General features: G+C 50.7%; 5 protein-coding genes across 5 annotated transcripts; 2 read left to right on the top strand and 3 right to left on the bottom strand.

Annotated features, from left to right (window-relative positions):
• The first annotated feature begins 2,379 nt into the window (after positions 1-2,379).
• On the top strand, positions 2,380-2,745 carry LOC129406838 (60S ribosomal protein L22-like 1). Its single transcript, XM_055146368.1, has one exon. The coding sequence runs from the start codon at positions 2,380-2,382 to the stop codon at positions 2,743-2,745; it is 366 nt and encodes a 121-aa protein (XP_055002343.1).
• A 22,953-nt stretch (positions 2,746-25,698) lies between these two features.
• On the top strand, positions 25,699-27,064 carry LOC129406852 (60S ribosomal protein L22-like 1). The gene is made up of 2 exons (XM_055146448.1): positions 25,699-26,056; positions 27,054-27,064. The coding sequence occupies exons 1-2, from the start codon at positions 25,699-25,701 to the stop codon at positions 27,062-27,064; spliced, it is 369 nt and encodes a 122-aa protein (XP_055002423.1).
• Positions 27,065-27,261: 197 nt separating this feature from the next.
• Positions 27,262-27,601, bottom strand: LOC129406799 (cytochrome b-c1 complex subunit 10). Its single transcript, XM_055145794.1, has one exon. The coding sequence runs from the start codon at positions 27,544-27,546 to the stop codon at positions 27,376-27,378; it is 171 nt and encodes a 56-aa protein (XP_055001769.1). The 5' UTR covers positions 27,547-27,601; the 3' UTR covers positions 27,262-27,375.
• Positions 27,602-30,938: 3,337 nt separating this feature from the next.
• Positions 30,939-47,545, bottom strand: LOC101536814 (PVR cell adhesion molecule). Its single transcript, XM_055145793.1, has 8 exons — positions 47,280-47,545; positions 40,088-40,450; positions 37,035-37,325; positions 35,716-35,830; positions 34,730-34,878; positions 33,777-33,893; positions 32,839-32,870; positions 30,939-32,191 (listed from the first exon to the last, which is right to left on the bottom strand). Exons 1-8 carry the CDS (start codon positions 47,485-47,487, stop codon positions 32,078-32,080), a joined length of 1,389 nt encoding a protein of 462 aa, XP_055001768.1. The 5' UTR covers positions 47,488-47,545; the 3' UTR covers positions 30,939-32,077.
• A 12,932-nt stretch (positions 47,546-60,477) lies between these two features.
• Positions 60,478-68,676, bottom strand: IGSF23 (immunoglobulin superfamily member 23). Its single transcript, XM_004621429.2, has 5 exons — positions 68,613-68,676; positions 66,600-66,866; positions 64,212-64,481; positions 60,982-61,129; positions 60,478-60,502 (listed from the first exon to the last, which is right to left on the bottom strand). The coding sequence occupies exons 1-5, from the start codon at positions 68,674-68,676 to the stop codon at positions 60,478-60,480; spliced, it is 774 nt and encodes a 257-aa protein (XP_004621486.2).
• Positions 68,677-69,629: the final 953 nt, after the last annotated feature.

Here is a 69,629-nt window from a genome sequence, read left to right as displayed (position 1 = left end):
GATGGTCATTTACATAGATAAACATTTGGCAGAGGAAATTCTTTTAGGGAGATCAACTCAAGGAGACACTCTTGTCTCCCAGGGACAACTGCATTGCTTTTATATTTCCCTCTAATTGTATTAAGTTATCGATACTAGCAGTTTTTGGATAAACACAGTAAGAGACAAAGATCCCAACACTCAGTTCTCTGGGCTGAGAGCAAACAGGGCTTTAAACACTAGGTTGTCTGGGCTCTGAGTGCAAGCAAGCCTTTTACCGTAAATCCCAGACTAAGTCCTCAGGACAGTTCAGCTAGTCCTTCCCCATGGGGGGTCCTGTCTCTAAAGTTGTAATAGTTTGCATGAAAACCATGCATTTATGCTTTCTAGAATGTCCCATTTCACTGCCAGGTAGTTTTGCCACTTGACCCGGGTCCATCCCAGTCCCACGGCGGGACCTCCCCTTTGGGGTGTCAGGAACTACAGAAACTGAAGCCTGAGTCAAGTAGTTATGATCAAGTAGTTATGCCCAGGGGCAGATATATTTCAGAGTCAATCAACTCCCAAGTATTAAGAACACAGCATTAATGGTCTTTCTGTGTTTAACCAAAGAACATTGCTCTATGGTAACATATAAAAAGGCTATAGGAGAAACAGAAAACCAAGTACAAATATACAGCACTTCAAATACAAAGCAGTATCAATACAAGTTCAGAATTACCAGAAAGTTTTGTTTTACAAGCAATCGAGATTGACATAAGGGGCTGTGACAACTCGAGGTAAAATACAAGGGAAAGATTACAAATGAGCTTTAACTAAGTTAGGGATGCTAGCAAGGGTAATATAAATTCCTCTAGGAGGAGGAAAGGAGATTATTCACTGATTAAGACTAAAGAATTTAGGATTAATATGCAACACAAAGGAAAGGTTGAAGATAGACTTTGGCTAAATTAAGGATGTTAGCAAGGGCATGGTAAGCTTCTCTGGGAGGAGGAAAGGGGCAATTCACTGATAAAGCCTAAAGCACTTAGGGTTGATATCCAACAAATAAGGAACCTGCTGGAAAGACTACCCTAGCCTGAAGACTGTAGTCTGGGATCCATAGCTATATGTTCCCAGAAAGAGCCAACCTTTAAGCTTAACATATCTCTTACCATGTTCATACAAACTGACTAGAAATATTAGTAAGTAAATTTACTATGATTGTGTAAATGAGTTACTAGCTGAGTAAAGGATAAAGTAATAGACCTTGGTGGGGCTGAAGCAATAGAACAGCGGGTAGAGCGTTTGCCTTACACACAGCCGATCCGGGTTCAATTCCCAGCACCCCATATGGTCCCCTGAACATCACCAGGAGTAATTCCTGAGTGCAGAGCCAGTAATAACACTTGTGCATTGCTGGGTGTGACCCAAAAAGCACAAAAAAGAAAAAGTAATACACCTTGGATGGAATCCCACCCTGAGCAGGTCTCCTAGTAATTTGGAGTGCTGGACCCTCAGGTGAGATCTTGTCCTTGTTTAATCTCCTAGAACTCCCCCTGAAGGAGTGGCTTTACATCTGTTTGTTGTTCTGACAATGTTCAGCCCCCCTTATGTGTAACCCACTCTTCATGATTTCTATCTAACTATGGTTTAAGGGGAGAGAGGAAACTACAATGAGAAAGAGGAAATGAACTAGATGGGGAAGGGGAGAGAAATGATGCTGCTGCAAGGGAAGAGATTGAACTATGCTGGGGAGAAAGGAGAAATGACTATGCTGTAGGGGAGAGATCGGACTATGCTGGGGATGAGAAAGAAACAACCTGTCTACCAACCAGCCTGGGGCCCTGTTTCTCCATTCCTCTGGCCCTACATCTGGCTAGGGAACAGTTCTTGGTCTCCAAACATTCTCGTCCGGCGCGCCCACGCTTCTTTGACACTCACACTTACCTGTCTGGGAACTTGTGTTACTGTTACTTGGTTCTCGCTGTTATTATTTTCTCTCCTTCCCACCCCTGTGGCTGTAGCTGTGGGGGCGGCTCCCACGACCAGCTCTGGTGCTCGCAAATGATTCTGTGTGGTGCTCACTGGGGTCCATCAGGTCCACTGCCCCCGGGAATCCCATAAGGACAGAGGGAGTTTTTCTCAGGAACTGCGACCATCGCTTCTGTCCAGCATGGGCCCTTCTGCAGAGGCCCTTCTGGGCCTGAGAGAACAATACGCACCTGAAAGGCTAGAACAGTCTCCCCTGCCGGCCTCTCTCTGCATGGCTGTTATTGGGGGTTTCGAGAGGCAGGTTCTTCAGTATGATCATAGAAAGGGGGAGGGGGGGACATGTGAGAAGCAGCTAACTCGCCTCTTCTCACTCTGGCCATAAGGTTTGTAGGAGACAGCTCTTGGAGCACGTGGTGAGCAACCAACATGGTGTCGAAAGACAAGAAGCCTAAGAGGGCAACCTGGAAGTTTAATTTGGTTCTTACGCATCCTGTAGAAGATGGAATTTTTGACTCGGGAAATTTTGAACAGTTTCTAGGAGAGAAGGTTAAAGTGAATGGAAAAACTGGAAATCTCGGGAATGTTGTTCACATTGAATGCCTGAAGAATAAAATCACCCTTGTTTCTGAGAAACAGTTCTCTAAAAGATACTTAAAATATCTTAGCAAGAAATACCTTAAGAAGAACAATCTCCGTGATTGGCTTCGTGTAGTTGCATCTGACAAGGAAACCTATGAACTCTGCTACTTCCAGATTAATCAAGATGAAGATGGATCTGAGTCTGAGGATTAGTTTCTATTTTAAAACGGAAGCAATACAAGACAAAGAAGTACCTAGAAATGGACTTGTGGTTTGTTGGTAAATAAATGGTATTCTTGAAAAAAAAAAGTTTGTTGGCGACAACTCAGGCCTGGAAGGATATATGACTTAATTGAGCTAGTTGGTTAACTACTATTTAGTGGAAAGCAGCCCTGGCCATGAAGGACATATGACTGAGCTAATGGACGAAAGCTATTACTGGTGTTTACACAGACATGGAGCTGGAATGTCAGGAGTCAATGCACCCACATCTTGTATCCTGTGTCTAACTGAAGTGTCTATCTGATAAGATGCTTTCTTGATGTATGGGAATTGGGAATGACCTCCTAATTTGGAATGTATTCTTGATATACTGTTCCTGTATGCTTTTGTTCATTTATGAATTGTTTGAAGTTATTTCTGCCCTTGGAATTGATTATCTTTGTGCCTACTCTGGAGGACTGTGTGCCCAGGATGGCTATATAAACCCTCTGCTATAAGAACTCAGGGTCGAGCTCTGGCCTCCTGCTTCGGCAGGACAGCTCGGCCCAAGCTAGCTGGAATAATAAAGTCTCGGTGTGTGTTTTGCAGTCCTGCTGGACTTTGTCTCTCTGAATACTGAGGGGGTGCTCTCAGCCCTAACAGGGTTCACTGGAAAGTGGATGTTTTGGTGCCAAAGGGCATCCTGTATTTGTGTGTGCGTGGGGGAAGGGGTGCTGCTCCCAGGTTGCCAGGGACTGAGTCTGGTGATAGAGGAGGGCCAGGACATGGGCCCCTGTTCCCTAATTCTTACATTCCCCCAAGATTTTATGGGTACTCCAAATTATGAAGCAAACATTTACTAAGGTGGCAGGAAGTAGCAAGGCGGTAAAAAGCATCCAGAAGTGAGGCTCCTGGGGCTCACCCACATTCTCTTTGTTTTGTCACATGTTTTGCTTTCCACTTCCTCCTTCCTAGAAAAGAGAAAGCAGCAAAGTTTCCCACAAAAAGTGCAGCTCCTGTTCCTTATCAGAGGGTGGAGAGAACAAGGTGATTGAGTTGCTGGATTCATGAATAACATCTGCGTGATTAGGGCTCCCCCCCCCCATAATACCCTAATCATATGTGATATTAAACAAACAAAATAAAATAAATAAAATTTTAAAAAGAGGGCATCTCCAAAGGAACAAAGCTTAAGAGCAATATTCTCTTTGCTTTACCTCTGATGATTTCAGGCTCCCTCCCTCCTACTCTGTCCCTCTCTCCTTCTTAGAAACTGGGTCTGGGTCTGAGAGTTTCAGGTTCTGGCGATTTGTGTAGTGCTCCGGGCTGCCATGACAAACATCCTGGCACCAGTTGCTTCCCATGTTGGATCCATGAAAGTGGTTTTTGTGTGGGATCTCCTGGACCCTCTCAGAGCTGGGGCCCAGCAGTCCCCGGGGCTGACCTACTTGCGCCCTGTCAGGCAGAGGGAGAGACCGTGTGTGGGACCCGCTGCAGTTTCCTTATTCCCAGACACCGGGACCCGCCTGGCTGGGAGCCTCACTGCCCACAGCCCAGAACCTTCTTTCTCCTTCTCCCCCTCGGGGCCACCCACACACCCTTTGCTGTCTCCCTCCTACCCGGCCTGGAGGCCTGCCCATGGGCTGTTGCTCCAGCCCCAAGGTCTTCACTGGGTGGTGGTTGGGGAGGGTAGTGGGTTGGGTCTACACCTCACTGCTCATGGCTGACTTCTGGGTTTTCAGGGAAGGAATCACAAGTTCTCTCCTGAAATCTAACTTCTATTTTTGGTTTTTAGGCCACACTCAGGTGTGCTCAGGGTTCACTTCCTGATGGGCCTTAGGGGACGTTTTGGGGATTGATTTCAAGTCAACTGTGTGCAAGGAAAGTACCTGACCCGCTGTACTGTCAATGAGGACCAAAACTGACCTTCTTTAAGTAAAGAAACAGTAGTGTCTCCCTCCTTTTGTCACCAAGACTACAATTACTTCCCTAGATCATTCCTGCAGCCCCAGGGTGTGGTAGTGCCCACCTTGAAAAGCTCTGATACCCCATCTATCATTTATGTATCTTCTATATATCTATCATTGACCCAGCTGCCTGTCATTCTATTATTGTTGATGCAATCAACCAGGCTGCATCCACCCATATATACATCCATCCACCCATCCCTTCATTGCTCCATCCACCTTTCCATTCAACCATCCATCTCTCTGTCCATTCCTCCACCTGTCCATCCACCCTTTTATCCTCTCATCCCTCCACCTATCCATCCTTCCACCCCTCTATATTCTTCTCTGTGCAGAAATACTCTCCTAGCATAGAGTCTCAGTTTCTGTGCTGGAGCAGGGCCCAGGGGACAGTGGTGGGTAGAATAATGATTCCCAGCTTCCCGGTCCTAATCCCTGAGCCTGTGACTATCCCTGACATGGACAAAAGCCTTCTCAGGGCGATGAATTCAATTTCTGGATTGGGAGCTTCTCCTGCACATCAAAGGGTGCTATGGTGGTAGACACCAGGGTCCTTTTACGGAAGAGAGGGAAATAGGAGAGGAAGGTGGGGACAGGGTGTGGCACCAGGACAATCTCAGTCCCCGCTGTGACAGGGGCAGCGGGGAAGGCTTGTCACCACAGGGTCCTGCAGGGACAGTGACCTAGTGTAGTAGCTGAGCACAAGGGCCACGTTTGGTCCTCAGACCCCCATTTCTGCCTTGAAACAGCCTCCAGAAGTAACCCTGACCAACCCACCAGGACAGAACCCTCCCCATGAACTGTACCTGAGCTGTGACACTATGTGAATAGCATATCTGAGTTTGGGCAGCTGCTATGCAACAGCTAAGTAAAGAGAGCGAGGCCAACATGCAAATAGCTTCTCTGCCTCTCGCTTCCTGATGGAAAGATGTGCTGAGCCCTTTGCAGGCTGCAAGAAACTGCAACAGAGGCTGCGGCATTGGGTCTGGGGCCCTGCGCAGTCGGCTAAGAAACTCCTCAGCATTTCTATGTTTCTGAGTCTCTAAGTCTGTGACCCAACAACACTCAAGGTCAGAAGTCAGCATCTTGCAAGTCTTTCCTCACCCAGATATGTTATTTAACTGCCTGAGGGGCTGGAGCAATAGCACAGTGGGTAGGGCGTTTGCCCTGCACGCGGCCAACCCGGGTTCGATTCCCAGCATCCCATATGGTCCCCTGAGCACCACCAGGGATAATTCCTGAGTGCAGATCCAGGAGTAACCCCTGTGCAGAGCCAGGTGTGACCCAAAAAGAAAAAAAAACTGCTTGAAATAATAAATATTTATTGTATTACATAATTTCTTCAATAAAGACTCCATACAACTTAGCTGATGATTCAGACTCAAAATCTCATCAGGTTCCCCAATTTAATTTTTGCTTTTGTTTTTGTATCATACTTAGTGGTGAGCATGGTGTACTTGCAAGTCAGTGCTCAGAGATCTCTCCTAGCAGGGCTCAGGGGATCACCTGTGGTGCTGGGGATCAAACCTGGGTCAGCCCAAAGCAAAGCAAGTGACCAAAACACTGAACAATTGTTCCGCCCTGACCAAATTCTTTAAAAATAGCTGGTTTTGGGGCTGGAGTGATAGCACAGCGGGAAGGACATTTGCCTTGCAAGAGGCCGATTCAGTTTGATCCCCAGCATCCCATATGGTCATTCCATGCAGAGCCAGGAGTAATCCTTGAGCATTGCCAGTTGTCACCCCCCCAAAAAAAAACCCTAAAAAATAAAAAAAATTAAATTAAAAAATAAATAACAATAGCTGTTCTGTAGCTCAAAGGGCAGAGGGAAGGGTTCACATTCGTTAAGCCTCGGTACTAACACAGGCACCACATGGTCTCTGAGCACCACTGAATGTGATTCCAAAGGAGTGAATAAATATATGAAATAAATGAATAAACATCATCCCCTTCCCTCTGTCTCTGTTGCAATGACTGCATCTCCCACACGTGCTGGATTTGCTTCTGTACTCAGCCAGGTGGTCCCTGGGCTGGGGGGTGCCACACGTGCTGGTCATGATGCTCACTCGGGTTGCTGTGGTGCTCACAGGGCTCATCTGCTGCTGGACACTCTAGTGCTCACAGTCTTCACTTGCATGGCTCACCAGGGTACCCACTCTTTAGCTGTGGTGCTTGCACACACCTGGCTGTGGTCAGCAATCACACTCAGTTGCATCATGGGGCCGGTTTCTGAGTCAGCAGAGTCACTAGATCCATGTTCAGCACACATGGGGGCACCAGGGATCAAACTCATGACCTCATGCTTCAAAGCAGGGGATTGAGGCCAGGCAGCCAGTCCTCAAGCCCCAGATGTCAGATCCTTATGGAGATTCTGGGCCTAGTGGATTGTTCTGGAATCCACACTCAGGAAGGACTGATTCTGAGTTTGTTGCTGGCTCTGGGTTTTGCTCCTGAGCCCTGGGCTGTCCCAACTGAGAGCAGAGTTTTTGGGTGAGGGCAGGGTCAGATGCATGGGGTCCCACTAGAGTCTATGACAACTGTGTGTTTATGGGGTGTCTGGTGACGTGTACCAGCTGGATCCCTGCTGGGGCTGGATCCCACGTCAACCCCACGGGTGACCCCTGTGTCCACTGTGACCCCAGAGAAACTCTGAATGTGAAGGAGAGTTGAGCAACCTGGCGGGCTCCAAACGCAGGGTCCTGAGAGAAAGAGGTGGGTGGGATTCGGCAGAGCCTCACGTGGTCCCCAGGACGTGGCTGTGTGTTTCCCTTTGCAGACCCGAATCCCACCCGGTCAGGTGAGGACCACCCAGCTCTCCTGAGTTCCATGAGTCCTTCCAGCCATGACAGAGCCTGAGGGCGGTGCTGGGACCCCAAGCTCACACCGGCCACTGTGTTAGAATGCAGAGGGGAATCCTAAGGGTTAGCTGGAGCAGGGCGGGTGGGAGCTGGCCTGGGGTTAAGCTTTGGCATCATCCCAGCCCATGTTTCATGTCTCCAGGTCGGTCTGTCTGTCCTCTGGCGCCCTCTGTCGGCAGGTCCTGGGGAGCGCTGGCTTCTCTTTTCACAGCTGTGTAGGAGACAGCCTGGAAAGGGAAGATTCAAACTTGACCCGCAAGGTCCTTTCAGACAAAACTAGCGACTCTCCCTGCAGCTCTGAGGCCCAGAGATCAGGCCTGTGGGTCCTTCCCCCAAGGCCAGGCAGTTTCCCCAGAGCAGCATGAGGGACCGTGATGGGACGCCCATTAAATTGCAGACCTCATGTTTGAGAGACGCTCTTTGGGCTGTATTCCTTACTTACATGCAGGGAGCCTGGGATTTATTCCTGGTACTACCTGGTTCCCTGAGCACCACTGGGACTCATCCTGAGCAGAGTCAGGAGAGGTGCAAAAACCACAACACAAAGCAGCCCCATGGGGACCTTCTTGGTGCTAAATATACACCTGTGAACTGACAGATGTTGCAACATTGTATGATTGAAACCCAATCGGGAACAACTTTGTAACTGTGTATCTCATTGTGGTTCAATTAAAAAAAAAAAGCTGATCCAGGTCCCACAGACACAGCTGATGAGACTCAGGCTGTGAGTGACCACACAGGGGTGTCTGCCCCACAGGGGCTGGTTTTGGTGCAGCACAGCAGGTGCTTCTTGGAGAGCCCCCCCACAATGGGGCTGTGTTTTGTGCAGACCCCTTGCCCCCATCTCAGCACCCCACCCCACACTTACCCCATTAGCGGAGCTTCTGTGGGGGTCCTGACCTGGGGACACAAGGAGATACTTCAGGAAACCGCAAGTAGTCACCCAAGGGGCTCCCTCTTCCATTCAGGGTCCCACAGTTCTGAAACGGGCCTGGGGAGAGGCTTCGTTCCTTTACTCCTTGGGATTCACTTGATTCTTTTCTTTGGGTGTTTTGCAGTTTCAGGGCTCAAACCCAATGTTTCACACATGTGTGCCATGAGCTTTACCACAAAACCCAGCCCTGCCTGCTATTATCAGTCAATATTCTCAATCCTGCCTGAGCCCCATCCTATACCTGTCATTGATTATAAATTAATATAATCAATACTAGTTGAGGCACAGTCAGCCTGTTATTCATCACGAATCAATATGGCAGAGCATGGCCTCAGGAGCCGGGTGGGGGTCCGAGTCTGGCTTGGCCCTCAGGAGCTTGTGATGTCTCAAGTGGGAGTGAGAGAAGACAGTTTCATTGAGGGCAAAGGAGCACTGTGAGTCCACATATGACCGGACCTCCAGCTGCTAATACTTCAGAGGCCCCACTTCTTTCTCCTCGGCCCCTGCAGAGGGGCTCAGATTCCAGTTCCTGCTGCCCCCTCCTTTCTGTAGGAGCATCAGGGGATCTCTCCTAGCAAGAGACATGAGGGACAGCTGGGGGTATCACTCTGCCGTTGGTGCCCTCGTGCCCCTGGTGGGCGCCCAATGCTGACGGGGCCTGGAATTGGGGGCCTAACTCCCTCGGGGTGGGAGACCAGTCCCTGCCTCAGTGTTCATGTCTACAGAGTCGGGGTCGCCCAGATGTGGGGACACGCCGGACAGGCTGCCTGGGGAGATGAGCACAGAGCCTCATGCAGGGTCGGGCTCAGGGATCGGGGCTCGGGATGCTCAGGGGCGACACAGGAGTCGGGAATGTTCCAGAGACACTCACGGGACTGTCTCCGACGCTGGAAATTAACCAGGACCCCCAGCGCAACCACCAACATCACAATCGCAATAGGCAGGACGATCCAGAGAGCGGAGAGTGAGTGTGACTGCTCCCTGATTCCTGAAGGAAGAGAAGGAAGGGCTTAGGACTGAAGGCATTGAGGTCCCCGCCAAGCAATATTGACCCTCATTTGTATGGGTAGCCCCCACTGCCCCTCCATAAAGCGCTATGGTCCAAGGCTAACCAATCGGATGTTCAATTTGTGTGGCTGCTTTGATAGGTTCCTGGTGGTCACATGACCTCATCTGAGCCAATGAGAGGCAGTTCTGGGGCTTTGGGCGAAGCTGTGGAATTCGCTGATGTCTTTCCCACCCCATTACGGAAACACCGTGTGACAGAACCTGTAAAGCCCACAGGTCCCCTGCCTTGTGAGGGATGAACTCGAAGAACAAAGCTAGCATAGCGAAAACGGTGAGGACAAAAATTAAGCTTCTTAGGGCACCTAGACTGTATCAAACCTGAAGTTGCATTTTTAATCACATGCATTTTTCTGGACAACGTTGGTATTTCTAGCAAGTGCAGTAACCAGAATTCTGCCCCAAAACCCTGGAAAGGCCTTTCTGAATCTTTGGGGTAGAGGCCTCGGCAGGAGTTTATAAACATCTCATAGGGCCTGAGCGAAAGTACAGTGGGTAGGGCATTTGCCTTGCACGCGGCCAACCCGGGTTCAATCCCTGGCATCCCATATGGTCCCCCAAGCACCGCCTGGAATAATTCCTGAGTGCAGATCCAGGAGTAACCCCTGAGCATTGCTGGGTGTGAACCCCCCAAAAAAGAAGCATCTCATGGCTGAGGGGCTTCTTTACCAGGGAACCCTCATTCCTTCCTCAGAGACACTCCTGACTGGCACCTCCTGGGGTGTCTCTCGTGCTCCCCACTGGTCCTCACCTGGGATCTGGACTCTCAGGTCTGCCTGGCCCGTCCCCAGGTCATTGGAGACGCGGCAGATGAAGGTCGTGTCGATGTACTCCTCACTGGGCTGGATCAGGAGCCGGGAGCCCTGGGGTACAGCACGGGGGGAAGGGGGCCCATGGTTCTGGGGGACACAGGTGGGTGACAACACGGCCTCTGTTGGAGCCCAGAGTGACAGGGACTGAGGAACCCAGCACCTCCCCCTGTGTGACCAACTTGGTGGGTACCTGGAGTCCCCCAACTCTCCCTCTCACTCCCCCACAAGTGCTCAGCATGTCCTGAGACCCGCCTTCAGAATAGATCTAGAACCTTCTAGTCACTCATTCAGTCCCCTGACTCCTGCTCCCCTCAACACACACACACACACACACACACACACACACACACACACACACAACACACCTGGTGGCTTGAGAGAACTTCCTGAAATAGAGCTCCTGGCATCCTCTGCTCAGAGGAATGTCAATTCTTTCAATGACTCTCCAGAGTTGACCCCATCACCTCAGACTTGATACTTCTTCCTGCCTCCTTTGTTCTAATCTCTGCCCCATCAGGGCTGTGGCTGGGCAAATATCACACCTACGGGTGCAGGGGATCCTTGACTCTGTATGGCTCAGTGCTGAGTGGGGAGTGTGGGGAGGGGGCAGGAGGGTGAGATTGGGGCATAGAGCAGGCCCTGGGACTAGCTGTGTACTCTCCTGGGCAGAGCCCCCAAACACTGTGTGCAAGACACATTTAAATTTAATTTAATTATTTTTATTAAAGCACTGTGATTTATAAAGCTATTCATAGTTGAGTTTTAGACATACTATATTACAGACCTCATCCCTCAGCCAGTGTCAAATTTCCCTCAAGCATGCTCCCAGGTTCTCTCCCAGATCCCTGCAGCCTGACCTCTGTTAGCACCTTTATGAGTTTGTTATTTAAGTTTAGGTCTCTTCATTTCAGTGCAAGACACCAAGTATTCATTTTAGTGTAATAAAACTGAAATAATTGTATTTTTGTAAAAAACACAATAGTTGTATTTTTTGGATGTATGTGCCGGGGATTGCACCAAGTTCTCCCTCATGTAGGCTCCTATTACTGTCAGAGTTACCATCCTGCGGTGACCTGGGGTCCAGTATATTCCTGGTCAATGATCATCCCCCGCTGATGGATGAAGGAACAGGGTCCACAAGCTGATAACTATTAGTTGGTAATCAGTGACCATCTATTCCTCTCAGTGATAATTATACAGAAATCGTGAAGGGTCAGGGGCAGCAATCATAAACAGGTGTGCTTGAACTTTAACGTAAATCTATGTAATATAATCTGTTGAACAGATGTAAAGTCCTTCCTTCCCGGGAAGTTCTTCTAGGAGATCCACTCAAGGACAGAATCTCATCTAGGGACTCATAGATTCCCACTAAGAGATCTGCCCAAGGGTGGAACTCCAACTAAGGGCGCTTTGCTTTCTCCTTTCATTTGTAATCCATCTAAACAATCATACTAAATTTTCTTCTAAAATATTTCTAGTCCTTTTGTATGAATACAGTAAGAGATATAGACTTTTATGTACACCCTCGGTTAAGCTTAAAAGGTGGCATATGTTCCTGCGGACATCTCGCTATATTTCCCAGACAGTCCTCAGGCCAAGATTAGTTTTTCCTCCACCCAACAGGGTCCTTATTCAGTTGCTTCTCTTAGGGTCATAACCGTTTGTTCCGTGACTGTGCTCTTAATTTTTTATACTTTGATGGCAACTTAGCCTGTCCCTTTTGAAGCCAGGATCGCTTACGACTTGCCCTGGGTATATCCAAATCCATTGATGTAACCCATCTTTTGGGGTGTTAGGAAAGAAGGGCAACTGAGGCTTAAGTCAAGTAAATATGATGGATGCCCAGGAGGAAATATTATTCAGAGTCAATTAAATCCATGTTACAAAAGCATAGCATTAACTATCTTCCTGAGTGTATATAAAAATTAGGCCTTAGTTTTTGTTTCTCCAAAGCAGGACTTGCAGTTTCTAGTTAACTCCCAGTTGAGTAATTTGCTGAGATAGGAATTGGCAGTTGCGTCTGGCTGGTCATGAGGGGTCACTGTACCCTCCTTAGAAACTGTTACTAACCATTGTCTAATTGCTGATCACTGTTACAATAGGGCTGATGCAAAAAAAGACCAGTATATAAATTGCTTCTTAACTCTGAAACCAATAAAAACTGATTTGGAGTAGGGTTCTTGTCAAGACTCCACCTCACTGGATGAGACTTAGACCCTAGCCCGAGCAAACTATGGCTTAGGTTAGTAATAAAGTTCCTTTGCTTTTGCATTATCATGTGTGGACTTGGTCTCTGTAATTCGGGATCTGAAACTCGGGCACAATACGCACTGAGCTGTGTTTCCTTCTAACAGGCAATATAATTTTAGGGCTGGACATAAGTGACTTTCTCAGAATCCACTCTGATTACTTTCTTCCTTCAGACCAAGAGTCCATCTTCAAGTCTCCTCCCTCGGACCCAAGTGTCCATCTGCAACTCCCCTCAGACCCGGAAGAGCCCAGGACTCACGTGCTCCAGTTATAACTCTTAGGCTCTGGGTTGCTGCGGGCATCACAGGTCAGGCTGGTCTCCCTGCGGCCCTGCTGCCCGATGTCTTCATAGAGGGCGATGGAGACCTGGGGGGCATCTGGAGAGGGGGCAGGGTCAGGCTCAGGGACAGATACTTGAGGGGTCCACACTCAGGTGGAGTTCAGGTCCCACAGGTACAGCCGGGATGGGAGGCCTGGAGGAGGGATGTGGGTCCCTGGAGTTGGGGGGAGGCAGGAGCAGAGGGGCTCAGACAACCCCTGTACTCCTGATAACTATTGTAGGGATGTTATTGGCTGGGCCGTGAGGAAAGGCTGGGATGGGACCCTTGTTATATACCAACTATTTCAAGGCTCTGACAGGTCCTGCGTGGTGGCCTATGGGTCTCTTGTTCCCAAGGGGGAGCGGCAGCATCACATCCTGGAAGGCTTCTGAGACAGAGTGGGGGTCTGTGTGGGCTGTGGGACAGTCCATGTAGCTCCTTCATCTCCCAGAGCAAGGGCCCAGTGTAGACCGTGCCTGAGGGAATCAGTGTGGGCACAGCCAAGAGGGTGGGGAGTATGCAGTGTAGACAGTTGGGAGGGCGGGATGAGGAGTGTCCTGCTCAAGTGTAGATTGCTCAAGGAGTGTCAGAGAAGGTGGATCTCAGCCCCAGGTGGCTGGGTGATACCTGGGGTGGAGGGCTGGGAGGGTAGGGGTATATGTCGGACAATCAGAGGATGTACACACCATGGGGGATACTCAGAATGGGGCCCTCCTGTGACCCACATCTAGCTGTACTGGGGGCCTGATCTGGGGGCATTAGTGAGGGTTAGGCTATGAGGGGAGGACTAGGCAGATGGAGTTGTGGCCATGTAGACAGCCATGAGGGAAGCAGGGAGGCAGCTATGGGGCAGGTGGGCAGCACTTGAGGAGCCAGTGTAGGCAGTATCGGGGCAAAGGGCTGTCTGCTTTGATCCAGGAAGGACAATGTAGACCGTTCTTTGTGAGGCCAGTGTAGGCAGGGCATGACGTGGTGTATAGACAATCCATGGAGACAGGGTCTTAGGAGCCAGTGTAGACGACACCGGGCACAGTGAGAACCACCCTAGCTGTGGCCCCGACTGTTGGATATCACTGGTTTGTCCTTTCCCCCTTGCCACTAGGAGCTTAGGTTTATCAGTCACACCCATCAAAGTGCTCCCGAGTCACTCCCATTCCTTTGTTTATCTGTAACCAATTCTACCAGTTTATCTGCTCTTCCCTTAATCAAACTCTGTTAATTGGTAAGGTCAGAACTTCCTAGGACACTGAATATTATAACATTGCCTTTCTCTCCTCTTTATGCCTTTTGAATAATTTACTTTAAAGCTATGTCTTTTTTGTATAGACACAAGAAGACAATATTATGTTTTTATAACTTAAGACTTAATTGGCCTCGAATATTATTCCCTCCTGGGCATCTGCTTTCTCCACTTAAGCCTCAGTTGCCCTCAGTTCCTAGCACCCCAAAGTAGGGTCCCCGATGTGGGACGGGAAGGATCCAGGGCAAGCGGTGAGTTATGTGCTACCCTGGCATCAAGATGGGCCTGGCCAAAGTGCCTAATTCTTAACTATAAGTTAAGAGCTTGATCATAGACGAATGCTGTCATGATCCAATAGTAATTATGAGACTGGGACCCTGCCAGGGATAGGAAAGACTGATCTGGCCTGAGCACTGTAGTCTGAGATTGAGATGGCCCCAGGAGAGCAATTCTATAAGCTTTAATGCATCTCTTATTGTGTCCATACAAAATAATTAATATTATGAATTCTTATATGTTTGCTGGCTGAGGAGAAGAGAAACACATTCATGGGACTCTGCCCTTGGGTGGATCCTCCTGCTGAAAGAGAATTAAGTCCTAGGAGAAGCATCCCCTGAGGGAAAAGAACCTTACCCTATTGCTGACCACACCTATGTGTATGCCCCAACCCCCTCATGCTGTGGAGATTTAACTAGGCTGTAAGAGTGGGTTGGGGGCCAGATCCACGGGGCCAGATCCACGGGAGCCAGATCCACGAGGGCCAGATCCACAGATCGAGAGAGAGACCGAGAGCCGGGAGAGAGGCAGAGAGAGAGAGAATGAAGTAGGATGGGGGAGAAAGAAGCAGGAGGAGAATCAGAGGAGAATGGAGATGGACATGAAATAAACCGATCGAGCAACCAGTTTGGCCTTCTTCCTTCCTTCACCTGCCTCGCCGCCTGTGCGCCCTTTCTTTTTCTTTTTAGTTTTACACACCCGACCACTCATGTAGTGCTCCTGTGGCCCATAGATAGTGCTGTGTGGCCCAAGGGCCAGTGTAGACCAGTAGTTTCTAACATTTTAGCATCTGTTGACCAGTGAAAATGGAAATATTTTGCCAGCTGCTAAGGCAGGAATAAATTTGATTATTTGTATTGGTCTGGAGAGATAGTGGTCTCCTGAGTTTGTCAGGAGTGACCCCTGAATACAGAGCTAGGAGTAAGCCCTAAGTACAGCAATGTGTGATTTAAAAGACAAAACTTAAGTACTTTGTGTTTTTTGAAAAAAAAAAATCTAGCATCATAAAATAAAGTCAATATTTCTTTAAAATCAACTAGAGGAGATGCCAGAGAGTTAGTACAGCAGGTAGGGTGATTGCCTTGCATGTGAATGGCCCAGATTTTATCCCCAACATTTGGGGTAAAAAGTTGGGGATAAGCCCATCACCAACAGGAGTGATTTCTGAGTGCAGAGCCAGAGTAGTCCCTGAGCATCACCCGGTATGTTCCCAAAGTAAAAATAAGCAAAACACTAGAGAGGTCAAGAGATAGTACTGCCTTGCACAAGGCCAACTCAGGTTCTATCCCCACCACAACACAGGGTCCCCAAGGTACACCAGGCGTGATCCCTGAGCATAGAGCCAGGAGTAAGCTCTGAGCACCTTCAGGTGTCTCTCCCCTGCCCCAAATAAACTATCTAAAAACCAAGAAATAAATTAAAATGCTACTGACAAATCCTAGTGAGCTTCTCCACAATCGGGCAATGGTCTGCAGATCGGGGGTTGGAGATGCTGGTGTAGGTGCTGGAGGAGGAGCAGGACGTGGGGGTGGCAGAGAAGGGGCAACACATGGCTGAGGTCAAGCTGGGGGCAGAGTTACCTGGGGAGCAGGTGAGAGCAGTGTGTAGTCACTATGCAAAATGTGGTGTAGACAGCAAGGGAGTCAGGAAGGACAGAATCCCAATGGGGGAGAAGAACAGTGGTTGGTGGCCTGGGTGTAGACAGTGAGGGTCTGAGGTTTGGTGTCCCGGGTGTAGACAGTGAGGATCTGAGTGCTGGTGTCCTGGTGTAGACAGTGAGGGTCTGAGTTTTGGTGGCCCGGGTGTAGACAGTGAGGGTTTGAGTGCTGGTGTTGGGGACAAGATCTGAGCCTGCACAGCTCACCTCTAAGTGCTTTGTCTGGATAAACTCTGGGGACACATGGGGGGTCAGGCTCAGGCCCAGGACCCTAATCCTGCTTTCTGTTACTGTCCACACCTTCCTCAGCCTGCAAAATTGCCCCCAAGTGACCAGGGCTCCACCCTCTCAGGATCTTCAGTGTCCCCGACTACCCCCTCTCATTGCCCACCCAGGTCCTGCCACACCATCCCCCACAGTCCCTTCCCCCCTTCTTGCTGTACCGCTGTTTCCCTCCAGAGAACCTGGGCATGGAGAGAGCCAGAAACAGACAGCGGATATGGCTCTTCCCTTGCCCCAAGTGGACCTGGGTCTCCCAAGAGTCCCCCAGCTATGCCAGAAGTGATTCTGAGTGCAGAGCGGGAGGAACCCCTCAGTCCCGCTGGGTGACCCAACACCCAAACCCTGAGAAAGTATCTGAGCTTGGGGAACCAACCCCCCTAACTTCCTTCACCAGCTCAGCCCGGCCCATACGCACAGAACACCCGGAGCCAGGTGGCCGCGCTCCTGGTCCTGGTCCCGCTCTGGCCCGCGGTCACCTCGCATGTGTAGTTGGCCTCATCTTCCGGCCGCAGTCCTCGAACCAACAGCGAAGCATCCTGTAGCTTTGGGCCCCGCCAGGCGGACGAGAACTCCACGTGGTCGGGTTCTGAGATGCTGGGCCCGGAGAATGGGTGGAGGACCGCCACGATGCTAGGTTCCTCATATGGTGCAAGCCGCTGCCACGTGACCTGTGTCACTTCCTGGGTGCTGGACTCGGGAGATTGTAGCTCACAGGGCAGCTTCACGTTGTGGTTTAGGTGTCCATGCACCTCTGTGGGGGCCCACACGGCCATCTCTTTGGCTGGAGGGGAAGGTGAGACACGCTGAAGGGGGGCAGGGCTCAGACCAAGAATGAAGAAGCCACTGAAAGGAGAAACCCCAACCCCAGTCTGCTCACTTGGGTGTTCACCTTAGTTCATGGTTCTAAGGCTGTGTGGGGATGGAGCAGGGTGGGGTGAGGGGCCGCATCTGTCCACTGTCCACTTCTCTGTTACCAGATGTTGCATGTTACCACATTTCCTCCCTAACACTATCATCACTCTTTATTATTATTGTTGTTGTTGCTGTTGTTAAAATGATTTACCATGTTTGCTGAGGTACTGGGACACACAATACTGATAACCATCCTTTTCCTGTATGCATCTTCCCAGCTCCACGACCATCCCCAAAGAGCACTTCATCCACCTGCATCCCCGGTGCCCAGCCTCATCCTCCTCCACAGACACTCCCTCCACAGACCGCTTCTTCATTCTTGGTGACTAACCATTTCTGTTCATTTAGTATATTTTATTATATTCTACATATAAGAGAGATTTTTAAAAATCCACCAATCCGTAGGGAAAAAGATGCGAACCATGGGGCTGGAGAGAGTACAGCAGGGAGGGTGCTTGCCTTGCACAAGGCCAAACTGAGTTCAACCTGCAGCATCCCACATGATTCCCCGAGCACTACCACGAGTGAGTCCTGAGTGCATAGTCAGGAATAACCCTTGTGCATCAGCAGATGTGGCACCAAACCGAAAAACAATGAGAAGAAAATATATACAAACCATTGAGCTGTTCAAGTGGTAACTAATGGCCAATCTGAGGACCCATGGTGGTCAGTGGGTGTAAAAAGGCCAAGGCCACTGAGTAGCCTGCCTCCCCGCATGGTTAGGGGGGTCATTATATTCACAAGGTGGTGCAGCCAAGGGTTACTGTCATTTACTGCAGGCTCGGCACCCCTACTCAGAACTGTGATAGGGAAGATGCATTAGGTCTCAGAGTCCATAACAAAGGGTGTTGTTATTCCCAGGGAAAATCCTGGAAGAATAAGAGGCCAATTACAGCCTTCAGACTCTTCTGATTCCTGAGCCTCTCTGGTCCCTCTTCCTAGTTATTAAAAAGGGATGAGAACAGTGACCCCTCCCCAGTGCTCCCACAGTCAGGGCTATAGTGAGGGGTTCCCCAGCTTCAGCACTTTGTCTCCTACCAGCTCCTTGAGCCAAATGCTACTGTCAGCCCTGACTCACAGAGGGGGAAACTGAGGCACAGGGTCCTTTGCTGCAGTCACAGCACATAAGGGCAGAGATGGGATTTGAGCCTGGACATCTGCGGGTGAGGTTTGGGCTGACTCCAGCTTGCCAGGCACCTATGAACACCTCTGCTGCAGCAAAACTCAGCAAGAACAAACCATCAAAATATGAGAGAAAGATTAGATTCTTCTATTCAGCTCTGGCATGAGGGAGAGCTGGCAGGGACCATGTGGTGCTGGGGTCCATGATCGGGCTTTTATGAGCAGACCAGACCCTGTGTTCCAGCCACTGAGCCTAATCCCAGACCCTGGTCAGACAGTCTCCAAGGGGAACATCCAGATGTCCAAAACAGACGGAAAATCCTCTTCCTTGGGCCAGAGAGATAGTAAGGCAGGAAGAATGCTTATCTTGCACGTGGGGCCAAAGATCAATCCCGGTGACTCTGAGTGATTCCTGAGCACCAGCAGGTGCAGAAGAATAAAAAAATTATCTCTTCCTAATGGTTATAGACACACCTCACCATATGCATTCGCTCAGAAACACTCTTTGATTCCATTCAAATTGAAACTGAATTTAAGTTCAATGTCCTGCCCGGCTCAGGCTTACAGCTCCTCTGCTCTGACCTGAACAAATACACCTGGGATGATTGTATTAATGATTCTGTGTGTGTCTACATATCCGCCCCCCCCCCCTTCCAAACAGGCCCTGAAAACTCGGCTGAGGTAAGTTCATAAACTCACTTCATTTTCAGAGCTCAGTGCTCTGAGCTCAGCAGACTCTGGAGAGTTCATGGGACCTTGCCCCACCAGAACAGAAGCAGGTGTCACTGAGTGGGGTGCATCATGACTGGGCAGTCGGGGAGGAATGAACAACAACCTGAGGGGTCACTGTGGGTCACCCTGCTGCGGGCCCCCTGTCCTGTGTGGGCCCCCTCATCCGTGCTGCATTTCACTAAAATGACACTCTGCAGGACTGGTTCTGAGCTGTGGGAGCAGTGACCAAGAGTCAGGCCCTTTCCAGTGGCCTAGAGCCAGGCCCTGCGGCCACTGCACCTGCTTCCCAGGGAGGCTGGGACTTGGGGCCAGGAAGAAGGGCGGCTCTCATCCTGGGGACTCCGGGGGGCTGAGCGCAGGGAGAAGGGGAGGCCAATGGTGTGGGTTACTCATCTGCGTCCATGGGACCCCAGAACAGCAACAGCCAGAACAGCGGGTACAGCAGCAACGGGGCACGGGTCGGAGGCATAAGAGTGGTCTTGGGGCGCAGGGCATCCCACCAGGGCCTACTCCCTCTGTGGCTTCTTCCTTATAGGACTCAGCCTACTCACCACAGTGGGGCCCAGAGCCTCTGGCAGGTGCTGACTGAACTGAGAGTGCCGCCCATATGAGGCTCTGGGCAGGGCCATGCTTGCCACCCTCTGCCCCTCCCCCACACACATGCACAATGGCCAGGTGAGGAAACTAAGCAGCACCAGCCAACCTGGTCCCTTCCTGATGCTGGTGGTTGGGCTGAGGTGGTATGGAAGCGGGGCCTGATCCCGGTTCCTACCATCCACAGACCTTCACAGTAGCCTCGAGCCCCGGGCTGCTGTGGGAAACTTGTTTCCCCTCGCAGGGCCTCAGTTTACCTGAAAATGTCTACTCATGGGACGGGGCAAGGGAGGGTCAAACTGAAATCTGTCCCTCCTGGCCAATGGTGGCCACAGCCTGGGACAATCAGGCCATTGTCACTCTGAGGCTGACACAGCAACGTGCTGTAAGAAGGAGGGGACATTCCTGCTGCTTCGGAGCATATTGGGGGAATCGGGGTGCAGCAGAAACTAAAAGGACACTCAGGCTTGCTGGGATGACACTTGGGGAGGGACCCAGAACATTCCCAGGGAACCCACAGAACAACGTCATGTGTGTAAAACACAAAAATAAAAAGAAAGGGGCGTCACACCAGGGAGGTTGAATGGCGATGACGAGGCAGGTGAAGGAAGGAACTGAGCCAAGATGGTTGGTCTCACCGCAGTTTATTCCAAACTCCTTTCTCCATTCTCCTCCGATTCTCCTCTTGCTTCTTCCTCCCCCATGCTACTTCACTCTCTCTCTCTCTCTGCATCTCCCTTGGAACTCGCCCCAGCCCCCTCATACAGCTACCTTAAATCTCCCACATCCCCTCCAGATGCTGCAGGCCAGGGCATACATGTAGGTTTGGTTACAATCCATAGGGGGTAAAGTTCTATCCCATAGGAAATGCTTTCACTAGGACAGAATCTCTCTCAGCAGGACATCCTCCCAAGAACAGAATTCCATGGGTGTGTTTCTCCTCTCTTTGTCCTACTAACGAATAAGTATTCATATTATAAATAATTTTGTAAGGACATAGCAAGAGACGCATTAAGCTTATAGAATTGCTCTCCAGGGATCACCTCAATGTCAGACTACAGTGCTCAGGCCAGATTAGTCTTTCCTAGCCCTAGCAGGGCCCTAGTCTCGTCGTTGCTTTTAGATCATGACATGACACATGCCCATGACCAATCTCTTAACATATAGTTAAGCATTAGGCACTTTGGCCAGGCCCATCTCGATGCCAGGGTAGCACACAACTCACCGCTTGCCCTGGGTCCATCACGTCCCCCTTTGGGACCCTGCTTTTGAGGGTGCTGGGAAGCAATGGCAGCTGAAGCTTAAGTCGAGAAAGCAGATGCCCAGGAATGAATAATATTTGAAGCCAATTAAATCCCATGTTACCAAAGCATATTGTCCATACAAAAAGCATATTGTTTTAAAGTAAATTATTCAAAAGACACAAGAGAGGAGAAAGACAATATTAACTTAAAGACAATATTAACTTACACTGTCCTAGCAAGGTCTGACCTTACAAATTAGGAGTTTGATTAGAGGAAGAGCAGATAAACTGGTAGAAGTGGTTACAGATAAACAAAGGAATGGGAGTGAATCCGGGAGCACTTTGATGGGCATGACTGATATACCTAAGCTCCTAGTGGCAAGGGGGAAAGGACAAACCAATGATATCCAACAGTCATGTCTGGAGGTGCTGAGGTCATGGAGAAGCAGGAAACAGTAGACAGACACACAGAGAAAAATAGAGAAACAGATGTAGAGAGAGACCCAAAAGTAAAGAAGGAACAGTGGGAGCAATAGTGCAAAGGGCTGAGAACTAGTTTTGGGTGCAGGATGCCTGAATTCAATCTCAGGCACCACGTGGTCCATTGAGCACCCCTAGTACTCACCCCCAATCACTGAGCACAAGCACTGAGCACTCAACACTGCCCTGTGAGTGCAGAACCCAACCAACCAAACAGTAAAGAGAATTGAAGGACTCAGTCTGCACCGTGTAGAGCACCTGGACCTGTGTTCTGGGGTCCCCCTGTGTGTTGCTGGGGGTCAGGCTGTGGGGGTCAGGGTGGAAAGCAGAGGCCCAGTGAGAGGCGACTGTGAGGTCCAGGCAGGAGGTGGGGGCTCCTTCTTGGCGGCGGGCAGAGTGTGGGGATTGAAGGGATTGGTTTGATTCTCTGTTCTGGGGTTTTGTTCTGTTTGGCTTTTGCCTCCCTCACTGGGACTCAAGGCAGCTCCCAGCTCTGTGCTCGTGCATCGCTCCCAGTAAGTCTCGGGGACCATGAGGTGCCCGGGATTGGACAGAGTGAGCCTCAGACAAGACAAGAGCATTAACCCGGCCCCAACTCTCTCTCCAGTGAGTCTGGGGGGCAGACAATGTTTGCTGATGGATAGTTCACAAGTAAGAGAGAAACTCCCTTTTTCTGCAAAGATGCTAGGGGTCTGCGGTGAGGGAGAAGCTGATTTGGGGAAGCTGTGAGGAATGGCTTTGGGGACCTCATGAAAGTATAAACGACAGGTTTAATCATGAACAGATGGCAGCAAACATGTACACAAACAGACACACAGATATAGACATACATCAGACACATACATACATGCACATAAAGGCACACACAGGCATACACACAACAATAGAAACCCTTTGATTCTGTGAGGTTTGGATTTCCCTCCTGGATAATCAGGAAATAGTACAAAGATATTCAGGCTCATGTTCTGACTCTTATATGTTGGATAACATTGGGCTGTCCTTGCTCCTCCAGCAGGGAGCTTAGGTTTATTGAGCTACTCCTCCAACAGTGCTCCTGATGAACACCGAATTCCATCAGGTACTAATAATCCTACATTGCTTTTCTCTTTTATTTATGTAATTTGCATGGCTTGGCAATGTTGTTTTTGTATAGTATAGACATAGGAAGACAACTAATGCTATGCTTGGTAACATGGGAGTTAATTGACTCCTGATAATATCTACTCCTGGGCATCCATCATATTTACTTGATATAAGCCTCACTTGCCCTTACTTCTTTTTTTTTTTTTTTTGGCTTTTTGGGTCACACCCGGTGATACTCAGGGGTTATTTCTGGCCCTGCACTCAGGAATCACTCCTGGTAGTGCTCGGGGGACCATATGGGATGCTGGGAATTGAACCTGGGTTGGCCGCATGCAAGGCAAACATCCTACATGCTGTGCTATCACTCCAGGCCCCTGCCCTTACTTCTTAACACCCCAAAAGGAGGGTTCCAGCAAAGGACAAGGATGGTCCCAGAGCAAGCTATTAGCTACTCTGGTACCAGAAAGGGACAAGATAAGTGCCATAAGAAGTATAATAAGTTACAAGCAGAGTTACGGAACAACTCTGTCATGACCCCAAAAGAAGTCACTGAATAAGTGTTTAACTCAAAAATGAACCGGTGTTATGAGATGCAAGGATGCCTGAGTTCAGTGAGAGCTGTTTGCAATCCTCTTCAGCAAAGATCCAAGACCACAGTCTGATGGTGAAAATGGCCCGTGTAATGCAGAGTTGCTAGCATACTTATAGAACATCTGAATGGGGGGTTGAGGTAAGCACAGGTGTGATGGTCATTTACATAGATAAACATTTGGCAGAGGAAATTCTTTTAGGGAGATCAACTCAAGGAGACACTCTTGTCTCCCAGGGACAACTGCATTGCTTTTATATTTCCCTCTAATTGTATTAAGTTATCGATACTAGCAGTTTTTGGTTAAGCACAGTAAGAGACAAAGATCCCAATACTTAGTTCTCTGGGCTGAGAGCAAACAGGGCTTTAAACACTAGGTTGTCTGGGCTCTGAGTGCAAGCAAGGTTTTTACCGTAAATCCCAGACTAAGTCCTCAGGCCAGTTCAGCTAGTCCTTCCCCATGGGGGGTCCTGTCTCTAAAGTTGTAACAGTTTGCATGAAAACCATGCATTTATGCTTTCTAGAATGTCCCATTTCGCTGCCGGGTAGTTTTGCCACTCACCTCGAGTCCATCCCAGTCCCACGGCGGGACCTCCCCTTTGGGGTGTCAGGAACTACAGAAACTGAAGCCTGAGTCAAGTAGTTATGATCAAATAATTATGCCCAGGGGCAGATATATTTCAGAGTCAATCAACTCCCAAATATTAGGAACACAGCATTAATGGTCTTTCTGTGTTTAACCAAAGAAGAACATTGCTCTATGGTAACATATTAAAAGGCTATCGGGGAAACAGAAAAGCAAGTACAAATATACAGTACTTCAAATACAAAGCAGTATCAATACAAGTTCAGAATTACCAGAAAGTTTTGTTTTACAAGCAATCGAGATTGACATGGGGGACTGTGACAATGGGAGGTAAAATACAAGGGAAAGATTACAAATGAGCTTTAACTAAGTTAGGGATGCTAGCAAGGGTAATATAAATTCCCTTTATATTTATATAAAGGAGGAGGAAAGGAGATAATTCACTGATTAAGCCTAAAGAACTTAGGGTTAATATGCAACAAAAAGGGGAGGTTGAAGATAGACTTAGGCTAAATTAAGGATGTTAGCAAGGGCATGGTAAGCTTCTCTGGGAGGAGGAAAGGGGCAATTCACTGATAAAGCCTAAAGCACTTAGGGTTGATATCCAACAAATAAGGAACCTGCTGGAAAGACTACCCTAGCCTGAAGACTGTAGTCTGGGATCCATAGCTATATGTTCCCAGAAAGAGCCAACCTTTAAGCTTAACATATCTCTTACCATGTTCATACAAACTGACTAGAAATATTAGTAAGTAAATTTACTATGATTGTGTAAATGAGTTACTAGCTGAGTAAAGGATAAAGTAATAGACCTTGGTGGGGCTGAAGCAATAGAACAGCGGGTAGAGCGTTTGCCTTACACACAGCCGATCCGGGTTCAATTCCCAGCACCCCATATGGTCCCCTGAACATCACCAGGAGTAATTCCTGAGTGCAGAGCCAGTAATAACACTTGTGCATTGCTGGGTGTGACCCAAAAAGCACAAAAAAGAAAAAGTAATACACCTTGGATGGAATCCCACCCTGAGCAGGTCTCCTAGTAATTTGGAGTGCTGGACCCTCAGGTGAGATCTTGTCCTTGTTTAATCTCCTAGAACTCCCCCTGAAGGAGTGGCTTTACATCTGTTTGTTGTTCTGACAATGTTCAGCCCCCCTTATGTGTAACCCACTCTTCATGATTTCTATCTAACTATGGTTTAAGGGGAGAGAGGAAACTACAATGAGAAAGAGGAAATGAACTAGATGGGGAAGGGGAGAGAAATGATGCTGCTGCAAGGGAAGAGATTGAACTATGCTGGGGAGAAAGGAGAAATGACTATGCTGTAGGGGAGAGATCGGACTATGCTGGGGATGAGAAAGAAACAACCTGTCTGCCAACCAGCCTGGGGCCCTGTTTCTCCATTGCTCTGGCCCTACATTTGGCTAGGGAACAGTTCTTGGTCTCCAAACATTCTCGTCCGGCGCGCCCACGCTTTTTTGAAACTCACACTTACCTGTCTGGGAACTTGTGTTACTGTTACTTGGTTCTCGCTGTTATTATTTTCTCTCCTTCCCACCCCTGTGGCTGTAGCTGTGGGGGCGGCTCCCACGACCAGCTCTGGTGCTCACACATGATTCTCTGTGGTGCTCACTGGGGTCCATCAGGTCCACTGCCCCCAGGAATCCCATAAGGACAGAGGGAGTTTTTCTCAGGAACTGCGACCATCGCTTCTGTCCAGCATGGGCCCTTCTGCAGAGGCCCTTCTGGGCCTGAGAGAACAATACGCACCTGAGAGGCTAGAACAGTCTCCCCTGCCGGCTTCTCTCTGCATGGCTGTTATTGGGGGTTTCGAGAGGCAGGTTCTTCAGTATGATCATAGAAAGGGTGGGGGGGGGCATGTGAGAAGCAGCTAACTCGCCTCTTCTCACTCTGGCCATAAGGTTTGTAGGAGACAGCTCTTGGAGCACGTGGTGAGCAACCAACATGGTGTCGAAAGACAAGAAGCCTAAGAGGGCAACCTGGAAGTTTAATTTGGTTCTTACCCATCCTGTAGAAGATGGAATTTTTGACTTGGGTAATTTTGAACAGTTTCTACGAGAGAAGGTTAAAGTGAATGGAAAAACTGGAAATCTCGGGAATGTTGTTCACATTGAATGCCTGAAGAATAAAATCACCCTTGTTTCTGAGAAACAGTTCTCTAAAAGATACTTAAAATATCTTACCAAGAAATACCTTAAGAAGAACAATCTCCATGATTGGCTTCTTGTAGTTGCATCTGACAAGCAAACCTATGAACTCTGCTACTTCCAGATTAATCAAGATGAAGATGGACCGCCGAGATGTGATCCCGGGGGCCGCACGCATGTGCGGCCTCTCCGCAGCTGTACAAGCGTGAATCCAGACCCAGCAAAACCTCTTTCGGCATGAGCAACTCCTCGCAGAATGTCTCCAGCCTGAGAACTAAGCCTCGGCCCCGTGCCCGCCCGGGAGGGGAAAGGTATTTCTCTCTCTCGCCTCTTTCTCTCCGGGGATGAAGGGCGCGGTGGCCGCCATATTAAGACGACCACAGATTGGGTTTTCAAGCCTGCAATTATCTAATATCTGGAAGAAATCTCCCTGGACTTCTTGTTAAAGTACAGAAATTCAAAACCGCGCGACATTATTTGTCTTCACAGTAGGTCTGAATCTAGTGGGGTACTCCTAACAACAATAGTGAGGTTTGTGTTGAAATATTGAAAGTAACCAAAGTAAACAGAATGTAAAATGAAACTTATCAGTTACAAGGTAGGGGGTGGGGGGGCGGGATGGGAGGTGTACTGTGTGGGTGTTTTTGTTTTTTTTTTTTTGGTGGTGGTATATGGGCACTGGTGAAGGGATGGTTGTTTCAGCATTGTATAACTGAGACCTAAGCCCGAAAGCATTGTAATCTTCCACACGGTGATTTAATAAAATAAAATAAAATTAAAAAAAATAAATAAAACAAAACAGACTTAAAAAAAAAAAAGATGAAGATGGATCTGAGTCTGAGGATTAGTTTCTATTTTAAAACAGAAGCAATACAAGACAAAGAAGTACCTAGAAATGGACTTGTGGTTTGTTGGTAAATAAATGATATTCTTGAAAAAAAAAAAGTTTGTTGGCGACAACTCAGGCCTGGAAGGATATATGACTTAATTGAGCTAGTTGGTTAACTACTATTTAGTGGAAAGCAGCCCTGGCCATGAAGGATATATGACTGAGCTAATGGACGAAAGCTATTAACTGGTGTTTACACAGACATGGAGCTGGAATGTCAGGAGTCAATGCACCCACATCTTGTATCCTGTGTCTAACTGAAGTGTCTATCTGATAAGATGCTTTCTCGATGTATGGGAATGCCTTGCTTTCTTGATGTATGGGAATTGGGAATGACCTCCTAATTTGGAATGTATTCTTGATATACTGTTCCTGTATGCTTTTGTTCATTTATGAATTGTTTGAAGTTATTTCTGCCCTTGGAATTGATTATCTTTTTTTTTTTTTCAGGTTTCAGAGAGAGCTTTATTGGGGGGGGGGGTGTTCAAACAGCCATTTCCAGCCCAGCGGGTCCCTCCTGCCGGCGTGACGGGGGGCTCAGCCGGACGCAGCACCAGGATTCGGGTGCGTGGAGGGCCACGCGCCTTAACTGTCCTTCTTGAACTTGCCGTTGATGTAGGGGACCCAGTCGAGGATCAGACGCCAATCGGTGGCCCACACCAGCCCCACGGCACCCACGGCGCCCCACATCCCCGCTGTGGGGACCCAGTTCTTAGCAAGCTGGGCGTACCGCGGCCCCAAAAACCTGGTGATCATCGCAGCGCCCGTCCGCAGCTCAGGGTGACCCCCGCCGTCCCGGCCGCACTGCGCAGGCGCGCCGGAATTGATTATCTTTGTGCCTACTCTGGAGGACTGTGTGCCCAGGATGGCTATATAAACCCTCTGCTATAAGAACTCAGGGTCGAGCTCTGGCCTCCTGCTTCGGCAGGACAGCTCGGCCCCAGCTAGCTGGAATAATAAAGTCTCGGTGTGTGTTTTGCAGTCCTGCTGGACTTTGTCTCTCTGAATACTGAGGGGGTGCTCTCAGCCCTAACAGGGTTCACTGGAAAGTGGATGTTTTGGTGCCAAAGGGCATCCTGTATTTGTGTGTGCGTGGGGGAAGGGGTGCTGCTCCCAGGTTGCCAGGGACTGAGTCTGGTGATAGAGGAGGGCCAGGACATGGGCCCCTGTTCCCTAATTCTTACATTCCCCCAAGATTTTATGGGTACTCCAAATTATGAAGCAAACATTTACTAAGGTGGCAGGAAGTAGCAAGGCGGTAAAAAGCATCCAGAAGTGAGGCTCCTGGGGCTCACCCACGTTCTCTTTGTTTTGTCACATGTTTTGCTTTCCACTTCCTCCTTCCTAGAAAAGAGAAAGCAGCAAAGTTTCCCACAAAAAGTACAGCTCCTGTTCCTTATCAGAGGGTGGAGAGAACAAGGTGATTGAGTTGCTGGATTCATGAATAACATCTGCGTGATTAGGGCTCCCCCCCCCCCGTAATACCCTAATCATATGTGATATTAAACAAACAAAATAAAATAAATAAAATTTTAAAAAGAAGGGCATCTCCAAAGGAACAAAGCTTAAGAACAATATTCTCTTTGCCTCACCTCTGATGATTTCAGGCTCCCTCCCTCCTACTCTGTCCCTCTCTCCTTCTTAGAAACTGGGTCTGGGTCTGAGAGTTTCAGGTTCTGGCGATTTGTGTAGTGCTCCGGGCTGCCATGACAAACATCCTGGCACCAGTTGCTTCCCATGTTGGATCCATGAAAGTGGTTTTTGTGTGGGATCTCCTGGACCCTCTCAGAGCTGGGGCCCAGCAGTCCCCGGGGCTGACCTACTTGCGCCCTGTCAGGCAGAGGGAGAGACCGTGTGTGGGACCCGCTGCAGTTTCCTTATTCCCACACACCGGGACCCCCTGGCTGGGAGCCTCACTGCCCACAACCCGGAACCTTCTTTCTCCTTCTCCCCCTCAGGGCCGCCCACACACCCTTTGCTGTCTCCCTCCTACCCGGCCTGCAGTCCTGCCCCTGGGCTGTTGCTCCAGCCCCAAGGTCTTCACTGGGTGGTGGTTGGGGAGGGTAGTGGGTAGGGTCTACACCTCACTGCTCATGGCTGACTTCTGGGTTTTCAGGGAAGGAATCACAAGTTCTCTCCTGAAATCTAACTTCTATTTTTGGTTTTTAGGCCACACTCAGGTATGCTCAGGGTTCACTTCCTGATGGGCCTTAGGGGACGTTTTGGGGATTGATTTCAAGTCAACTGTGTGCAAGGAAAGTGCCTGACCCGCTGTACTGTCAATGAGGACCAAAACTGACCTTCTTTAAGTAAAGAAACAGAAGTGTCTCCCTCCTTTTGTCACCAAGACTACAATTACTTCCCTGGATCATTCCTGCAGCCCCAGGGTGTGGTAGTGCCCATCTTGAAAAGCTCTGATACCCCATCTATCATTTATGTATCTTCTATATATCTATCATTGACCCAGCTGCCTGTCATTCTATTATTGTTGATGCAATCAACCAGGCTGCATCCACCCATATATACATCCATCCACCCATCCCTTCATTGCTCCATCCACCTTTCCATTCAACCATCCATCTCTCTGTCCATTCCTCCACCTGTCCATCCACCCTTTTATCCTCTCATCCCTCCACCTATCCATCCTTCCACCCCTCCATATTCTTCTCTGTGCAGAAATACTCTCCTAGCATAGAGTCTCAGTTTCTGCGCTGGAGCAGGGCCCAGGGGACAGTGGTGGGTAGAATAATGATTCCCAGCTACCCGGTCCTAATCCCTAGCCTGTGACTATCCCTGTCATGGACAAAAGCCTTCTCAGGGCGATGGATTCAATTTCTGGATTGGGAGCTTCTCCTGCACATCAAAGGGTGCCATGGTGGTAGACACCAGGGTCCTTTTACAGGAGAGAGGGACATAGGAGAGAAAGGTGGGGACAGGGTGTGGCACCAGGACAATCTCAGTCCCTGCTGTGACAGGGGCAGCGAGAAGGCTTGTCACCACAGGGTCCTGCAGGGACAGTGACCTAGTGTAGTAGCTGAGCACAAGGGCCACGTTTGGTTCTCAGACCCCCATTTCTGCCTTGAAACAGTCTCCAGAAGTAGCCCTGACCGACCCACCAGGACAGAACCCTCCCCATGAACTGTACCTGAGCTGTGACACTATGTAAATAGCGTATCTCAGTTTGGACAGCTACTGTGCCACAGCTAAGTAAAGAGAGCGAGGCCAACATGCAAATAGCTTCTCTGCCTCTCGCTTCCTGATGGAAAGATGTGCACAGCCCTTTGCAGGCTGCAAGAAACTGCACCAGAGGCTGCGGCATTGGGTCTGGGGCCCTGCGCAGTCGGCTAAGAAACTCCTCAGCATTTCTATGTTTCTGAGTCTCTAAATCTGTGACCCAACAACACTCAAGGTCAGAAGTCAGCATCTTGCAAGTCTTTCCTCACCCAGATATGTTATTTACCTGCTTGAGGGGCTGGAGCAATAGCACAGTGGGTAGGGCGTTTGCCCTGCACGCGGCCAACCCGGGTTCGATTCCCAGCATCCCATATGGTCCCCTGAGCACCACCAGGGATAATTCCTGAGTGCAGAGCCAGGTGTGACCCAAAAAGAAAAAAAAACTGCTTGAAATAATAAATATTTATTGTATTACATAATTTCTTCAATAAAGACTCCATACAACTTAGCTGATGATTCAGACTCAAAATCTCATCAGGTTTCCCAATTTAATTTTTGCTTTTGTTTTTGTATCATACTTAGTGGTGAGCATGGTGTACTTGCAAGTCAGTGCTCAGAGATCTCTCCTAGCAGGGCTCAGGGGATCACATGTGGTGCTGGGGATCAAAGCTGGGTCAGCCTAAAGCAAAGCAAGTGACCAAAATACTGGACAATTGTTCCGCCCTGACCAAATTCTTTAAAAATAGCTGGTCTTGGGGCTGGAGTGATAGCACAGCGGGGAGAACATTTGCCTTGCAAGAGGCCAATTCAGTTTGATCCCCAGCATCCCATATGGTCATTCCATGCAGAGCCAGGAGTAATCCTTGAGCATTGCCAGTTGTCACCCCCCGAAAAAAAAACCCTAAAAAATAAAAAAAATTAAATTAAAAAATAAATAACAATAGCTGTTCCATAGCTCAAAGGGCAGAGGGAAGGGTTCACATTCGTTAAGCCTCGGGACTAACACAGGCACCACATGGTCTCTGAGCACCACTGAATGTGATTCCAAAGGAGTGAATAAATATATGAAATAAATGAATAAACATCATCCCCTTCCCTCTGTCTCTGTTGCAATGACTGCATCTCCCACACGTGCTGGATTTGCTTCTGTACTCAGCCAGGTGGTCCCTGGGCTGGGGGGTGCCACACGTGCTGGTCATGATTCTCACTCGGGTTGCTGTGGTGCTCACAGGGCTCATCTGCTGCTGGACACTCTAGTGCTCACAGTCTTCACTTGCATGGCTCACCAGGGTACCCACTCTTTAGCTGTGGTGCTTGCACACACCTGGCTGTGCTCAGCAATCACACTCAGTTGCATCATGGGGCCGGTTTCTGAGTCAGCAGAGTCACTAGATCCATGTTCAGCACACATGGGGGCACCAGGGATCAAACTCATGACCTCATGCTTCAAAGCAGGGGATTGAGGTCAGACAGCCAGTCCTCAAGCCCCAGATGTCAGATCCTTATGGAGATTCTGGGCCTAGTGGATTGTTCTGGAATCCACACTCAGGAAGGACTGATTCTGAGTTTGTTGCTGGCTCTGGGTTTTGCTCCTGAGCCCTGGGCTGTCCCAACTGAGAGCAGAGTTTTTGGGTGAGGGCAGGGTCGGATGCTTGGGGTCCCACTAGAGTCTATGACAACTGTGTGTTTATGGGGTGTCTGGTGACGTGTACCAGCTGGATCCTTGCTGGGGCTGGATCCCACGTCAACCCCACGGGTGACCCCTGTGTCCACTGTGACCCCAGAGAAACTCTGAATGTGAAGGAGAGTTGAGCAACCTGGCGGGCTCCAAACGCAGGGTCCTGAGAGAAAGAGGTGGGTGGGATTCGGCAGAGCCTCACGTGGTCCCCAGGACGTGGCTGTGTGTTTACCTTTGCAGACCGGAATCCCACCCGGTCCGGTGAGGACCGCCCAGCTCTCCTGAGTTCCATGAGTCCTTCCAGCCATGACAGAGCCTGAGGGCGGTGCTGGGAACCCAAGCTCACACCGGCCACTGTGTTAGAATGCAGAGGGGAATCCTAAGGGTTAGCTGGAGCAGGGGGCGTGGGAGCTGGCCTGGGGTTAAGCTTTGGCATCATCCCAGCCCATGTCTCATGTCTCCAGGTCGGTCTGTCTGTCCTCTGGCGCCCTCTGTCGGCAGGTCCTGGGGAGCGCTGGCTTCTCTTTCCACAGCTGTGTAGGAGACAGCCTGGAAAGGGAAGATTCAAACTTGACCCACAAGATCCTTTCAGACAAAACCAGCGACTCTCCCTGCAGCCCAGAGGCCCAGAGGTCAGGCCTATGGGTCCTTCCCCCAAGGCCTGGAAGTTTCCCCAGAGCAGCATGAGGGACCGTGATGGGACCACCCATTAAATTGCAGACCTCATGTTTGAGAGACGGCTCTTTGGGCTGTATTCCTTGCTTACATGCAGGGAGTCTGGGATTTATTCCTGGTACTACCTGGTCCCCGTAGCACCACTGGAACTCATCCTGAGCAGAGTCAGGAGAGGTGCAAAAACCACAACACAAAGCAGCCCCATGGGGACCTTCTTGGTGCTAAATATACACCTGTGAACTGACAGATGTTGCAACATTGTATGATTGAAACCCAATCGGGAACAACTTTGTAACTGTGTATCTCATTGTGGTTCAATTAAACAAAAAAAAAAAGCAGATCCAGGTCCCACAGACACAGCTGATGAGACTCAGGCTGTGAGTGGCCACACAGGGGTGTCTGCCCCACAGGGGCTGGTTTTGGTGCAGCACAGCGGGTGCTTCTTGGAGAGCCCCCCCACAATGGGGCGGTGTTTTGTGCAGACCCCTTACCCCCATCTCAGAACCCCACCCCACACTTACCCCATTAGCGGAACTTCTGTGGGGGTCCTGACCTGGGGACACAAGGAGATACTTCAGGAAACCGCAAGTAGTCACCCAAGGGGCTCCCTCTTCCATTCAGGGTCCCACAGTTCTGAAACGGGCCTGGGGAGGGGCTTCGTTCCTTTACTCCTTGGGATTCACTTGATTCTTTTCTTTGGGTGTTTTGCAGTTTCAGGGCTCAAACCCAATGTTTCACACATGTGTGTCATGAGCTTTACCACAAAGCCCAGCCCGGCCTGCTATTATCTGTCAATATTCTCAGTCCTGCCTGAGCCCCATCCTATACCTGTCATTGATTATAAATTAATATAATCAATACTAGTTGAGGCACAGTCAGCCTGTTATTCATCACGAATCAATATGGCAGAGCATGGCCTCAGGAGCCGGGTGGGGGTCCGAGTCTGGCTTGGCCCTCAGGAGCTTGTGATGTCTCAAGTGGGAGTGAGAGAAGACAGTTTCATTGAGGGCAAAGGAGCACTGTGAGTCCACATATGCCCAGACCTCCAGCTGCTAATACTTCAGAGGCCCCACTTCTTTCTCCTCGGCCCCTGCAGAGGGGCTCAGGATTCCAGTTCCTGCTGCCCCCTCCTTTCTGTAGGAGCATCAGGGGATCTCTCCTAGCAAGGGACATGAGGGACAGCTGGGGGTATCACTCTGCCGTTGGTGCCCTCGTGCCCCTGGTGGGCGCCCAATGCTGACGGGGCCTGGAATTGGGGGCCTAACTCCCTCGGGGTGGGAGACCAGTTCCTGCCTCAGTGTCCATGTCTACAGAGTCGGGGTCGCCCAGATGTGGGGACACGCCGGACAGGCTGCCTGGGGAGATGAGCACAGAGCCTCATGCAGGGTCGGGCTCAGGGATCGGGGCTAGGGATGCTCAGGGGCGACACACGAGTCGGGAATGTTCCAGAGACACTCACGGGACTGTCTCCGACACCGGAAATAAACCAGGACCCCCAGCGGAACCACCAACATCACAATCGCAATAGGCAGGATGATCCAGAGAGCGGAGAGTGAGCGTGACTGCTCCCTGATTCCTGAAGGAAGAGAAGGAAGGGCTTAGGACTGAAGGCATTGAGGTCCCCGCCAAGCAATATTGACCCTCATTTGTATGGGTAGCCCCCACTGCCCCTCATAAAGCGCTATGGTCCAAGGCTAACCAATCGGATGTTCAATTTGTGTGGCTGCTTTGATAGGTTCCTGGTGGTCACATGACCTCATCTGAGCCAATGAGAGGCAGTTCTGGGGTTTGGGCGAAGCTGTGGAATTCGCTGATGTCTTTCCCACCCCATTACGGAAACACCGTGTGACAGAACCTGTAAAGCCCACAGGTCCCCTGCCTTGTGAGGGATGAACTCGAAGAATAAAGCTAGCATAGCGAAAACGGTGAGGAAAAAATTAAGCTCCTTAGGGCACCCTAGACTGTATCAAGCCTAAAGTTTCATTTTTAATCATACGCAATTTTTCTGGACAACGTTGGTATTTCTAGCAAGTGTAGTAACCAGAATTCTGCCCCCAAGCCCTGGAAAGGCCTTTCTGAATCTTTGGGGTAGAGGCCTCGGCAAGAGTTTATAAACATCTCATGGGGCTGGAGCGACAGTACAGTGGGTAGGGCATCTGCCTTACACGAGGCCGACCCGGGTTCAATCCCTGGCATCCCATATGGTCCCCCAAGCACTGCCTGGAGTAATTTCTGAGTGCAGATCCAGGAGTAACCCCTGAGCATTGCTGGGTGTGACCCAAAAAGCCAAAAAAAAATAAATAAATCTCATGGCTGAGGGGCTTCTTTACCAGGGAACCCTCATTCCTTCCTCAGAGACACTCCTGACTGGCACCTCCTGGGGTGTCTCTCGTGCTCCCCATTGGTCCTCACCTGGGAGCTGGACTCTCAGGTCTGCCTGGCCCGTCCCCAGGTCATTGGAGACGTGGCAGATGAAGGTGGTGTTGATGGACTCCTCAGTGGGCTGGATCAGGAGCCGGGAGCCCTGGGGTACAGCAGAGGGGGGCAGGGGGCCCGTGGTCCTGGGGGACACAGACAGGTGAGAACACGGCCTCTGCTGGAGCCCAAAGTGACAGGGACTGAGGAACCCCCCAGCACCTGTCCTGTGACTCAAGTTGGGAGGTACCTGAAGTCCCCTCGATTCTTGCTCTCACTTTCCCATAACTTCTCAGCAGGTCCTGAATCCACTCAGAATGTTCCAGTCCTCGGGGCCTGTGTAGCCCCACCCTGACTCTCCTCCTCTTAACTCCTGCTCCCCTTGGCACCCTGCCCTCTGTCTCCACCCAGTGGTCTTAGAGAACTGGCTAGAACAGAGCCAAAGGTCTTCCTCTGCTCAGCCTTCCCTTGAGATCCTGCCTCACTCAGAGGAAGCCCAGCCCTTTGGTTGGGTCTCCAGGGCTGCCCTGATCCCTCACACCCTGTTATCATTTATCACCTTCTTCACTCTTGTGTCGGGTTCTCAGGGCTCTGACTGGGCTGATGACTCACCCTTTGGGGTGCAGGTCAGCAGGTGATCTGTGACCTGAGCACAGCTCAGAGCTGAGAGAGGAGAAGATAAAGAGCAGGAAACCTGAAACCTGGGCTGAACCCCCAGAAATAAGACATCTTTATTTTATTGAAAAATACTGTGCATTGAGGGGGGGTGAATAAATCCTGATATCACACCTGTGGGCATCTCTTTCACCACTGAGCTGTGTTTCCTGCCCACGTCAGTGTAATTTTAGTGCTGACCAAAGGTGACTTTCTGCTTCTCTCTTTAGTGCTAACCAAAGGGTGCTTTCTGCTTCTCTCTCCTCCCTCAGATCAGAAGTCCATCTCCCAGCCTCCCCCCTCAGACTTGCATCAGCCCTAGGACTCACGTGCTCCAGTCATAACTCTTGGGCTCTGGGTTACTGTGGGCGTCACAGGTCAGGCTGGTCTCCCTGTGGCCCTGCTGCCCGGTGTCATGGCGAGAGATGGAGACCTGGGGGGCGTCTGGGGGTGGGACAAGGATAGGCTCAGGGAGAGGAGCCCTGAGGAGTCCACACTCAGGTGAGGGTCAGGTCCCTCAGGAACAGCTGAGATGGGGGGGGGGCGGAGTAGGTGGCAGTTTCCTGGGAGAACAGAAGCTCAAAGGTTGTGGGGATGGGAGACAGCAGGGCACAGAGGAGCTCAGGTCTCCACCCTCGGCTCCTGGGAAACATATGGGGGCACTGTGGCACGGTAAAGAAAGGCTAAAACAGTCAACGTTCTGACAAGTCCTGCAGGGCCATGGCTGCTTGTCTGTTCCAAATGTGACCTGCAGTGTGGACTGGGGATTCGGGGTTCTGAGACAGAGTTTGGTTCTGTGTGAGGGGACAGATGGGGCAGTCCATATAGCCCCTTTTCTCCTTTGGACCAGGAACAATACCCAAGTGTCCAGAATAGACAGTGTCTATGAGAATCAGTGAAGCCATTCCCACCCTCAGGAATAGCGAGTGACCAGTGTAGACAGTGTGGGAGGAAGTGGGTGGATAGTGTCCAGCAAAGCTGTGTAGACACTCCTGATGGACTCCGTGCCATCTGGGGCAGTGGATCACGGCTCCTGGGAGCAGCTGCTGACTGCAGCAGTGTTTTCCTGGTTGGTGTTGGTGGCCTGGAGTGTTGATGGTGTTGGTGCTGGTGGCGGCCAGTTATGGCTGCTGGCAACCGTGTTGGTGGCAGTAGATGTGCATTTCTGGTTGGAGTCGGTGGGGTGGGGCTGTCTTGTTACTATTATTGGGCTTGGTGGTGGTGTTAGTGGTGGTGGGTGTGTGTGTAGACAATAGTGGAAGAGCAGCTGCAGAGCACAGAGATGAAGATGACAGTTGCCTGGGGTGTTTTTATATACCAGAGGTTCCCACGCTTATTTGGTGTCCTTGGCTCTCTTTCAGGCCACCCAAATATATATATATATATATATATATATATATATATGTGTGTGTGTGTGTGTGTGTGTGTGTGTGTACATATACATATATATCCAATTAGTGGATTTACCTTCTTTAAGCAAATAAATAGAAAGAAGCCCTCATTTGCTTCCAAGGCTACCACAGCCCCTCTAATATTCCAGTACCCCCCTCACCCCCCCTCCAGCATCTCCCACTGCGGAGAACCCTGGTGGAGACATTGGGGTTAGGAGGGCGGCGAGCAGCGCCCCCTGGTGGCCGGGCGCACTTACATTGTACGCTGAGGGTCACATGCAGCTCGTCGGGTGTGTCCAGCGTCTCGTGCTCCACCTGGCAGGTGACCCTTTTGTTGTCCTCCTGGCTTGAAGGGGTTAAGATTAAGTCGCTGGTGACGGTGATTGTGCCAGACAGGTGCTCCTGGCTCTCGTTGATCTTCCCTCCCAGGTCTGGGACCCAAGAGATGCGCGGCGTCGGACGGCCACCGGAGGAGATGCAGCGCGCCACGGGCACCGGCTCTGAACTCTGCTGGACCGCCAGGGACTTAGCCTCGTTCTGGGGCCGTGCTGCGGGGAGAAGCGAAGGGGACGGGTCACGCCTGACCGGTGGTCAGAACCTGTGGTGCAAGAGGGCTGGATTCCATCCCAGCTCTGACCCTGCGCAGGAGGGTGGAGACAGGCGGGCCTGTGCCTCAGTTTCCTTGCCTGTTTGCTAGGGCTGACGATAGGTCCCAGTCAAGGAGACTGTTAAGGGTCCCCACATGCAGAGGCTGCTCAGTGAAGGTCACCGCGGAGACTATTCAGTACTTTGCCTGGTTCAGTGACAGGTCGAGGATGGATGCATCCCTGTCCTACCTTCCTCGGGTTTCCAGTCCAAGACAAAGGTAATGAGGTCCCAGAATGGGCACAATCAGAAAAGGTACTTGAGATTGGAAGGGTAGCAGGGAGGGCTTCCTGGAGGTGAGGACTGCTAACGTTAGCCTTAAATTGAGGGGGAAAGAACCGGCCAAAGTTTATGTAGTTGTAAATGACTTTCTGCGGGGGATTTCCAGTCTTGAGGCTCCACAAAGCTCCATCCTTGTACCTTTTACTAACTGGGTCATTATTTACGATAATTCTCTTCACATTGATTTGCTGTTCCTGGTTTTTTTTGGGGGGAGGGGTGGGTTTTGTTTTTTCAGGTGTGTGGTGGTAGTGGTGTGAGTGTGGGGGTACTTCTGGTGGTGCTTAGGTGCTCTTACTGGCTCTGTGCTTAGAAGTGACCCCTGGAGGTGTTTGGGGGGTGGGGGTGGGCGTGGGCATGGGCATATGTGATGCTGGGAATGGAACCAGGCTGGTCCATGCCAGACACGCACCTCACCCCTGTCCTGTGTCCCTGGCCCTGCTGCTCCTGCTTTACCAACAGCCTAAGTCATGCCACCTGAGGTCCCAGGCGAGCTGGAATGCCAGGCGCTGCCTTTGGTTGAGGCCACGAGTCAGCACTGTTCCAAATGCTTAATCTGATGTGGGTTATAGCATCTCCATTGCCGCTTTGGAGCCACGGCTCTACCGTGGTCTACACAGTTTTCTAGACCCTCGGCTCTTGGGAGCTGACACTTTCCCTGAGGTTTCCTGTAGTTTACATGAACACCTTTTACTGTCTTTGCTTTTTGTTTTGCTTGTTTAATTTTTTTGGGGGGAGGGGCAAGTGCACCTGGCAGTGCTCAGGGATTACTCCTGGCTCTGTGCTCAGGGATCACTCCTAGTGGGATTCAGGGAATCAGATGGGTTGCGGGGATAGAACAAAAGTTGACTGTATGCAAGGCAAGTGCCCTACCTACTGTACTATTGCTCCAGCCCCAGTCTGGCTTTTGTGATTTTTAAAATTATTTTTTAATTTTTAATTAAAAAATTTTTTTTGAGCCTATGGTACTCATGGCTTACTCCTGGATCTGAGACCAAGGACCATTCCTGGCAAACTTGGGAGACCCCGTAGAGTGGTAGGGATTGAACCCAGGCCACCCGCCTGCAAGGCAAATGCTCTAGCTGCTGTACTACCACTCTGGTTCCACCTTTCACTGTCTACGCTGAATACAGTGACCGACAGAACTGTCAGTTCATGCAAAGGCCTGGAATAGTTCCAAGCACACAAGCACACACACAAGAAAAGTCAGCTCTTAATAATCCCAAACATTCCACAGAGGCACAGAGCTTTCCACTGAGGTTCCCAGTGGAGGACTTGTTATTTTCTCCCCAGATCTCAAGGAAACTAAAGAGGCTGGAGAGGGAGTTCAAAGGGCTGGGTGAATGCTTTGCAGCGAGTAGGGACAGGGCGCCCAGGTGCCATTCCTGGTACCTCATGGTCCCTGGAGCTACAATAGCTGGAGTAACCCCTGCCCCATAGCATGCCAGGTGCAAGGAAGGGAGGGATGTGGCCCAGGTTGCGACAACAATGCTAAATGCCAGGGGGTGCGTTTGCATCCTCTGCTGGTTCTTCAATCTCTCACTTCCAGGTGGGTTTCAAGTCTGTTTAGATTTTCCCTTCCTCAGCAAAGGGCATGTGACAGAAACTGAGCATGTGCATCTCAGTTCTAAGCTCTTCAGATAAACTATAAACTTCCAGACCTACCTGGAGCAGGCATGCAAACACAGGCCCCGAGTCTGTCTCCCAGTAATTGTCCCAGCCTGAACCAAGACTAAAGAAAAAAATCCAGCTCTCAATCTCCAATATAGTAGTATGGCCACCCCATTTCCCCATTGCTGCCCCATCTTCAGTGCACTCGTCTTTCTTTTGTACCCATAGAATCTCAGCTGGATGGCCGAAGAGACAGTACAGCTGGCCCCTTGGACGCTTCCGACCCGGGTTCTATCCTCGGCATCCCATAGAGTCCCCAGAGACCTCCAGAAATGATTCTTGAGTACAGAGCCAGAAATAACCCCTGAGCATCCCCGAACACAAAAGGAAATCTCAGCTGAGAAAACCACCTTTGCCCTTCCCATTGTGCATGATGCCCTGCCCAGGAGCCTATCCCACACGCCCACGCCCACACAACCAAACCACGCGCCCCCAACAACCATGCCCTACCAGACCCACATTCAAACCAGCCCCTCTAAGCATCGCCCCTAAAACCATGCCCTTGACACACCCACGCCCTCAAGCCACGCCCTAACATCCACACTAAGGCCCCCAAAAGCCACGCCCCTAGCACCCACTGTCATACCCCTAAAGCAAGGCCCTCACAACCACACCTCATCACACAAACCATGCCCATCAAGCCTTGCCCCCAAGCCATGCCCCATCAACTCCGCCCCTCCAGCCACGCCCCCAAGCCACGCCCTCTTGCACTCACAGAACACACGGAGCCAGATGCGCTTGCTCCCACTGCCCCGCGGGAACGTGGCGATCTCGCAGGTGTAGTTGGCTTCGTCCTGGGCGCGCAGTCCGCGCACCGTTATCGAGGCATTCAGCAGATCCGTTCCCTGCTGGGCCGCCAGGAACTCCACGCGGTCGGACTCCGGGATGTGGGAGCCCTGCACTGGGTGGAAGACGGCCACCCTGCTGAGCTCCCCCGACGCTTCCCGCCGCATCCACGTTATCTGCGTCACTTTCGGGGGTTTGGACTCGGGAGATAGCAGCTTACAGGGCAGCGTCACGTTGTCACCCACGAAACCGTGCACTTGAGAGGGCGCCTCCACCGCCACCTTCTCGATCCCTGCATGGGTGGGGGGTGGGAGGGAAGGAGAGAAATGGACGGATGGGTTGAATGCTCAGATCCCCACGGTTCAGGTCTCGATGGGGAGGACACTCTGGGATCACCTGCAGGAAAGGGAGATCAAGAGAAGGACTGGAAGTGGGTACACAGCTTGCCCACTTGCTTCTACTTGCGTCATCATTAGTAATCCTTAATCATTACAGTATTTCCTCAGTGACAGTGGTAACAGTATTTATGTATTTGGTTTCAAAAAGTTCAGGGGTACTTCGGCCTGGGTGCTCCGGGATTGCTCCTGGTGGTGCTTAAGGTACTGTGCTAGTCAGGCATCCAACCAATCCCCTGCGTGTGCAAATCAGGTACCGAGCCCATTGAGCAATCTCTCTGGCCCTGTGAGAATACTGAGGTTAATTTTTTTAATTAATTTTAATTTAACTCGGGGCAAATTGTCAAGCAAGAGGCTGCAAACCACTGAAATCTGCTGGTGGTTACTAATTGCTAGCCTGGGGACCCATGGTGGTTGGTGGGTGTGAAAAGGTCAAAACCACTGATTTAAAAATCCTATGTGCACACTTAGGGGCAGTAAGTATACTCACAAGTTGTGCTGTCAGGGGGTAACCCTGTCATTTACTGCAGATTTGGCACCCCCCCACTTAAAGGTGTGTAAAGTTAGTGCTAGTTCTTAGAATCAATGACAAAGAGTGTTGTTATTCCCTGGGGATACCAGCAATGGGAGAAGGGTCAAAATCTTGGCACAAGAAAAGGTCAATTACAGCCTTCAAACTCTGCTGGAAGGCCAGAATAATAGTACAGCAGGTAGGGCATTTACCTTGCACACGGTTAGTCAGGGTTCAATCCTGGCACCCCACATGGTCCCTCAAGCCCACCAGGAGTGATCCCTGAAGAGCCAGGAGTAATCCCTGAGCACTGCATGGGTGTGGTCCCCAAACAACAACAACCACAAAAGGAAGATTTCTGGTAACATAAACACACATGTGGGGCAAAGAGGAGAAGAGCAGAAGAATGGGGTTCCTCGATTGGTTCTTTGGTGATAGTACACTGAGGTACACTGAGGCAGGAGGGGCACGGCCTGGCATTTCAATGGGGGCCCTTGTTGCTGAGAATTTTTGTGGCAGATACGTTCCTTTCTATTTTTGATCTCAATATAGACACTTATTAATCTACAAATTGTTTCTGTGGACAGCTCTCCTTCTCACTTAGGTAAAGGTAGGTTGGGTCCTTCTTTCCTGGTCAGTTTTTATGATTTATGATCTATGCATCTCTTCCCAGTTCCCAGAACAGTCCGTGCTGAGCTCTGTGCTTCCCACCTGTGTTTAGCTACCAGCTTACGTTTCAAACTTTCCCATCACTATAACAATACATCAGGATAAGGCTTTTCATTTTCTTATTGTTTGTGGTCCACACCTGGCAATGCTCAGGGTTTTCTGTACTCAGGAATCACTCCAGGAGACTATTTGCCACGCCAGGGATCGAACCTGGGTCAGATACATGCAAGACAAATGCCCTACCAACTGTACTATTGCTTTAGCCCCAGGATAAGTCATTTCTTAATTCACAGGGTACAGGGAGAACAGAGCAAAAACTGCAATTACATATCATACAGTAGTCCACTTCCAAGATGCTCCCACAGATCAGGGCTATTCTGAGGGGTCCCTACATATCAGTCTGCCAGCAGCTGCCCGAGCCAAGCGCCATTGTCAACCTTACTTCATAGAGGGGGGGAAAGGAAACTTGAGGCACAATCTTTTGCTGCAGTCACACAGCAGGGAAGGGCCATGGTGGATTTCAGCCTGGACCATATGCAAAGTCCTGGGGCCTATGAAAATCTTTGTAGCAAAACTCCACAACATCAATATTGGTAGGGCACTTGCTTTGCTTACTTCTTTCTTGTTTGCTTTTGTTTGTTTGTTTATTTTGTTATTGTTGTCGTTGTTTACTTGCTCATTGAGTGGGGGTGCTGTTTTGGTTTCTGAGCCACTCCAGGGGCAGTGGTCAGGGGCTACCCCTGGCTCAGGGTCGGGGGTCATTCTTAAGGCGGTTCACTCAGTAAGCCCTGCAGTGTTGGGGAGCAAACCTGGACCTCTTGGGGCCAGAGCAATTGTACAGTGGGCAGGACATTTGCTTTGCCTGTGGCCAGCCCCAGGCTTGATCCTTAGCATCCCACATGGTTCCCCGAGCCACACCACAAGTGATCTCTGAGCTCAAAGCCAGGACAAAGACCTGAGAACTGCTGGGTGACCCAAATAGTCAAAAAGAAAAATAAACCATTAGAAAGTGTTGAGAAACACACAACAGACACTTCCTTGCTTGCTTTTGGGTCTCACCAGGCAGTGCTTAGAGGCTGGCTCAGGGCTCTGGAGACCATAACGTGCTGGAGTGCTCCAAGGCCCCCAGCAGACACTTGTCCAAAGAGATCATCCAGAAGGTCTGCAGACATGTGGCAAAATGCTCCTCATTGTGGTTGTGGATGGATTATAGGGAAACGCACATCAAAATGTCTCTGACCTATAAAGGCCCACCATGGGGACCTGTGGCAGAAAAGCCAGTGGCAGGGCTGGATAGTCCAGTGGGGAGAGGGCACTTGCCTTGCACGCAGCCAATCTGGATTCGATTGAGCACTGCCAGGAGTAATTCCTAAGTGTAGAGCCAGGAGTAATGCCTGAGCATCCCTGGGTGTGGCACAACACACAACACACACACACACACAGAGAGAGAGAGAGAGAGAGAGAGAGAGAGAGAGAGAGAGAGAGAGAGAGAGAGAGAGAGAGAGAGAGAGAGAGAGAGAGAGAGAGAGAGAGAAGAGAAAGGCCAATGACAGCAAGTGAAAAAGAGGAGGAAGATAAGAGAAAAAAAAAGAGAAAAAGAATCTCTATTTTCACTGTTGGGCTTCTTTGGAAGACAGTAAGGACATTCCTCAAAAACTTAAAAATAGAACTGATTCAGCAAGGCCTGGGCATCTGGCCAAAGAACACCAGACCACAAATTGGAAAATCCAAACACACATCTGTTTCCTGTGACTTTATTTATCGGATTTCTCAGACCTGGAAACACCTGAGTGTCCAGTCTTATGTCCAAATCACAAAGCTCTGGTTTCTGGTTGCCTTGGCTCTGAGGAACCATGAACTCTTGCCTGTTTAACAGGGATGGGGCTGGGGGTGGGGGTGGAGGGGTCATGCTAAGGGAAATAAGTCATAAGGAGAAGGACATGTGCCGGATATAAATAAACCATGCCAGGAGACTGCGTCCAAGACACAGAGCCAGGGGCCAGAGCTATAGTCCAGACGGTAAGGCATTTGCCTTACATGCACCACTGGGTTCAGTCCTTGGGGGTCCCATGCAGACCCCATATGGACCCCCAAGCCCCGTCTGGATGATTCCTAAGTACAGGGTTGTGAGTAAGCACTGAGCACTGCCAGATGTGGCCCCCAAACCAAAACCAAGACATAAACGCTTAGTAAGGTATTTGCCTTACATGTAGCAGATCTGGGTTTAATTCCTGGCACCCCACATGGTCCCCTGAGTCCGTTAGGAGTGATCCCTGAGTGCAGAGCCAGAAATAAGCCCTGAGTACTACCAGGTGTCTGGAGCGATAGCACAGGGGGTAGGGCGTTTGCCTTGCACACAGCTGACCCGGGTTCGATTCCTCCGTCCATCTCGGAGAGCCCAGCAAGCTACGGAGAGTATCCTGCCTGCACAGCAGAGCCTGGCAAGCTACCCATGGAGTATTTGATATGCCAAAAATAGTAACAACAAGTTACAATGGAGATGTTACTGGTGCCCGTTCGAGCAAATCAATGAACAACAGGATGACAGTGCTACAGTGCACTTTTGAGTCACCAGGTGTGACTGAGAGGGTTTGCTGGACATTGGGGGAGGCACTGAGAGGATCTGCTGGACATAGGCATTTTCATGGTGGGTGTCAGTGACTTGGATAGTAGAACAGCAAGAGGGTTGCTGAGGGGCTGGGTGCAGCCGGAGGGCACACTCTCAACACTGGGGTTGATGGAATATGAAAGTGCCACCAATTCCTGACTGATGTGCTGCTCTGAACAAGTAAATCTTCCTCTCTGGGCTTTCTTCTACTCCAGGCTCCTCCCTGGCTACCATGAAGATGTTGTTGGATGACACTTATTCCTTGTACCCCAGCCACACTCCAGAACCTTCTCTGCATCAGGCCCCAGCTGCTCCCTTCTCCTGGCCCTTTCCCATTACCCCCAGCTCTTCCCACCCCCCAGGTAAGCAGCAGGGTTTAACCCCTTCACACAGAGTAGCCCTAGGGAAGCTCTAACCCAGGGCTTCCCAAAGGGGGGGCGACTGCCCCCCTAAGGGGCACTGGAAGGGTCTCAGTGGTGGGAGTAGCCTCTGTGCAATTGCGGGTGGAGGCACTTTCTGCGTATTCCCTTAAAGCAGGCAAACCGGAGCCAGTGAGAGATGCCAGGGTTATGGGGCTTGCCCTGCATGTGGTCGACTCTGATTCAATCCCCGGCACCCCATAAGGTCCCCGGAGCACCGCCAGGAGTCACTTCTGTGCATAGAACCAGCAGGAATAACCCTTGAGCACTGCTAGATCTGACCCTAACCACCCCCTACCCCCAAAACAAAGGTAAATTTCTGGGACTGGAGCACGATAGCAAGATAGTACAGCAGGTAAGGTGTTTGCCTTGCATGCGGCCCAAACCCCCCACTCAGCCCACACACACAAAAAAAAGGGAAGGTAGATTTCTAGGGGGAGGTGCTGAGTGATATTTTTTCTCTGAGATCAGGCTGGTAGGACAAATAGTTTAGGGAACCTCTGATCTGATCACCCACCCAGGCTGGATTAGTGAGGAGAAAAGCCAGGACCCCTCCCCAGCTCCCTAGCAGTCTCCCCTGCTCCGCTAGAGGCTGTGCCACTGTTTTGTTCATTCATTCATTCATTCATTCATTCATTTCCCTCTGTCACTGCCTGCTTGTGCATTTTGGGCAAGTAACTGTGCTTCAGTCTCCTCCGTAAATGGGGTTCTCAGCAGGCCCCTGATTGGGCACTGCCCTGCGGATTAGGTTGGTGACTCTCTGTGAACTTTTAAAGCCCAGATGCCCCTTTTCTGGAGCAGCCCCCCTGGAAAGGAGCAGCTGGAATCAGGAAGTAATAATCATTTCCTCCTGATTATTAGGGTCTTGTGCGCTCAAACAGCTCAGCACCCACTCATAGCCCTATCCCAGCCTTATATGGTCGGGTCAGTGGCAGGGGTGAGGGTGGGGCATCCCTTGGCTCTGCTATAAGGGCTTCTAGGTAAAAAGGAAGTGTTTGACTCACTCCTGGGGTGATGACTCAGAGACACCCCTCACACTGGTCCTCCCCAGGGGGGTGGTGGGGACACTGGAATGCCCGAGCTGAAGGTGTGCCATACGCTCCTGGAAAGACGCCTGTCAGTCAACCTCAAACTTGCAAACAAATGACCTAAACTCACCTATGTCCTTTCTCAGCGGGGGGGCGGGTGGTGCATAGCGAACATAGGGTTCCCAGGAATGTTGAAAGGTGGCACAGGTAAAAATCATGGTGGCATTGGTGGTGGGAAATGGATACTGGTGGAGGGATGGGTGTTGGGTCATTGTATGACTTAAACCTGATCATGAACAGCTTTGTAGTCGCATCTCACAGCGACTCCATTCTCACCATGACTCGATTTAAAAAATTAAAAATTTTAAAAAGCATGGTGTCGAGGCTGGAGCAATAGCACAGCGGGTAGGGCGTTTGCCTTGCACGCAGCCAACCAGGGTTCGGTTCCCAGCATCCCATATGGTCCCCTGAGTACGGCCAGGAGTGATTCCTGAGTGCAGAGCCAGGAGTAATCCCTGTGCATCGCCAGGTGTGACCCAAGAAGCAAAAAAAAAGAAAAAAGCATGGTTCAGGGAGGGCACGGGAGCAGCCTAGGGGGCCAACTACTGGGCTGGGGTCCTTGGGAAGGCAATAAGACGGGAAGGGGCTACAGGTGCGGAAAGGGCGCAAAACACAGAGTTAGATCATGAGTTAGTTGGGGAGAGGATGTTTTGCCGTTTTGTTTTGAGGTCATAACTGGCAATGCTCAGGGATTACTCCTTGTTCTGTGCTCAGGAATTACTTCGGGCAGCGCTCAGGGCACCATGGGGGCAGGGGTGTTATAAGTTTCCCAGCTCTGAGTCATGGCCCTGAGCAAACATATCTGCCCCCCCCCCCCGCCACCCTCCCCCCCCCCCGCCCCCCGCCACACACACACCATCGCCTTGGTTACTGGACCTGGCGCTGACCCCTAATCTCTAATAAGAGGGTCTGCATTAACAGTCTGGCTCTGTCTACACATCCCTCCCATCTCCCTGGAAACTGCTGAGACGCTTTTTCCGCTCCACCCCCCCCGCCCCCCCCCCCGCCCTCGCCTCACCAGGGATCACTCGGTTTCCATGCCCGAAACTATTCTGAGCTCAGACTGACCCCGGTGGCCCGGGTATCTGTCCCGTCCAGGCCAGCAGCAGGTGGCCACCGCGAGGGGGGCCGGCGGGGGTGCATGCATGGTGACCCTTAGAGCCACACATTGGGAGGCAAAAGCGGACGCGGACCGGAGTTCTGTGTCCCCTGCACCCAGCGTTTTCGGACTTCAGGGAAAGGGCAGGGAATGCCCGGAGGTGACTCAACTTTCACGGATTTTTTTCTGCTTACTAATGGCCGGGGACAGGACCCAGTGGCCGCGCCTCTCCCTCACGAACCGGCGGCCAGGAATCTGTGGGGAGCAGGAGCCAGCCCGGGGGGACCTCGGGGACCCGGTGCGCAGGGACGGGGAAGCGCAGGGTCACTCACCTGCCTCGGTGGGCGCGCCCATCAACGTCAGCGCCAGCAGCAGCGGCGGCCAGAGCGGGGCCGGGACTCGGGCCATGCTGGGGTCCTGCAGGGCGCACGCACGCACGGGGACTGACTCCAGGCGTCTGTGAAGTGGCGATCCCCGGCCGAGTCTCGGGATTCTTGGGGCAGGGCAGACCGAGCAGGGGGTGGGAAGAGGAAGTTTCATTCATTAGTTTCCAGATGTGACGCAGCGGGCCAGGGCTGGGTCTCTGCAGCCACTCCCCCAGCTGGACGATCTCCACCCCCGCCCCGCAGGGAGGAAACTGAGGCACGCCGAAGCGAAGAGACGAGACGGAGCCAGCCCTGGACACAGATGCCAGAGTTAATCGTCCAGCAACTCACCCCGCCCCCCCACCCCCTGCTGTCCGGAGCTGAGAATTACTCACATGGTTTCTGGGAAAAGACTCGCTCTCCAGGGGGTTGTAAGGTGGAATTCCGCTCCTGGTCAGCCCCATGCTGGCCAGCGGGTCCCGCTCCCTCAGCTGCCAGGAACTCCCAAACAATCAGGCTATTGTCGCTCTGACTTTTCATAGACGTAGCAGCTTGCTGAAGAGGAGAAGGGGTCATTCTTTCCAGGGGCATGGGGGGTGGGGGAAGGGTTACTGAGGGTACAGCAGAAACAACCCCAGACACTCAGGCTCGCTGGGGTGACTCAGGGTGGAACCCAAAACATTCCTAGGAAACCCACAGAACGTTTCTGGAGGGCAGGGGGGGGAACAGAAAACCGTTGACAGAAAGACCAACGTCTGTCATGACATGAGGAAACTGAGTGGGGACAGAGACACACACTCAGCAACAGAACCGTGGAGATTTCCAGGTACCCCGTGCTGACTTCCTGGTTCTCTGCGATGTCCATCTTGCCCTTAGTGCCTGACTAGGGCCATTAGCAACTCTGCCCTGGACTCTGGAACATCTATCTTTCTGGAATGTTCCCCTTTGGACTCAGGGCCGTTGGGAAGGTTCTGTCTCTCTCTCAACTCCCTCTTATTCAGACCCCATGGCCCCCTAGTGACACAGGCCTGGGATGGGCATCTCCCCTTCCCCCAAGTGTTGGGGTGAATTTCTCAGTGGGAAGGTGCGGCTGATCTCGGGGAAGCTCTGGGTTTTCCAGACCCTGGTTCCCAGCTGCTGAGTGATCTCAGCACCTGGAAAGGGTAGCTGTGGTCCGGTTCCTTCTCTGGGTCATGTTGTCATCTTTGGGGCTTTCCCTTCCTCCCTCCCAAGAGGCCCCCAGCGTTGTGGCTCCAGCAGCCTCCTCTCTTTGTGCTGGGTAGCCAGAGGCTGTCCCTCTTCAACTGATGCTCACACATCAGATGTGGAGCCCACCTCACTCCATTCTACGCCTCTTGCACCCCAGTCTCTGGGGATAAACTGGGCAAGGGGGGAGGGTCCTGCATCAGCTACAAAAGATTGTGAGAGCTGACGGATGTGGAAAACACCAACGTAGACTTAAATGTAAGTGAATGAGGAGAAGAGGTTTCCTTTTCTGGCAAAGGAAGGCATGTGCAAAGGCCCTGAGACTGAGAGCAGCCTAATAAGCAGAGGTGAAGCCCAATTCAGAAGACACAGAGATATTCAAAAAGTTAGGAGGAGCTCCTACAACTTTTGTGGGTGTTTCTTGTCTGTTAGTTGATGGACTGCCATGAAGTCTTTACTTTTTATGGAGATGGGCAATTTGAAGGTTTTGAGGTAAGGATTCATCCTGAATTCATGTTCTACTTGTTTGTTTGGGGGCCACACCTGGTGGTGCTTAGGACTTACTCCTGGATCTGAATTCAGGGATCATGCCTGGTGAGACTAGAGGACAATGTGCGGTGTTGGGGATTGAACCTAGGTCAATAACACACAAGACAAGCACCCTACCTGCTGTATTATCTCTCTGATCCCTTAAAAAAATTTATTTTGTTGCATAGCAGCTTGATCAGTTGTTCCCGACAAGCCGGCACCCAACAAAGGAGCAGCTGGCTGGCTCTGGGGCAGGAGGCTGTGGGCCCACATCTGTTGGACGGAACCAGATGAACCAGGCTGGGCCGAGCGCCCACAGAGTCGTGCGCTGTGTAAGTGTCCTGACACCAACCCAGGTCTAGAAAAACAAAAATATGAGGGAGGGGAAGAGAGAGAAAGAGAGAGAGAGATAGAGACAGAGACAGAGAGAGATCCATAAATGAAAGAACAGAGGACCTGGAGTCAGCGCACATGAGTCAAGTGTCCTGCTGGTTTGTAGCATCACTCCAGCCCAAGAGACCCCTGGTTTGGTCCCCAACACTTCATGATTCCTGATCAGCCATGAGAGTGACCCCCAAACACCGGGTCAGCACTAAGCACCACTTGGCATGGCTCAGAAACAAATTTAAAAAGCTACTTCCCCCCACACCAAAACATAAAATAAAATAAAAATAAAATGAAGAGAAATGATGTGACAAAGCCAGGATGCAGAGATCCAGGCAGGAGGTGGGGTCTCAGTTCAGTGGGGCCACAGAGGAACAGTATTGGGGTTGGAAGGGCCCTGGAAGAGGAGTCCCCAGCATGTGCTGACAGATAGGGTGCAGCGGGACAGAAATCTCCATTTCTCTGCCAGGAAGTTCAGGTCTGTGGTGAGGGAGGGTGAGGAGGGCAGACAGACATTATATCCCAGTGGGTCAGGAAGGAAAGTCCAGTTGGTTTGGGAGGTGTGTCCCAGGAGATCAGGAAGGAAAGTCCAGCTTATGGGAGGGGTGCTGGAGTTGGTGGGGGGAGTGTCCCCCTGGGCAGCTGCTCTTTTCCTGGAATTCAACCCATTGGGAATTACTTACCAACCTCCTGGTCAGAGGATGCCGCAAATATGTGTAATTAACAACCCCAAGTCATTTCCCTCTCCTTCCTGTCCGCTTTGAAGCAACAAATAGAAGTATTATTTCACCTGTTTCTGATTTTCAGCCTTCTACAAATCGTTGTTTCTTCCCAAAGACAGACCTGGCCTGCATGCAGTCTCATTTATTTATTTATTCATTCATTTGCTGTTCATTTGCTTGTTCCTTCAAGCAAATGCATCAGAATTGGCCTCAGCAGGGGTGGGGTCGGGTCTCTGGGGAGTTTCCAGCCCTCTGGGCGCTGGCAGTCTGCCTCTCCTGACCCACACACACCCTCCCAGTCTTCCTTTCTAGGAGCTGATGGCGGGTACCAGGACAACCTATGATAAACAGCAGGGCTCTGGGAGGACATTGGTGATTTGTTATCAGCTACTCCTGGCAGCAAAGTGGAAATGTGGTGGGTGTTTACCTGCTGAGGGACACCAGGCGGCGGAACAAAGCTTTAGGATATCTCAGAAGTGAAACTTTTGTCCTAAAGGAAGTCAGGGCGAAGTGTGGAGGTGTTGAAGGGCGGGAGAGCAAGATGGGGACTGGGACCTGGGGGTGTGCGAGGGCAGCAGGGTGGGAGGATCCGCTCCTGGATTGGTTCAAATCCCGGTTTCATCCATCAATAACTGATGATTCCAAGCACTGGTGATCAATTCTCCTGCCCCTTTTCCTCTGCTACAGTAGGAGATCTTAAAATCTTCTGATGGTTGAAAAGAAGTGTCACACAGTTGTTTTTCCCATGTGCATGCGTGTGTGTTTGTGTGGGGTGTGTGTATTTGCTGTGTGTGGGGGGGATATGCGCACATGAGTGTGTGTTTTTGGTGTGTGTATGTGTTGTGTGTGGTGTGCGTGTGTTGGGCCACACCCAGGGGGTTCTCAGGACTTACTCTTGGCTCTGCACTCAGGGATACTCCTGGCAGAGCTCAGGGGACACTATGGGGTGCTGGGGTTGAACCCAGGTCAACCGTGTGCAATGCAAGCACCCTACCCACTGAACTATCTCTCTGACCCCCAAAGCGCTACACAATTTTGAAGTGCTTGATGATATGCTGGATAAATGGCAGTAATCATGAGTGGTGCCTGGAGCTGGTAAGATCCCCCAATAACTTGGGGGCATCCCTATTAGCTTGGCGGGTGAGAGCCCTGGAGTGCCGTGTGCAGAGCGAGACCCTCAGTGTATCCTCTCCTGCCAGAGAGCAGCAGAGACAAGCCTGGTCCTTCTCCCCATGAGGATGCGGCAAGAGGATGAGCAGACAACGGGGTGATGTAGATGTGGGGGTAAGACTGTATCCCAAAGCTCCGCCACAGCTTTGGGATGGCAAGGGAAGCCCAGGAGAGGGTTGTCACCCCACCTTCTTGTCATCCTACAGCTGGCTGGCTGCCAGGCTGACACTTCCTCTCTCTCCTTCCCCCCAGACTTTTGGGGGAACCTCTTAGGGGTTGTTTCCTGCCTGATCCCCTTAGGAACCCCCAAAACCCAGAGGAGGAAGTGAAACCAGACTCCTGCAGCCACTATTTTTTTTTAAGTAAACAGATTTTATTTGGAGGTTTCTGAAGGTGAGGAGGGAGGGAAAATGAGAGAGTATAGAGCTCAAGAGATGCAGGCTTCTCCAAGGTTGGAGAGAGCTCCTGCACACATCCCAGTATTGTGCTGCCATGAGCCATGAAAGAACAGAGAGAGACAGGATAGGATAGTGAGTTTAGTAGAAGCTCAGCGCTGAGGACCCCAAGACAGAAGAGAAAGAGACTTGGAGCCCAGTTTGCTGAGAGGGTCTCTCTTTTATCCTCTAAAAGTGGGCTACATCCCAGAAGAGAGCACCGCAGAATCTCTGACCCCTTGCCAGGCTGTCTTCACTGGAGCACCTCAGAAGTGGACAAGTTGTTTCTTTCCCCACCCCAAGCAGAACCACCCTGGCAGCCGAAAACCTCCAGAACCCAAATGCCACCATGCTCAAGGCTGCTCTCCACATGCTCGGACGACCCCACCCAAGAGGGGACAAGCCTCATTTGAGAGCAGACCTGCAGGAAAATCCAGGTACGAGGGAACCCGTGACTGAGACCTCTAAGCCCTCTCGTATGGGGACTGGGCCTCCTCTACCCAGATCCCTCGTTTTCCAGTAGCTTAACAGTCACACCACAAACTGCCCCAGCACCATGTAATCCCATCAACAGCCAAGACCCAGAGACTATAAACTAAAGCTCCCAGAAGAGAGCTCCGCAGAATTTCATGGTGTATGCGGCCACACTCGTGGCCGTGCAACCTCTTATGCTCTACCTCACTTACTTATCAAAAGTATCACACATTGGTTTGGTTTCTAATATCCTTACTTGTATTCTCTTATATTCGGGCTTAAATGGCACCAAAATGAAATACAACAACCCTCACACCTTACCTCTTAACGTGGTGGGAAGGTGCTTGGTGGTGTTTAAATATTATCTGTAATAAACTATTGTGAACTACTCTTATGAAAATAAAATATATATTTAAAAAATAAAATGAGCTACAATCTATATACATTCTTATTAGTGAAATAGGGGATACAGAGGTAATAAGCAAAAGAAAATAACCAATGCATTTTTCCTGCATGGTACGGCCTTCAGGTACCCCAAAGAAAAACAGTCAATGTCAGTCAGTATCTCCTGCCCATTTGGTGCGGCCTTCAGGCACCATGTCCTGTGTGTTCCATCAATCTATCGAGCCCAGTGTGCTCCCATCAACCTGGGCTGGTGGGCCCTTAACTCGGTTGATTTGGGTCATTAAAGGAATGCTTCTCCTTCCCTTCTCTTGTTTAACTTAGGGGTCAGTTCCAGTTTCCCAGTCCCCATCACATTTTCTTAATTTGCATTATAGTTTCATAATTCTCATTACATACAGCTTCTTATTTATCATTACACCCAGCATTAGATATGGAACCGTGAAAGTGCATATCTCAAGAGGAGAGATGCGGGTGACACATGTGCTGGGGTGACACATGAACTTGGCCATATGGGCACAAGCAGTGCATGGGCTTGGGCAGCATTTGCCCTTCCTGCAGCCACTTGTACTGGGTGATGCAACCCCACCCTGTGTCTCCTGAGCTGGATCCAAAGTCCACCTTTTGGAACCCTGTCCTCAGCCCTGGCCTTTGTCTCACAGAGTCATGTGACACTCTCTGTAGGGCGATTCCTAGAGGTCTCATTCTGCTTCACTATTAAAGAGGAAATGAGTTTCAGAGGCTAGAGAGATAGTACAGTGTGCAAGGCGCTTGACCTTGCACATAACTGACTCAAGTTTGGTCCCTGGAATCCCATGTGGTCCCCTGAACACCACCAGGAGTGATCCCTGAGTGCAGCATTGTAGCACTGTAGCACTGTCTTCCCATTGTTCACCGATTTGCTCGAGCAGGCACCAATAACGGCTCCATTGTGAGACTTGTTGTTACTGTTTTTGGCATGTAGAATATGCCACGGGGAGCTTGCCAGACTCTGCCATGCGGGCGGGATAATCTCAGTAGCTTGCTTGCTGGACACTCCAAGAGGGATGGAGGAACTGAACTCAGGTCGGCCACGTGTAAGGCAAATGCCCTACCCACTGTGATATCTCCCTGAGTGCAGAGCCAGGAGTAAACCTTTAGCACTTCCAAGTGAGCCCCAAAACAAACAATCAAAAAACCAAAGAGAGAGAGAGAGAGAGAGAGAGAGAGAGAGAGAGAGAGAGAGAGGAAATGAGTTTGTTTTCATGAATAGTTTAGCAGTCTCTTTATTTTTCAGTTGGGGAAAGGTCTGACCCATACTTTGCAGTGCTCAGGGACTGTGTGCTGCTTTGTGCTCAGGGGTGACCCCTGGAAGTACTCAGGGGACGTTATGTGGTGCCAGAATCAAACCAGGGTTGTCAGCACGCAAGGGGAGCACTCTGCCTTCTATATTCTCTCTCTGCCTTCCCTTGTTCCCGAGCTTGGGCTTATGCAGCCTCTCCTGCCCCTGAGCTTCTGCATGCACTGTCCCCTCAGCCCAGCACGTCTCATTCACCTCATCTTACCCCAATAATTCTCACTCTTTATTATCTTCTGTGAAGGAGGACCACTCCTGGCATTGCTCAGAGCGGACCACGTGGTGCTGGGGTTTGAACCCAGAGTTTCTGCATGCAAAAGTATATGTCCCAGACCTTTGCACCATCTCCCTGACCACCACTGTTTTGTAAAATTCCAACTCAGTCATCAGATGCCTAGGTTTTCTTGGTTTGGGTTCTGCTATTTTTTTAATTTATTTTTATTTAGTTTTGACTTATGACTTTTTGGTTACACCCAGCGATGCTCAGAGGTTACACCTAGCTCTACACCCAGGAATTACTCCTGGAGATGATCAGGGGACCATAAAGGATGCTGTGGTTTGAACGTAGGTTGGCCACATGCAAGGAAAATGCCCTACTTGCTGTACTATTGCTCTGGCCCCTCTGCTATTATTTTTTTCAGGCCACACCAGGCCCTGCACTCATGGATCATACCTAGTTGTGCTCAGAGGGCTCTCTGGGGTGCGGGGGATTGAGCCCAGGTTGGGTGCGTGCAGATGAGCACCTTACCTGCTGTACTATCGCTCTAGCCCCAGTGCTCATGTTGGTGGAAGTCTTACTTCCTGGACCTAGCTCCTTCCTATGGGATGAATAGGACCTAGCCCCTTCCTATGGGATTAATTTTTTTGTTTTGTTTTGGGGCCACACCTTGCTGTGCTCAGGGCTATCTCCTGGCTGTGTGCTCAGAGATCACTCCGGGAGGTGCTCAGGAGACCCCCTGTGGTGCCAGGAAAGGAACCAAGGTTGGCAGCGTGGAAAGCAAATGCTTTCCTACTACTCTCTGGTCCCCATGTTAGGGCTTGTTCTGGGCTCAGACTTTCTTTTCTAGTAACTGATTCACTCGTGCCAGGCACTCTTCTTCCTGATCTTTGGCCACAAAGTATTTGAAATCTTTACAATTTGTGATTTCAGCCCCAGCACTCACTGTATCTATAAGGATTAGACCTGGCTAGGGTGGAGGACAGTGGCCTAGGAAGGAAATTTGTTTCTTCTTCCACATAGAGGCGATCTAGAGGAATGCAAGATAGGATGAGGAGCTGGGGAAGAGGCTCAGTGGCAGAGCTCTTGCTTTGCTTGTATGAGGTCCTAGGTTCGATTCCTTGCATCACCAAAAATAAGTTAAAGACAGAATAGTTTGGGGACTTCATGATATCTTCAGATGTCCATTTTCTAGGGTGTGTTAGTAAATCAGCTATCTGCATCGGTGTACACTGGTTCTAGCTCACTTTGGATTTATCATTCTGCTCCCCTCCATAGTTACCACATGACTCAGCATGGCTGCTTGGGTTTCAGCCATCACATACCTATTCTAGCCATTAGGGAACACCCCCCCCCAACACACACACACACACACACACACACAAGGCAATGCACTGTCATTGCATTGTTTTGTTCTTTGGATCTCCCAGGAAAAATTCAAAGTTTTGGATACCTCTCCAGCAACTCTGAGCCAGCCGAGCCAGGACTGGTGAATGACATTGCTTGGACATAGCATAACTGGAGGTCACTAGGCATACATCATTAATGCTTGTACCCACACGGTAATAGAGATTGAACCTGAGGCCCAAGCAAGTGCTCCAGCCCTTGGAAAATTTTCCCTGATGCCTACATCAATTGGAGCAATAGCACAGTGGGTAGAGTGTTTGCCTTGCATGTGGCCGACCCAGGTTCGATTTCTCCATCCCTCTCTGAGAGCCCAGCATGCTACCGAGAGTAGCCCACCTGCACGGCAGAGCCTGGCAAGCTACCTGTGGCATATTCGATATGCCAAAAACAGTAACAACAAGTCTCACAATGGAGACGTTACTGGTGCTTGCTTGAGCAAATCGATGAACAACAGGATGACAGTGCTACAGTGCTACCTACATTAATTGAAAAAAATGTGTTTGGTGGCAATAGCAGCTGCGCAACCATATGTCTCTTCATTCTCAGCAATAGAAAACAAATTATCAAATGCTTCCTTTTTAGCAGGTCTGACTTTGGGGGGAGGAACTCCAAACAATAATAGTGAGTGTTTTTGTTGAATATTGAATGTAATCAAAATAAAGAGAAAGTAAAGTGAAATTTATCAGCTACACAGGCGGGGGGGGTGAGGGGGGACATATACTGTGATTCTTGTTGGTAGAATATGTGCACTGGTGAAGGGATGGGTGTTCGAGCATTGTATAACTGAGACTTAAACCTGAAAGCTTTGTAACTTTCCACATGGTGATTCAATAAAGTTAATTAATTTATTTATTTATTTATTGCTTTTTGGGTCACATCTGGCAACTCACAGGGGTTACTCCTGGCTCTGTACTCAGGAATTACCCCTGGTGGTGCTCAGGGGACCATATGAGATGCTGGGAATCAAACCCGAGTTGACCGCGTGCAAGGCAACGCCTTCCCCGCTGTGTGCTCTCTAGCCCCAATAAAATTTTTTTTTAAAAGTCATTGGAATGAAGATAATTAAGAGTGTTATTATGCATATAAGCAATAAAACAATATTTGCTTTGGTGACTCATAATAACATCAGGCATTTGAACTGAAACCAGTGAAATATTATGTGATAGGAAAACAATTGATCTTGGTTTTTATCTGTGCATTCTCATTGCCTCAAGTTTCTTCTTTATCAAATAAAGTTCTTTATATCTTTTAGCTTGTAAAAAAAAGTGTTTGTTTGGTTGGTTTTGGGCCACACCTAGCAATGCTCAGAAGTTACTCCTGGCTCAGGAATCACTCCTGGCAGTGCTTTGGGCTTACTCCTAGCTCTGCACTTAGGATCAGCTCCTGTGGGTGCTTGGGGGACCCTATGGGATGGCGGGGATCAAGCCTGGGTCAGCCGCATGGAAGGCAAATGCTCTACCTGCTGTACAATTGCTCCAGCTCTCCTCTCTCAATTTCTGAGACTCTGAGCTCTGGTCCTGTGGATTTAACATCTCATCCATCCCGCTCTCCCTCCCTGCATCCTTCCATCCCTCTCTCCCAATGTCTCTCCCTCTCTCCCCCCCTCCCTCCTTCATCTTCACAGATTTTACTGAGCACACAAGGTGTGACAGATATATTCTTGCTCCCACTGAGCTGAGGGGACGGGAAGCGAAATGAGGAGCTGGACAGCAGATGGCGCCAAATGGGCCAAGGGCTGGATTCCAACCCAGGAACATCAAGGAGCTCTCTCTGAAGCCGCTGATGTTCAGGCAGGAGGAACATCCCGCCTCACCGCTGTTCCAAAGGGCTTGCCACAACTGACCAGTCACAAATGGACACTAGCTGGTGTTATTGCTGTGTCACTGCTGAGAACCAGGAGGACCTGGACTTGATTATAGATACTCACAGACAGGAAGTGACTAATTTCCCTGCTGGTGGAGGTGAGTGAGGAGGGAAAGGGACCCAGAGTATCCAGGGTGGGGTTTGGGCTGAATCAGCAGGTCTTAGTCACAGAGCTGCTCCTCCCAGTGCTCATGGGCTGCTCTTCCCAGTGCTCATGGCTGCTCCTGGCAGTGCTCAGGGGCCCATGTGGGGCTGGGATTAAACCCAGGCCTCCAGCATGCAACCATCTGAACTATTTCCCTGGCCCTAAATAGGCCCTTTCTGCGGGGCTTGGAACACACCCTACAGTGCTCAGGGGTTACTCCTGACTCCGTGCTCAGGAATCACTTCTGATGTTGGACACAGAGCAGGGCAGGAGTGACTCTATCATACCCGGTTTTGCTCCACGTCCTGTTTTACTTAAACCTTTTTGTTTTTCTTAAAACCCCTGCTTCTTCCCCCGGCCATCTGTGAGGGAAGGTCATCTGGGGTGAAAACTCGGCCTTGGCAAATAGTTTCATAACTGCTATTCACTGTCTATAGAAGCCACCCAGACACAAGCAGGGTGGGTAGCAACCAGAATGTTTTGAAAATATGTCTAGATCACCTATCTGTAACTGCTTGTTTGTACTATTTGAAAGTATGTTTTCTTCTGAGTCATGAGTGAATCCTGAAACTTGCATTTTCACTTATGTTTTTGTTAAAATTCATATGTGTGGGTTAGGATGTAAGCAGATGTAAGCACTAACTATAAAATTTGCGGCTTTTCCCTTGTTCGGGGTCTTGCTTGGGCCTGCGTGCCTAGAAGGCTTGACCCCAGCTAGCTGGCTTAATAAACTCCACTTGTGTGTTGCATTACTGGCTGAACTCTTTGTGTGGGTTCAGAGAGGGGGAAATTATCAACACTGGACCCTAACACTGACAGTGCTTGGGGGACCCTATATTCATTCAGGGGATCAAACTGAGTTCTGCTGCAATGCAAAGCAAATACTTCACTCCTGTACTATCTCTCCAACTTGAAATAATTTATATTTACTTTCTTTGATTGGAGGGCTATACCAGGTGGTGCTCAAGGCTTACTCTTGGCCCTGCATTCAGGGATCACCTGTGATAGTGCTCTGGGACCCCACGGGATGCTGTGAATGAAGCCTGGGTTGGCTGCACACAAGGCAAACACTCTTCCCACCCTACTATAGTTAAGGCCCCAATTTTAAGGTACAAAGTTTAGTGAGGAGTTGTGAGCATGGAGGATATGTGATCATTCATGGCACAGCAAGAGTTAACAGATGATGGGCTGGAGCGATAGTACAGCGGGTAGGGTGTTTGCCTTGCACAAAGCCAACCTGAGTTCAATCCCTGGCATCCCATATATCCCCCAAGCACTGCCAAGAGTAATACCTGAGTGCAGAGCCAAGAATAACCCCTGAGCATCGCTGGGCGTAACCCAAAAAGAAAAAAAAAGGAGTTAACAGATGACTCTTTTGGGTTCTTGGAGAACTTTCTGGACCCTTTGATTGAATTCATCCACAGGCACTGCAGTGTGGTGCACTGCACTTGCTTGAGAGCTCAAGAGATTTGAGACCCTAGAGGTGTGGACGGATATTGAAAGAAGCCTTGCCAGCTGCTGTGACTAATCCTGCTTTGTGTCAGCCCATCCTACATTTTTGGCTTCCTGAAAATTCCTGGGCTTTTTTGGATAAACAGGGAGTTAACAATTGTTCATCATAAAATCCTGTCCCAGAGCCTATGCTCACAGGGAGACTAAGATAATAAACAATAGCCGAGGCAGGTGACCAGAAAGACAAACCACCAGACCACCCTGTAGATTCCCTGCATTCTCCGTCACACAAAGACCTGGTTTTCCTATAAAAACCTCACAAAAGAGTCATAGTTAACTTAGTCCTATACTAAGTTCCTCCCCACGGGGCAGCTCCTTTTATTTTCTCTCCTACTTTCCAATAAACTTTTCTGCTTTCCAACTCTGAGACTGAGCATCTTTATTACTCAATATTTTCATTCTTGGGAATATTGAAGAACCTAGAAATAATGAACAGAGACTCGATGCTGTTTCTGCCTCACCTGCATCAGCGTTGGCAGGTTGGCAAGAGAGAATCTGACAGCCCCAACCCCCAAGGAGATGGGGGAAAAGGGATCAGTCAATGGTGGGGTGGGTCTGGCAAATCCCCCTGGGAACTTTATCTTGCCCCCAGCCCGGCGTTCTTTTCCCACTCTTGCAGTGCAGACTCGCAGACAAGTGCTCCTGTTTTCACAGCATTCACCTTATCCTCTGTTTCTCCTCCTGTGGATGGCACAAGAGAGAAAGAATAAGAATTGTTCATCCCCCTGGCGAGCTCACAGATGTGGCCACTGTACCTGCATTGTCCTATGTCCCCTCACTGCCCCATGTCCCCTCACTGCCCCTTTGAGGTGCTATCACTAGCTCTGCTTCCAGATGGGGCATGGATCCATAAGACTTCCCTCTGCAGCCCCCTAACCCCACAGGCCAGCAGATGGGTAGAGCTGGGGGGCTCCTGGGCTTATGATGAACCTCAGGGATCCTTCCTGGTTTTGCCCATGTATGGCACCTGCCCTTCTCCAGCAGCCCCGTGCCCAGTTGGCTGAAGCTCATTTTTGTTGAATTCAACTTGGGGGTGAGGTGGGGCACGACTGGAAGTGTTCAGGGCTTCTTCCTGGCTCGGCACTCAGGGATCACACGTGAAGCTCGGGGGACCCTGTGAGGTGCTGGGGATGGAACAGGGTCTGCGGGGTGCTTGGCAAATGCCCTCCCTGATGAACCGTCACTCCAGCCCCACCAGGTTATTGTCAGTATGAGGGGTGAAAGGAGACGAGGGGGCGGGGACTGTTGGTTCACCAGGGACTCCCCCCCTATAAATACGTGAACATGGTGCTTCCTGTGCCCCCACCACCACCACCTCCCACTTCAGATGCTTTTCAAATTCATTCCCGGGGTTTGGGCGAGAGCTCAGCCGGCTGGGGCCGTATTCTTCCTGTTCGGGAAGGAGGCAGCAGGAACACCACTGGGTGTGGTTCCGAACCAAAAAGGGAAAATAAATCTCCTTCTTGGGGCCATTTTCCTTGCTTGCGGCTGACCTGAGTTCAATCCTCAGCACCCCATATGGTCCTCTGAACACCTCCAGGATGGATCCCTGAGTGCAGAGCCAGGAGTAACCCTGAGCATCCATCACCTGGGGTTACACTGCTGGGTGTGACCCCAAAACCAATTAAAAGAAAAAGGAAGAAAAATTTCATGCTCTGCCACAGTCAAGGAAGCAGGGGCTTTCAGCATCACCCCTATTTTGCTGATGGGCACACGTTGGTTCCTCTTCTGTCTCTGATCCCCTGGGACCCCATCATCCTTTCTGAGGGAGCCCCAAGTCCCTAGGCACACCTTTATCTTGGCTTCTGCAGCGTGGGGACCCTGGGGAGTCTGGTGAGAGATGGCAGGGGTGGGGGAGGCTGGAGGTACCTTTTCCACTGGTGGGCAGCGAAGCCTGCACCCACAACCATCGCCACAGCCCCCAGAATTCCCGCCACAAGCGTGCCGATGGCTGGTCCTCCGGTCAAGTAGTAGTTCTCAAACGGGTCCGGTCTTGCAGGGTTGATGGGCTCGCCCTCTGCAGACAAAACAGAGGTGCAACTGGGATAAGCCCCTTCTGCCACCCCTCCCCTACCTGCTCTCCTGCCTCGGTCTCCCCTGCAGAAGCCAAAGTTCCAGACTTTTTTTTTCCTTTTTGGGTCACATCCTGCGATGCTCAGGGGTTACTCCTGGATTTGCACTCAGGAATTACTCCTGGCGGTGCTCAGGGGGCCATATGAGATGCTGGGAATCAAACCCGGGTCGGCCGCGTGCAAGGCAAATGCCCTACCTGCTGTACTATCACTCCAGCCCCTAAAGTTCCAGCCTTGACTCTGCTCCTCCCTCCCTAGGGAGAAGGTCCCTCGACTTTGCCTTCAAGTCCCCGCCACCACAAGATCAGTTCTGTCTCTCTCCATGCCTGCTTCCCCCAATGCCTTTTGTAACACAACCCACCAGCCCTGTTCTACTAAAGTCTCTAAACTCATCCCTTTTCCTCTAACCTGCTTCCAAGACTTTGGCTCCTACAAGGACATGTATGCCTTTTTCCTCTTACCCTTAACTTAGATAATTCTTATGTATTTTAAGCTAGCTCGATAGCTCGATACACCTCCTCCCCCACACCACCACCACCAGAAAGCCCTCCCTGACTTCCTTGTTGGATCCAGTGCTTCCCCATTGAATCCTTCCATGGGTCAAGAGTCTTCTGAAAGTGACTAGGGCCTTCTTGGTCACCAGAGGGATCCCAACACCACGCATCGTAGCTTGGGTCATTTTAGCGTTCAATAAATATTTCTTTTTGTGGGGTTGGGGGTGGGGGGCTTGGGATCACACCCAGCAGTGCCCTGGGCTTACTTCTGACTCTGTGCTCTGGAATCACTCCTGGCATGGCTCGGGAGACCATATGGGGTGCTGGAGATTGAACCCAAATCGACCACGTGCAAGGCAAGTACCTGCCTACTGTACTATGGCTCTAGGCCACTATAAACAATTCTTTTTATTTATTTTTTGCTTTTTAAGGTCATACCCGGCGATGCTCAGGGGTTACTCCTGGCTTATGCACTCAGGAATTACTCTCGGCGGTGCTAGGGGGACCATATGGGATTTTGGGAATCAAACCTGGGTTGGCCGTGTGCAAGGAAAATGCCCTACCTGCTGTGCTATCGCTCCAACCCCTATAAACAATTTTTTTTTTTGCTTTTTGGATCACACCTGGCGTTGCACAGGGGTTACTCCTGGCTCTGCACTCAGGAATTACTCCTGGTGGTGCTCAGAGGACCATATGGGATGCTGGGAATCGAACCCAGGTGGGCCGCGTGCAAGGCAAACACCCTACCCGCTGTGCTATTGCTCTAGCCCCTATAAACAATTCTTGAAAGAATTATTTGCTTTGTCTAGAGAATATACTGAACAGTGTGTGGGGGCTATTCCTGGCTCAGGTGCCAACCTCAGCAGTGCTTCTGAGGACCATGTGGTGCTGGGGATTGAACCTGGGCCTCCAGCATCAAAGTCTACACCCAGCCCATTAAGCTCTCTGCAACCCCACTTGTGCATTCTTTTCTTTTCCTCATAAGCACCCTGCAGAGAAATACACGGTGACCCACATTATACAGGATCACCTGCTTTAGGCACAGGAGGAAACCAGCTCCAAGAAAGCTGTACTAGTCTTAGGTCTCTGATCCAGAAAGGCACAGGCATGAGAAGTGAACCCACTTTCAACCTGCTCCCCAATTTCATTTCTTTCCCTTTTTCTTTTCTCTAGGCTAGGGACCGAACCCAGGTTTCACACAGGTAAAACATGCATGAATCACTGAGTCCCATCCGGGTCCCTGCAGGCCCATTTCTGTGATGCCTCAGGTCACTGCACAGGGTAACAGACACAACACCGATAAAGACAATAATCTGGCCGGTGGTAGCAATGGCACCAGCTCTCCCTTCCTGAGCCTGCTGGTGTCTCGTCTAAGCCTTGCCCTGTGAAGCTCCGTGGATGCTCCCTATTGCACTGTGAGGTGGGCGCTACTGTCTATCTGCCACCCACCACCACCACCACCACCACCACAATTTTGCAGACGAGGAGACCCAGAGGAGTCAAGGTCTAGAGTCACCCAGCCTGGAAGTAGTGGAGCCAGAACTCGGTCCCAAAACTGATTGGTGGAACCACATGTCCAGGTATGATTGTCTGCATCTGTGCTTCCCTCCAGAGGCAGGGCTGACAAAGAGGGGCCAGGGTCTTCTCAAGATTGCACATAGCCAGCACACAGTTAGGACAGGAGCCAAACAGCCAGGATCAGCCCCCAGGCTGAGCTGCAGTTTTCTTGAGATCATCTCTTTGGACCACAGACTCCTATCTATAAAAGGGGCTAATAAACCTCACTGTCTCTTGGGTGGAAGGGTCAGAAGATTTCCTTTTTAAATTTTTTTGTTTGCTTGTTTGGGGGCCACATACAGCGATGCTCAGGACTTTCTCCCATTTTATTTTTTTTTGTTGGGGGGCACACCTGATGATGCTCAGGGGTTACTCCTGGCTCTGCACTCAGAGATCACTCCTGGCAGTGTTCAGGGGACCATATGGGATGCCGGGGATCGAACCCAGGTTGACTATATGCAAGACAAGTGTCTTACCTGCTGTACTATCCCTCCAGCTCCCTCAGGGCTTCCTCCTGGCTCTTCACTCAGGAATCACTCCTGGTGGTGCTCAGGGAACCATATGGGATGCTGGGAATCGAAACCTGGGTTGGCCACATGGAAAGTAAATGCCCTTCCTGCTGTCCTATTGCTCTAGACTTAGGCTGGGGCAATTTCTGAGTTCCACTGGGTCCCATGGGCAGCTACATGGCTCCAGGGTCCAGCCAGGTGAGAGACAAAATCACATCTCCCCAGAGTTTGATCCCCACCACTGCATGGCCCCCTGAGCCTCGCCAGAGGTAGTCCTGGGGACCCCCGAGCACTGTGGGGCCCAAGAAGCATTGACTTCTCAGGTCCTTGCATTGAACCGCTATCCCAGTGGGCTGGGAATGGCCTTCAGCCCCCTAAGCACCATGGGAGCTCCCCAAGTAAAAGGCCCTGGCAAACTGGTTCCTGACCTGTGCAGTGCAGATGCCTGGGTGGGGCCGGAAACTCACCCAGCAGTGTGACGGTCAGAGGGGTTGAGGAAAACTGCTCCGTGCCGTTCTTGGCCTCACACACGTAGCTGCCCAGATGCTCCCAGGCCAGCCGCCGGATGAGCAGAAGCCCGCCGGTCTGGCACAGTCGTCCATTAAAGGTCCATGTCAGCACAGCCTGGGGGCTGTTCATAAGCTCACATTTCAGCACCACTGTGTAGCTGGCCTGGCTCTGGATGACACCACTGACAGCCTTCGGGAACGTACTCAGGAAAAAGCTGGATGAGGAGGCTGTGTCCACAGGGAAGGAAGCCACAAGGTCGGACACCCCTGAGTGCTCTGCCAGCCCCCGTCATTCATTCATTCATTCATTCATTCAATAGAATCAGAGGAAAAAGACAGGGGGTGGGGGTAAAGCAGTTGCCCCATGGCAGCGGACCCTGATTTGAACCCCAACATCATACATAGTCCCTCGAGCACTGTAGGGGTCACTTCTGACCACAGAGTCAATAGCACCTGAGCACTGCTAGGGGTAGCCCAGGCTCCAGAATCATTTATTCTTCACCCCTGGGGCCTGGCGTGCCTCTGAGGCTAGAGGTCAGCAACAGCAATATGTGTGTATAACTGTATATATGTATGTTTGTGTTCATGTGTGCAATGTATGTGTGTATACGTGTGTATATGTGCATGTGCATATATGGTGCACGCACGCATATGTGTGCTTTTGTGTATATGTGTGTGCATGTGTGTATGTATATGCATGTGTGTATGTGCCTATGCGTACATGTGTTTGCATGTGTGCATATGTGTGTGCGTGCATGTGTTCATACGTGTGCATGTACATATGCATGTGCGTGTGCATGTTGGGATGCCCTTGCCTCATACCCTCCCCCTATCACATCCAACCCACAGCACTGCTTCCGTGAACCAAGGCCCTGTGCTGCCCGCAGAGCCCCCTCCACACGTGGAGCAGTATTCAGCATGGTGGGGAATAAGCAGAAAGTGGTGCACGTGGGCCGGCAGGCAGACTTCCCAAGGACTGACCTGGGCTGGTGTAGCAATACCCTGGCTCCCCGCCCCTTGGCTGGACTAACTCTACATGTGTCCTACCCAGGCACCCAAGGGGTCCTGGCAAGTGCTGTGTGATGAAACAGGAAGAGAATGCAGAGTTGGCCAGAGGTGGTGTAAGCCTGTCATAGGCAAGGTGGATCAAGGAGGACTTCTTGGAGCAGGTGGCACTGGTGCAGATTTCTTCTTTTGTTTGTATTTGGGTCACACCAGTGGTGCTCAGGACTTACTCCCCGCTCTTCACACAGGGATTACTCCTGGCAGTGCTTGGGGAACCATATGTGATGTTGGGGATGGGACCCGGAATGGCCACATGCAAGACAAGCGTCCTGCTCACTGTACTATCTTTGGTACTCTGGCAAGGAAGGACACTCATAGATGGTGTGAAAAAGAACAGGGGCCCAGGGCTGGAGGGAGCTGGGGGCTGAGGTGTACGGAAACAGGAGAGGGATGGAGGAGAAAGCATGGCAGGGAGAAAACCTGCATGACCAGCTGGTCAGGACGAGGGGAAACAGCAGCACCCAGACACGGAGAAAGGATTTTGCTCAGCTCAATGAGATGACGTCATCTGCAAGCCTGACAGAGGTCCCTGAGGAGAGCAAGCCAGCCAACACCTCGATCACAGGCAAGCGTGCTGGGGACGGCCACACCAGGACAAGACTGCCCATGGCAGTTGTTTAGATCACCCTGGTTTTTGGCACAATGGGAGGATGGTGTGGGGGACTTTGGGGCTTTGTTTTACTGGCCCGGATCTGAAAGCTCAAGTCCAGGACCAAAGAGGTCCTAAAAACGCAGGTGAGTTCAAAGGCTACTCCCCACAGACCTCTGTCCCTCTCCCACAGATGATGAATGAAAGTTAATCGGTTGCAAATTGTGACAGTGGCGCCCCCAAAACGCCTGGACACTTGAAAACTCACCAGGGGGTGGAGCCTACTCCAACCCCACCCACTCCTCCCTGCGGGGCCAATCACCTAGCTTGCCTTAGGCCAATCAGGAATGGCGGATGTGACATCATGCCACCACTAAGCAGACCAACCAGGCTTGCTGGTTGGAGGCGAGGCCACGTGCTCTGGCCACTCAGGGCACGTGAAGGAGGACGTGGGGTCCAGACAGCATGCAGGCACACTGGGGCAGGCACACTGGGGCTCGCACACGTGAGTAACGATGGCTGAAAGCAGCCGGGCCTGGGACTGTTGTGGGGAGAGGTGAGCTCGAAAAGTGGGTGCTGCCTTGGTGAGATTGGAGTGGTCCGCCCCGGGGACACGGGTCACTTGGGAATAGGCTGCGTTCGGGTGGGCCTGATGCCTGCCAGCCCGCCCTCCCTCCTGGTGCCCCACTCACCACGGACGTGGGGCTGCGCCCTGGCACTCCTGCGTGCCCTCCGGGCGTCTACGCCCGCTGAGTCGCTTTCTGGGTCTTGAGCTGTGCGGGCATCAGGGATGTAGAAGGTGGCCGGGAGCTGGGTGTCGTGCCCCTGGAACCAGGACGCGCCATCTAGACTGCCAGACACGGGGAGGTGGGCACCAGAGCCTTGGCTGAAGGAGGTCAGCGACCCGGGATAGGGCAGGTTGGAGGAGACGCAGCAGGTGCTGACTGCCAGCAGGAGGCCTTGGAGGAGATGGGAAGAGAGAAAAGGAGACTTTCCCAGATCTGGCGAGACCTTCTCGGGCTCCCTTTGAGATCTGAACCGTGGGAACGTAGACTCCATTCAGAAAGGTAAGAGCCTTTTGAAGAAAGGATGCAAGTGTCTAACCAGGTAAGTTGGCCTTTTTTATTTTACTCCCCACTCCCCCCATCCCTTTTTCTTGCTGTTGAGAGATCGGAGGTCAGAGGTTGCACACAGTTGCAGTGTCCTGTGATCCCTGTGCTTGGTGGTAGGACTGGGGAGCCCACATAGCAATTCTGGGCTTGAAGCACTTGTCTTGCATGTGGCAGACCGGGGTTTGGTCCTAGACACTGCAGACAGTCCCCTCTGCCAGGAGCGACCCCCAAGCACAGAACCAAGAGGAGCCCCTGAACATCACCACTGTGGCCAAGCCCCGCCATTGCCCCAGTAAATAGAATAATCAAAACCCATGGCAATGCTCAGGCTTTTGACAGACTATACCAGAGCAAGTCCAGGCCCTAAAATAGGTTCTTTGTTATGTTGTTGTTGTTTTTTTTCTGTTTGGGGGCCTCACCTGGCAGTGCTAAGGGTTTAACTCCTGGTTCTGTACTCAGGGATCATTCTTGGCAGGCGTCGGGGGACCATCTGGGGTGCTGGGGATTGAACCCCAAATAGCCACAGGCAAGGCAAGCACCCTGCCCACAGTACTATTGCTCCAGCCCACTAGATTCTTTGTGTTTTTTGGGGGGAGGGGGTCCCTCAGCAGTATTAGAGACCAGAAGGGCTAACCCTGGTGGTTCTTGGGAGGCCAGGGGGTGCCGGAGATTGAATGGGGCCCTGTGTATGCCAGCCACGGTGCCCAGCCCTCTGAGCCTCTCCCTGGCCACCTCAGCTAGGTTATTATCATTATTACCATTATTATTTTACTTTGGTTTGTTTTTCATTTTGGAGCCATGCTCAGCAGTGCTTAGGGATTGTCCTGGCATTGCTCAGGGCACTAGGTGGTTTGTCCTGCAGATAGTAAGAAATCTAGCCCTTTGAACTGTCACCGTCACAGGCAGATGCTGGACCAGACCCTTCCCCTTTTTAGTTGTCTTTTTGTTGTTTTCTGTTTGGGGTCACACCCAGTGGTGCTCTGGGTTTACTCCTGGCTCACTCAGGAACCACTCCTGGCAGTGCTCGGGGACCATATAGAATGGCAGGGATCCAACCTGTGTCAGCAGCAAGCAAGGCAAGTGCCCTACCTGCTGTGTAATTGCTCTGGCTTCTCTTTACTAGTCTTTTATACACCCCCCCCTCCCACACACACACAGATGCCTGCCCACACAAATGCATGCACTGCAGATTGCAGACTGCAAATGGATTAGCTCTAGGGCTTTGGGACAATGACTCCCCCTCTCTGCCTCTCAGAGCCTCAGTCACTTAGTCAATAAAATGGGAATAATAGTGTGGTTACCTTCAGTAGGGCTGGAGGGATAGCACAGCGGTAGGACATTTGCCTTTCACGTGGCCAACCCATGTTTGATTCCTCCACCCCTCTCAAGAGAACTCGGCAAGCTACCGAGAGTATCTCGCCCACACGACAGAGCCTGGCAAGCTACCCGTGGCATATTCGGTATGCCCAAAACAGTAACAATAAGTCTCATGATAAGAGACGTTACTGGTGCCCGCTCGAACAAATCAATGAACAATGGGATGACAGTGACAGTGACAGTGGTCTTCAGTGACTTCAGGGACAGATTTATCACCCTGCTTCTCTACCACCAAGTCCCACTGGACTTTGATGCAATGACTGGCAATCTTCTTAGTCATCACGTATATGTTGGTGTGTGTGTGTGTGTGTGTGTGTGTGTGAGAGAGAGAGAGAGAGAGAGAGAGAGAGAAAGAGAGAGAGACTGTGTGTCTGAGTATTGTTGATCTAGTGGTTAGTCTGTAGATACCACAAACTAAGCCATTATTTCTCTTTTTAAAATTTTATTTATTAATTTAGGCTTTTTGAGCCACGCCTGGTGATGCTCAGGGCTTAACTCTTGCTTCTGTGCTCAGGACTCACTCCTGGTGATGCTTGGGGGACCATATGGGGTGCCAGGGATCAAACCTGGGCCGGCCACATGCAAAGCAAGCTATACTTATCTTCTGTACCATGTCACCGGCCTCTCTTCTTACTTTTCCTGTCTGGCTTCCCAAGTGGGATTCTAAGGGTCTGGGGGCTCCCTTAGCTGTTCTCAGACAACTGACAGTTCAATGTGAAGACCCAAGGACATGGAAATATTTGGGTCCTGTGGTGCCAGGAACCACCAGGGTCCCCCTGGCAGTGCCCTGTGGCCTCCAGGGCAGAACTCACTGATGTCCATGAGGGACATATGGAGCTGGGGATCAAAACAGGTCCTTCCCTAACCCAGTGCTTCATCTCCAGCTCCCCAAATCTTCCTAGGCTGTGGGTCAAGAGTGTAAGAGAGGGGGGGGCAAGAAAAATTTTGCAACAAAAAAGTTTTCTGAGTAAGCATCAATCAGAAATGAATTAAAAATAAACCCCTTCATGCTGCCTAGCTGTTTCTGGCACCACTGGACCCTGTTGCATTTGTTGGGTGAAAAAGTGGTTTCAGTTCCAAGTGGAAAAGGTTTAAGCTTTCCTGAACCCTCTTAACAAGGGATTATTTAAACCAAAGGGTTAGTGATGTGGATGTGAAATAGCCCTGATGTAAAACAGCTCCAACCTAATGCTTTAAAGTACTTTGAACAGGGCTGGAGCAGTATAGTACAGC

The sequence above is a fragment of the Sorex araneus genome, chromosome 8 (assembly GCF_027595985.1).
Source record: "Sorex araneus isolate mSorAra2 chromosome 8, mSorAra2.pri, whole genome shotgun sequence".
In the NCBI taxonomy this organism is placed as follows: Eukaryota; Metazoa; Chordata; class Mammalia; order Eulipotyphla; family Soricidae; genus Sorex; species Sorex araneus.
The sequence above is the reverse complement of the archived record's forward strand: the minus strand, read 5'-3'. Positions and strand labels throughout refer to the sequence as shown.

Excerpts from the sequence above, each read along its gene's own strand:
- IGSF23 (XM_004621429.2), bottom strand. The coding sequence starts at position 68,676 with ATGACTAAGAAGATTGCCAGTCATTGCATCAAAGTCCAGTGGGACTTG. Across the intron at positions 61,130-64,211 it reads TCTGACCGTCACACTGCTGG|AGGGCGAGCCCATCAACCCT; the intron begins GTGAGTTTCCGG and ends TTTTGTCTGCAG. Across the intron at positions 60,503-60,981 it reads GCTGCCCACCAGTGGAAAAG|GAAGAATACGGCCCCAGCCG; the intron begins GTACCTCCAGCC and ends CTTCCCGAACAG.
- LOC129406799 (XM_055145794.1), bottom strand. The coding sequence starts at position 27,546 with ATGATCACCAGGTTTTTGGGGCCGCGGTACGCCCAGCTTGCTAAGAAC.
- LOC129406852 (XM_055146448.1), top strand. The coding sequence starts at position 25,699 with ATGGTGTCGAAAGACAAGAAGCCTAAGAGGGCAACCTGGAAGTTTAAT.
- LOC129406838 (XM_055146368.1), top strand. The coding sequence starts at position 2,380 with ATGGTGTCGAAAGACAAGAAGCCTAAGAGGGCAACCTGGAAGTTTAAT.
- LOC101536814 (XM_055145793.1), bottom strand. The coding sequence starts at position 47,487 with ATGAAACTTCCTCTTCCCACCCCCTGCTCGGTCTGCCCTGCCCCAAGA. Across the intron at positions 37,326-40,087 it reads CATCTGGCTCCGTGTGTTCT|CACGGCCCCAGAACGAGGCT; the intron begins GTGAGTGCAAGA and ends TTCTCCCCGCAG. Across the intron at positions 35,831-37,034 it reads TGTGACCCTCAGCGTACAAT|ACGCCCCCCAGGTCTCCATC; the intron begins GTAAGTGCGCCC and ends TCCCACCCCCAG.